Below are 63,575 nucleotides of genomic sequence, written 5' to 3'. Positions count from 1 at the left end.
TGACTGCGGCGCTCTCTTGTGGAGGGCCCTTGGAGGAGACCTTGGTGGGGGTTGGGGGTGTGTGTCTTCCAGCCAGGCCTGCCCTCCGCAGAGGTCTGATGGCCGCGGGCTGGGCTGGGAGGACCCTGGGTGGGCACATGGGAGCTGACCTCAGCCCTTTCACCCACCTGTCCCTGCCCCAGAGGCTACAGCTCCTTCCTGCTGGGGCTTCAGGCTGACCATGTGGCCCAGAGGTGGGCCTCTTCCATCTCAGGCCCAAGGGGCAAGCTGGCACAGCCCAGGGCCCACAGCCCACCAGGGACCAGGACCAAGTCCTCCTGGAGTTGGGAGGAGGCCACAGCCCCTAGGTGGGGGTAGGGGGCGGGTGAGGCGGACCCCACCACCCCACCAGCTCCCCTCTGGAGCCCCCCTTGTCGGCCGGCCGCCACCCGTGTTTGCACTTTCATCCGACCAGCCCTGGGGAGCTTCTGGGGCCAGCTGCCCGCCCTGGCTGTGCACAGAAGGGCTTTGCTCTCTCCTCTTGACCCCCGCTCCAACGTGGGTCCGGCCCCCTCTCCCCCACCCCGAAGCCAGGACAGGGAGGGGCGCCGGCCTCCCAGAGAAGGCCTGACGGCGCTGCTCAGGCCAGCACAATGTCCCATGACCTCTGTCCTTTGTTTATAGTCACCGTCTGTTTTGTTGTTCTGGGTAAGGAAGGCTAGAGCTGCAGGTGAAACTTTAATAAGAATCTAATGTGAATGGCTGCTGAACTCTTCCTGCGCTCCGGACGGGCCAGGCCGAGCGTTTTGCACTAATGTGTCCCGCGGTGGACGTGGGGTGGAGCGTTTGCAGACGGGCGTGGCTGATGATTGTATCTGCCGGGGTGCTCCTCCCGCCGCGTCTGGAATGTTCCGCGGGGCGGGCGGCGGCGGGCCTGGGCTCAGGGGGGGCCTTCCAGAGTGCCTTAGCATCTTTTGATCATTTTTCCCAAGGAAAACCAATTAGGAGAACCAGACCCTCCCCTCCTCTGTTTACAAGACGACTAATTCCTGTCCTGTGAGCGTGACCCTCCCCACCTGACCCCTGTAGACCGAGAGACAAGCCACTCAGTATTTATGAGATAACCGCACCTTTATCCCTAAGCTTGACTATTAGCAATACGCATATACTACATAGAGTCTACATAGAGCTAAGTCTATTGGCGCCTTTTGGAGAGAGAAGGACTGGGCCAGTCCCAGCGGCCGTGGCGGGCGGCCCGCCTGGGCTCCGCGGCCGCCCCCCACCCCTGCCCTCCCCGGTGGCCGGGCTGGGCCCCAGGAGGCAGCTGGGACGAGTGCAAAGGCCCAAGAGAAGGGACCGCAATGTGACAGATACTGTGAGTTCGGTGGGGCTGCCCGCTTGCCCGGCCAGCCGGCCGGCGGCCTCGGTACTTGAAACCTGTCTTGCTTTCTGCACTGTCTGGTCTCACCCAGAGTTCTCTGTGGTTGCTTAACCTTGCACTTGATGCGATCGTCTTACCCTGCCCTTGAATGTGGACCAGAGGCGAGGGGAGAGGCCTCTGGGCGTGCGGCCTGCGGCCCCAAAACGGCTGTCCGGGTGCTGGGGCCCCGGGAGCCGGGCGTGTTTCTCCTCCATGAAAACTCATTCCTTGGCAGCCTTTCTGCTGGGAAGAAGGAGGAAAGCAGGGGCTCAGCCTGGGAGCAGCCTGCTCGGTTCCGGCCCTGACTCTGTCCCCATGTGACGGCCGGAACCTCCCAGCACGGGCTGGGTGCGTGCCACCCCCTGCCGTGGACGGCTTAGATTCCCCTCCACCGGGTTATCTTTATGGAAGTATTCTGCTGCAAGTCGAAAAAGGCCTATGGCCCATTAACCACCTGAAAACTCAGAGAAAACCTCTGCCTGCCTCTCTGCCAGCAGTAAATCCTAAACACAGAATTGAGAGCTCAGAGCCGTCTTGAGCTTTAACTACTGTTTCTGAATGTTGCTGCTGCATACATTTGTCATTATGTCAGCCAGCCAGCTCCGGGCGTGTCCCCCGCCAGCGGCCAGAGACGGTGGCGGTGGGGGGCGGCGGGGCTCGGTACAAGGTGTTTCTAACCTGGCAACAAGGGTTTTTGGTTTTTGTTTCTTGTGTTGTTCTGTTTCTTTGAGAAAAACGAAAAGGAATGTGATGCAGCATCTATCTAAAGCATTCAGATTGGACAGCCCGCTTGAATTCTGATCAATGCTTCTTCGTCAGCGTTTTGCACATGGTTGTCATTTTTATGTCAAAAGAAGCCAAAACTTGCAATACTATTTTTAGCAGACAAAAAATAATAAAGAACTAAATATAAACCATATAAATATTTTTGACTTGAACATTTGAATGGCACTGGGTGCAAATAGACCATTCATCCTTTGGACAGACTGTTTGGGGGGAAAAAAGAGACTTTTGAAAAGGAGACGGTTGTTGTAAAGAGTCCGTGGAGGGGTTAAGTAGTACTGTAACTCACGACTGTTAAAAATCAATAAATAAATTGTCCTGTGCTGTATAGGAGGCCTGTTCCACAGTAACGCTGAGTTCCATTTCAGTCTCAGAAGAGACTGGCTTTTTTTTTTTTTTCTATTTTCTTTTTTCGTTTTTTTTTTTTTTTTTTTAAAGAAGGAGGAAACCTCTGTTTGTTCCTCCTGCGCCTCCCTCTCTTTCATGCTGCTACTTGGCAGAATTCAGACTGTTGCTTTTTCGCCACGGCTGACACCGTATCATAACTCAGAGGACACAACATCCGCCAGCGACCAGGAAACCGAGGGCTTGCAATGTGCTCAAAGCCGATCCAGGAGGTGGAAATCCGTTACAAACAAAAGGATGTGATCGTTCATTGTAAAGCGCTTTGTAAAATTCACATTTACAGAATAATAAAGTCAGTTCAAACCCAGGTTGCCTGCACTTGGCTCCTCTGTGGGGTTGGGAGAAGCCAGGGAAGGGCGTGGCTTTGTTGGAGGCAGGGTGATCAACCGTCCCAGGAGGGGCACCCTCAGGACCTGGGAGCCCTGGGTGGGAGAAGGGGCCATCCCCAGGCTCACTGCCCATGTCCACACCTGGTCCACTTACCTCTCCCTGCCCCCAGTGTCTTATGAGGGAAGGGGGCTGGTGGGCAGGATGTCGGTGGAGGGGGGACCCGTGCCTGGGGTGGTGCGGGTTGGTCCCGTGCCTGGGGCGGGGGGCCGAGCCTCCGGTGCATTGAGGGAGCTCTCGCTTTCATTGTCTGCAAACTGGGGCCCCTGGCTCACCTGCCTGCCCGTCCAGGTGTGCATCTGCCCCCCGCCCCGCCCTTCCCCTCCTCTGCTCCTGGGCCAGGCCCGCCCCCAGGTGGACGAAGCGGGAATTGCAAGTGGGCAGAGCGGGTTGCCTGGCCCGAGAGCCCCCGACTCCACCCCCTGACCGTCTCTGGAGCCATCCCTCCAGGTTCCCCAGGGCTGGTTCACAGATTCAGGCGTGGCAGCTCTGTCCGCCCTTCACTCCGCTGCTATACCCTCAAGGACCTTGCTGGGCTCCAGCGGGCAAGGTTGTGCGTCCGTTTGTCCCATGGACTTCAATCAGTTCTCAGGTTCTCACGTGAGACTCCAGTGCTGGGACATCTAGGTGGTGGGCTCCTCACTTCCCCTGTCCTTGGAGGATCTTGTCCAGAGGGGCCACCGCTGGCTTTCTAAAGGCACCCCTGGCCTCTCCCCTTTCTCAGGCTTTGTAGCAATTGTTCTGCCCAAGCCGCTGTTGTTTAGCCACTCAGTCGTGTCCAACTCTTTGCGACCCCACGGACTGGAGCCCCAGGCTCCTCTGCCCACAGGATTTCCCTAGGCAAAAATACTGCAGTGAGTTGCCATTCCTTCTCCAGGGGATCTTCTCCACAGAGTAAACCTGCTTCTCTTGCATTGCAGGCAGATTCTTTACCGCTGAACCACCTGGGAATCCCTGCCATAGATGGATTTATTTAATCATCTGTTTATCTTGAAACTGCCCCCCAACACGGGGGGGGGGGGGCGGAGAGGAGGGGTCTGGAGGAGGAAGGGGTCTGTAAGTCTGCTGGGAGTGACGTTCCCAGAAGGGGGGCCGGGTCCCCTGGAGCCATGGCCAGGGTGGAGCAGGCACAAGGTCTAACGTGGGTGGACATGGTTTCCAGATGGGCCTCTCAGAGGGGCCACCCTGCAGTCCTCTCATCAATATCTGGGAGCCTGGTCACAGGCAGGCCCAGGAGGAGCCCAGCCTGCCCGCCCCACCCCGCACCCAGCCCTGGTCCCCCACCTGGGCTGACGGAGACACCCAATCTCTGGGCCCCAGACTGCACCCTTCGAAGGGCCCCACTCAGGCAGCCCCATGCCCCCGGTGGCAGGGACAGCTGAAGCTGGGGCTGGCGGGTGGCGATGTGAGGAAGGGCTCTGCTCTGAACCCAGGAGTCCTGCCACATTCTGGTTCAAGCTGCCCAGCCCAGCCCCCGCCCCGGGGTGAGCTTCTGGTTCCCCTCAGGACAGGATCCAGCACCTGCTGGCCCGGCTCTGTCCTCCCCAGCCTCCGTCCTTCAGCCAGCCTCCCTGCCCTTGCAGCCTCCACAGAAACTGGCTGAGGCATCAGAACCTTTGCATCCCACCCCTTTGTCCTGTCCTGGAAGGGGGTGCGGCGTCAGCAGGACCCAGAGCTCGGCCAGGAGCCCTTTGTCCTCCGGAACAAAGGGTCAGAGCCCAGGGCGGGGGCTGGGGGTGGGCTAAGCCATGGGGGAGGGGTGCCCTGGTCCATGCCACCGCAAGAGGCTGAGCCCTGGCCGAGTGAGGACCCAGCCTGCGCAGGGGTGACCAGCCCGCTCCTGATCCTTCCTGGCCTTGAATGAGCATCACCACTCCCTCAAGGCATCCCAGTGGTGCGGGAGGGTGTCCAGGCCTGTCTGCTGTGGCCGAGGAGGCCTGGGTGGTCATTTATGGTTCTGTGTTGGGTCCATTCCATCTGGCCAGGAGGGTCCACCAGGAAGTGGATGCAGACGGTTGTCAAGGGACTGCTGGGGGCCTTTGCCTGTCAAGAGAAGGAGAGCGGGGCGGGCAGATGGGAGTGGGTCAGGGCCCAGGGCAGGAAGGGAGGGTGGGCAGGGCAGGAGGGAGGCACCCAGCTCTTTGTGCCACACAGCTCGGGCACACGGGGCTGGGGGACAAGCGGAAGGTGGGTCTGGTGACACAGCGCGGACAGGACTCCTGCTGTGACGGGGGCGGGGGGTCGTTCAGACCACAAGACCATCTCCCCTGGGGCTTCCCTGGGGTTTCTGTAGCCAGCCTCAGAGCTGGGGCTGGGAGGGAGCCTGAGGACTCTGGGGTGGGGGTGGGGATGACCTTCGCTCCAGATGGCCTCACAAGGCCAGGGCTGGGCGGACCTCCAGCCTGGTCTGTCTGTCCTTCTGGGCTCGGCCTGGGGGAGGCCTCAGCAACAGCAGAGGCTGAAGGATGCTGTTCTGGGTGGGTAGGCTCTCCTTGATCTGAGGTCCCCGCCCCGCCAGCCCCAGGGCCCCTTGCAGAGGTGGGGCCCCCCTGCAAGTTTGAGATTGGGGCGCACGGAGAGGAGTGAGGCCAGGGCGGGGGAGTAACCATGGGCCGCTGGCTTGGGTTCTCATCCAGACTGACGCCCACCCCGCCCTCGGGACACAGGCCTCGCCCAGCGGAGGAGCTGCCTGGCCTCCCGGGACCCTAATTGACTAACAGCCCCAGACAGACGGCAGGGCTGGGAGCGGATGGCACACTGCTTCTCAGGGAGGGTGGAGAGCCCCCGATTTCCAGGAAAAGCGGGCTGATTCTTGGGGAGGGGAGGGCGGTGTCACGGGTGGGAGGTTTGAGAGAGAAGCCTTGACGAGGGCCTGGGGCAGAGCCTGCCTGCCCTGGACCTCAGCCCCCCGCTCCATGAGGGGAGCCCCCAGCTGTGTAGCTCTGTCCCAGTTCCATCAGGTAAGGACAGAGCGGCCCTGGGGAGGAGCCACGTCTGCCCCTCTGGCCTCCTGAGGGTGGGCAGTTTCCAGACCACACTGGGCCCCCCAAGCAGGGCAGCTGGGGTGCCAGGAGGCAGCTCTCCTGACCCAGAAGTTCCGGGGTGCCCCGCACCAGTGCCCCAAACAGGCCACGCCTGCTGGAAGCCCTGTCCCCCCCAACTCGGGGCATCCGGCTCTGTGGCCCTCACCCCACTCAGACCCTTGGCAGCCCTTCCCTGGAGCAGGGGCAGGGGCAGAGGTCATACGCCCAGCTGGGAGGCTGCTCTTGGGATGGGAGAAGGGGAGGTCACCCCAGTGGCCGGTGCTCAAAATTGGCCTCTGGGCAGGAATTCCTGGGCAGCCTCCCTGGGGACAGTGCAGGGGTGGGGCTCTTGACCCCCAGAGGACCTGCAGTCTGGGTCATCTTCCTGAGCTGTCTGTCCAGCATGTCTCATTGACCCTAGCTGACCTCCGCCAGCCAGTGTCCACGCAGGGCCTCACTGGAGTCCCATCACGGTCCTGGGAGGAGATCCCACCACAGTCCCATTTTTCAGATGGGGAAACCGAGGGGCAGAGAAGTTTAGGAAGTCACCTGGGCACAGCTGGCAGGGTCTGAACCAGGCCTCTGCCTGGCACTGGCCTCCCTGCCCCTGCCACCGGGCAGCAGCTCTGCCCGACTAGAGGGAGTGTCCCCAGGCTCGAAGTTTGGATGGGCTCGGCCGGGAGTTGCAGAGGGTGGTCCGGCTCCTCCCACCACCAGGTGCCCCCATCCATCCATCCATCTCTCCAATCAGTCAGAGGCGTGCATGGCCCTAACCTCACCCCCACTGCAAAGGGGGTCCTCGGCCATCTGGGATTGGAGCTGAAACCCTGGGGAAGGGTGCCTGCGGCCTCGGCCAAGGGTCAGGAGGGAGGAAGTGTGGTGGGCAGAGGTGTTTGGAGGCAACACAGCATCCGTTACAGAATTGTGGACCCTGAGGCTCCCTCTGGCGGGGTGGGGAAGGACAGGAGCCCAAGACCCCCGCCACCCTGCCCCCAGGGCCCCATCAGTTCCAGAAGGTCCCTAACTCAAGAGCACCCATCCCTGCTGAGGAGCATGGGGTGGGGAGCTGGGCGGGAGGAGCGTCCCCAGGCCAAAGCAGACTCTAATCTTCGGGGAGGGGCTCTGGGCCTTGGACGGGCTTGCCACCCAAGTGGGGGTGAAATCAGACCCTTGAAAGCCCAAGGTGAGGAAGAGGATGAGTGGGAGGCAGGAGGTGGAAGGTGAAGCCAGACTCCCCCTACCCTGGGGCATTGCTGATAAGGCTCCCTCTGGGCTCAGAGACTGGCTGCAGGGGTCTGGGGCTGCACAGCTGAGTGGAGTTCTGTGCTGGGGGTCCATGTCCGCCCAGGCCCTGGGCAGTCACTGGGCGTCAGGACCCCCCACCTACCCCATCCAGGGCTCCTGCAGGGGGCTCTCAGCCCCCTGGCCTACACCCCCCCCCCCCCCCGAGGTCGGGGGGAGGGGGCTCCAGGCTCCACATCTACCCTGGTGTAGGGTCTAGAGAGGCGCCTCTGAGACGGAGAAGCGGCGGGGAAGCTGGCCAGCGGTGTGGAAGCGAGTGCCCAGCAGCTGGCAGCGCAGAGCGGGGACTGGCCTCAGCAAGGTGGCCCGCCTGCGAGAAAAAGCGGATCACTCCAACTCGCCCGACCGGTGGTGCTGAAATTCAGATAAGCCGGGCGCGTGATCCAGCCCGCTTTGCGGCAGACCCACCCCAAGCGGGAACACAGAAGTGATTAGGCCTAAAAGCTCGGGCCATTTAGCTTTTATTCGATTGGCAGCGAGGCCCGGGGTGCCCTCTGCTTCTGCCGTTTGATTATACATCTGTGCTCAAAATACTGTTCCTGGAACGGAGGGGCCGCAGGCCGCCTTGGAATGGAAATCAATTTGATTAGAGAGCAGTCAATTACCGTGAGGAGCAGGCTGCCGTCCACCTCCGCAAAACACAGGCCACTTTCCGAGGAAATGCCAGCTTGCTCCGCGCGGGCGGGGGCGGGGCAGGACCTTTGTGAAAGGGGCAGACCCGGTGTGGGCGGGGCAGACCTTTGTGGGTGGGACGGGAAGGCCTGGTGTGGGCGGGGACGGGGCGGGGGCAAACCAGGGGGCGGGGCAAGCAAGAGTGGGCGGGGCGGAAGGGGCGAGGTGGAGTGGGGCAGGCCTGCACCGCTTCTTCTCTCCCTCGGAGAGGCTGCTCTTTGTCGCCTTCTCCCCGGGATTCCTCCTGCAGAGACAGGGCTGCTATGTGTCTGGACCGCTCTGGGGGCCCTGACCAGGGAGGCAGGTCTCCACCTACTCCTGCATCAGAAACAAGATGGGAGCTCCCCAAGTTGGTCTGGACGGGGTGGTGCCCCCACGACCTGTCCAGTCCTCCACTAGACCTCGCAGCACCTCTGTACTGAACTCAAGGTGCCATTGAGGGCACAGAATGGGGACTGGAGATTTACCCCTTCCGTCCTCCTGGCTGGACACCCTCATGCAGTGAGCCACCTGCAGACTGGTATACTTCAGCCCTGCACTCAAGAGTCAGGTGGGCCTGTGACAGGGTCCCAGCTCCATCCTCTGGCTGGGGGACTTTTTGTAAAATAGAGCGATAGTTTCTACCTTGCTGGGGTGTCATGGAAATCAGAAATCACGCCTCCACTCAGTGTTTCTAGATCATCTACTCTGCACCAGACACAGTGGCTCATGCATTGCCACTGCCCCCCAAAAGGAGCTCTGACGTCCATGGTTTCATTGGCCAAGGGGGGCACACCATCCGCTGGGGGCACCAGGCTGGCAGGTTCAAGGAGAGGCCTGAGCACTGCTGGTGCAGAGGGTCTGTGGCCCCCACATCAGGGCCATCTGCAGAGGGCCTTCCACGCAGTGGACACATCTCCCCTCCTCGCCCTTCCTCACACGCCCTAGAGAGAGAGGCGCTGGTTCCCATGTAACGGACGGGAAAGTCGAAGGCTGCTAGGGCCTGGCTCAAATCTCACCATGACACTAAAGTGGTACAGCCTCGGTGGAAAATAGCCTGGCAGTTTCTCAAAAAACTGAACGCAGAATCACCATCCACTCAGAGGCTTGCACCCCAAGGACTTAAAGACAGACGTTTAAACAAGATTGCAGACCGTGTTCTCTGTAGAAGGTGCGCAGTAACCAAAAGTAGAAACAACCCATGTGTCCATCAATAGATGAAGGATAGCAAGATGTGGTCCAACCCCCACAAGGAAGTATTATTCAACCATAAAGAAGAATGAAGGGCTGACTCACGCTGCCTCATGGGCAAACCTTGAAAACATGATGCTGAGTGAAGGAAGACAGACACCATATTGTTCAATTCCATTTATATGAAATGTCCAGAATAGGTCAAAGCAGGTCGGTGGTTGCTAGGGACCAGGGGAGGGAAGGAGGGATAAGAGTGATGGGTAGAGGGTCTCAGTCTGGGGGGACTAGTTTTGAAACTAGACAGTGGTGTTAATTGCACAACCTCATGAGGAATGTACTTAATGCCACTGAGTTGTTCAATTTACAATGATCAGAATGGCAAATTTTATGTTTTATGTATTTTACCACACTTTAAAAAAAAACCCAAAACCGTTGTCCAGCGAGTGATGGAGCTGAGATGGGAAGTTGAGTCAGGCCGGCCTGGGCCATCCCCCTCCACCCAGTGCACCCCAGAATAGGGGCTTGACGCAGAGGGGCCCAGTTCTCAGGCAGGACACCTCCTGTGTGTGGGTGGGGGGCCCACCACACCGGAGTCTGTGTGCTGTGAGCAGGGGGTGCAGCAGGTTACTTTGCCTCCCAGGCGGGCACCCCAGTGGAGGTGAGATGCGCTTCTGCACTCATTGAGCTCTTGTCTGATGGGAGGTCTGCCCCTGCCAGAGCTTCGGGGTCAAAACAAAGGGCTGAAGGAGGCGTGTGCTGCAGCCTGGATCTGGCCCCAGGGCACACTCTGGTCCCTGAAGGGTCGGCCTAACTCCCTTCCAGACCAAGGGAAGCTTCTAGAAACCTAGTAGGCAGGCAAGGCAGTGAGGGAGGGAAGAGCCCCACCGCCAGCCCATGTGTTCCTGTGAAGCCCAGCCCGCCAGACTGTGAGAGGAAGGGCCCCCATCCTCTCAAGTCCCTCAACCACCGGGGAGGTGAGTGTCTTGTCCCCTCACAGAGAGGTCTAAGCCACCAAGGAGAAGCGGAGACCCGATCCAGGGCTCTGAGTCCAGGGCTTACAGGCACCCACGACAAGGACAGGGACACTCAGGCACGCGGTGGGGGGAAGAAGGAAGGGAGGGAGGGTCAGTGGGCGCTTTGGGCAGCGGTCAGGGATCGGGAAAGGCTTCCTGCTGAGGTGTCCCAGAGCGGCTGCGGGAGCAGAGGCAGAGTCTGAGCCAAAGACGGGCCCAGAGCCTCAGCCCCAGCGGGGCGCGGATGCTCCTGCGGCCTCGAGTGCCCGGCCCACGACACCCCTCCGTCCCTCCGTCCCTCCCCCACCAGGCCCCTCTGTGGATCTGGGCTGGGGCCACCTCCAGCCCTGGGCGGGAGGAGAGGCCGCCCCAGGAGAGACAGCTGTAAGTCAGCCCCGCACGTTGGTTCGTGACGCGGCTCTGAGTCATATGCTCCCTGCGTTCGTCCGCAGAGTGGAGCAGATGGTGGTGCAGTAACACTTTAAATTAAGGATTCCAAAAGCACATTAAATCTAGATTGAATAAGACAGTTATTGTATGGAAATTAAAGGCCCATTGGTTCCTCTCTGAGTATCGAGGTCCAGCAGCACCTCTTCCAATCTCTTCCCGCCTTGATTGCGAGGGCTTTCCACACCAGCCCCCCAGGGACCCCCGCCTCACATGGACCTCAGTTTCTGAAGCCCTGTCCCCCTGGCCTTGCTCCGGAGCTGACCGCAATTCCCGTGCTGGAGGCCAACGAGAGCCGGGTGCCACCCTCAGACTGGCCTGGGGGGCTCTCATGGGATCCTCCAGAAGCTGCTTGCACTTTGTCCATTTTGTAGGAAAGGAGACCTAGGCTTAGAGAGGGGAAGGGACTTGTTCCAGGACTCTCTGCTGGGGCGGGGGGAGGTGGGGGCAGGGGAGGGGGCGGGAGGGGACACAGGGGCCTGAGAGGGGTCCTGCCAGAGATGGCCAGGTGGACACGGAGCCTGGTGAGCCAAGCTTTGCTCAGCAAGGGCGGCGGGGGAGCAGCTCACCCTCTGTACCGTCCTCCTCCCCCACCATCCTGTCCCCCCAGTGCGAGAGGGAGGGCCCCTGGGAAGAGGCGATTCTGGGACCACCGCCCCCCCACCCAGGTCTCCTCAGACCAGGGGATGGAAGCTGCTAAGTGCCTGATGAGTTCTTGTGGCCACAGTAAATCTGGTCACTTCGTCCCTCCAGAGAGGCCCAGGAGGAGGAAGCCAGCTCTCTGACCTCAATCAGGTGAACCCCACCCGTCACTGCAGTTCCTGTAACCGGCAGCCCTGCTATTCATAATCAATCCGCTGGCCCTAAAAGCTTCAGGGGGAGCGGAGAGGCCTCTGGCAGGGAGGGAGTGTGCATATGGCCGGGAGTCTGGGCGGGAGGCTGGGGGCGTGGGGACCTACATGGGGTCACAGCCGGTCCAGCAGGCCTGCTGAGAGACACCTGGAGGCCGGCCTCTGTCCCCAGAGTTAGGTCCAGGACCCCCGAGTGGGGGCAGGATGTGGGCAGAGGCCTGCCCTTCAGCCAGGCGGGCCCCGCTGGCCAGGGTGGCCAGATCTATCAAATGAAGATGCGTAGTGAAAGTGAGGATAGTTGCTCACTCCTGTCTGATTCTTTGCGACCCCATGGACTGCAGCCCGCCAGACTCCTCTGTCCACGGGATTCCCCACTCCAGGAATACTGGAGTGGGCCCCTATTTCCTTCTCCAGGGATCTTCCCGACCCAGGGATCGGACCCAGGTTTCCCGCATTGCAGGTGAATTCTTTACTGTCTGGGCCACCAGGGAAGCCCATCTTTCTTCACACCGACCTTCACATTCACAAGGAATAACTTTAGTTCAAGGACTTCCCATGCAGTTTGGGGACATATCATTGTTTGTTTGAAATTCAGACTGAGCTGGGTCTTCTGTATTTTATCTGGCAAGCCCCCGCCCTCGCAGGCTGCTCCTTCCCCGGAACCGGGGCTCTGCGGCTCAGCCTCTCCCTGTCTGTGCCCTGGCTCCCCCGCCTCCCCTCCACCTCTGCCCCAGGGCCTCCGGAGCGCCTCTTCTTCCTGATGGCTCTCGCGTGGCCTGTGTGGACCTGCGCTTTGGGTCCCTGTCTTCCCACCATCCTTGAGCGTCCAGCCCCAGGTGGGGCCCCACACTGGTCCCGGGGTGCCCTGCCCACCATGGCCACGGCCTAGCCCTTTGCAGCTTCCTCTCCTCGTCTGTGAAGGTGGGATGTCTGCTTCTTGTGACAATAGTAGAAGTCACCCTGCCCGCTTTTCTGGGGAGCTCGGGACCCACAAAGCCACGAGGAAAATGAGGGGAGGGGCCCAGGAGAGGCTGGAAGGAGCCAGTCCCCTGCCCCCTGGGAAAGGGGAAGGGGAAGGGCCCTGCATCCAGTTAGACCCCGGAGAGGTCCCCAGCACACAGGGGCACCCCAGAACCAGAAGGACAAAGGTGAGGGGCAGGGGTCGGCATGTGGCCATCCCTGACGGCCTGACCTTCAGGGGGGGCCCCTGGGCTGGGCTCCTCGGACACCACTCTGACCCCCCGGCCCCCGCCAGGCCAAGGCCAATGTGTGCACAGCAGCATCACCTACCCTGCAAAGCAGCTCCGTGTGTCTGATTTCTGTTTTCTTTAATGAAAGATAGACGGCTAACGATGACAGCAGTTGTTTCTTGAGCCCTTGCTGTGCCAGGGATGGGCAAGCACCTGCCTTGTTTGTGGGGGCTCTCACACACTCCTGGAGCCCCACCCCAGGGCTCTCTCATCCCCCAGGGACCCCACACTCTCTCCTGAGCTAACACGTCCCCGTGTCCCTGAGCTGTGTGAGTTCCGGTTTCCTCTGGGTCTAAGGGGCTCTGGGGCAAGGGGTGGGAAAGGAGGCGGGGGGTGGGGGACGCTCAGTCTTTAAAGGGACTGAGACCCTGTAGGCTGTGATGGGGGCCTCGGTGGAGAGCGGTGACGGCAGGTCCTGGGAGCTGGAGGGGCTGCTCTGATCCCACCCTCCACTGTCTGGCAGCCCACCCGGGGACACCCCAACATAGAGACTCAGACCCCCAGGTCTCCCCTGGGTGCCCACGCGGAGGCCCAGAGGACCGGGAGGGCCCCCGCCCTCGGCTCTGCCTGCTGGGAGCTGCCGTGGGCACTGCTCCCTTCTTGTGTTTAACCAGCGAGGTTTCAGCTGGGAAACTGTCGCCCGCAGTCTGCAAACATCCCTTCCCGCTCCGCCGCGCCGCCTGCCAAGCGCCGCCAGCCGCCAGCTTGGCTCGCAGTCGGCTCACGCAAGCTGCCCGGCCTGGCACCGGGCTCCCGCCCACCGGGCTCCCAGGGAAGCTGGCAGGGGAGGGCGGTCTCCTTCTGCACTCCGGGCCCGGCAGTCCCACAACAGGGCTCCAGCCTCCCCGTGTCCCCTACCCTGGGCCCCCCACCCTGTGGCCTCTGCTGTGGTCCCAGGAGCAGTCTGGGACACCCCACCCTGCCCGCCACTGGGAGACACCTCAGGAGGAATTCCAGGATGCTGGGGGGACGAGGCAAGTTTGGGGAGAGTTGAGGAGCCTTACCGGGGAGCAGGTGTCCCTGAGGCTTGGGGACAGGCCGCCTCTTGAGGTCCACCCTGTGCCAGGGTCCCAGTCCCACCCCGGGTCCCCTCCACTGGCCCCTGGTAGCCAGCCAGGGTCACGAGCTCCTGGGGTTCTCTGGGGTGTCCCTGTCCCCAGGCAGATGCTGATACCAGCACCCACTCTGCCAGAGGAGGGACCACCACCTCAGGACCCTTCCCATCCTGAGCCTGGGCTGAGCACCCCCTGGAAAAGGCCCTTCCACATCTTTTTGGAGAGGGTGCAGCCTCCATGGGCCAGAGTCTCTTCCCAGTCAGACCCCAGGCTCTAGGGGCTCAGAGACCGGGCCGCACTCACCCACTGCGGCCCAGACTCCACCCAGCCTTGCCGACTGTTCTCCCCAGGCCCTTGGCTGGCAAAAGGGGTCCCCCAGTTTCCGAGCGGCTCCTAGGCCCCCAGGGGCCCCTCGGCAGCTCTCGGGCTCAGACTTCAGGACTGAATCGCATGATTTAAAATTAATCATCACACGGTCCCACGGCCTCACGATTAAGTGCTTGTTCATCCCGATTATGTCTGAGAGCGATTCGTTGTTCTCTGGGTGACAAAAATCACCTGCTTCAGGAAGGGAGCCTGGGGCAGCTCGCACCCCCCAACCTGCACCCGAGGAGGGACCCTCAACCTTGGTTCTGAGGTGGCCTTGGGGGGCTGATGGGCAGAGCGAGGGGTGGGAGGGGGACTGCAGGGGCTCAGGGATCAACGAGAGACTGTGCGCGTTTCCGGGCGCGCCCCGACCATGGGAACGGGTCACAGCGACGGAAGGGCAGCTCTCGGGGCTGGGCGAGGCGCTGCAGGGGCTGCAGACGGGTGCCTTGGGCTTGTTAGTCTTGGCTCTTCCGTTAGAAGCCCCACTTGGGTCTCAGTTTCTCCATCAGAAGAGCGGTGACGATCTTCACCCCTCCCATCTCCCGGGGGGAGGGACAGAGGGACTTCTGCCCGGTGGTGGGAGGAGCCAGTGGTGTGTCCCCCAGTGGACCCTGTGGCCTTTCCGGTCACCAGGCGGGCACTGGGGGGCCAGGACCGCCTCTCCTGCACCCGCAGTTCCTCCATGAGTGTGTCTGGGCGCCTGCCTCCCGGGGCCCCAACTTTGTGAGCCAGGTCATTCTGGAGCCGCCCCACAGGGCCCACTGCGGCCCACGCCTCCCGTGTGTCCAACACAGGACAATTCCCCCCACTGCCAACCGGGAGAGGGTGTGCCCACGCGTTTGTGTAGGTGGCAGTGAGGAGCTGAACGTGGTTTTCAGACCCTGGGGAGTCAGGTGGACCCCCACCTGGGCGCCAAGACAGAGGTTGGGGTTGCTAGCCCCATGACCTCGGAGGTCATGCCCCAACGTCACCCCCAGACTCCTAGGGGCCCTGGGATGGGGGGAGTCCCTGGGGGCTGACACCAGTTCACCCCCACCCCCCAGCCATGCTCTCACCCGAGCCAAGGTCAGCAGGGATCTGAGCCCACGGCCCATGCCACACCTGCTGGTCCAGCCCCTGGCCCAGCACAAGGCCGTTATCCTCTGAGCGTTTAAAAAATTAGGCCAAACACACGTAAAGAGATTTTTTTTGCGAGGGAGGAGAAGATGTGAAATAATGAGCTAACAAAAGAAATTTGGTCCAACAACATCTTTTAACAAGAATTGACTTTAAAATGATGGTTATTAACCATATTTCCTTTCAGGAGCAGTTAAAGCTACTTCACAAGGTGAGGCAATTAATTTTTAAGTTTATGCTGAACATTATAGCACATGAGCCATTAACAAGGCGGCAGAATTAACCTCCCTGCACTTGGCAGATGGCCGTGGACACACGCCGGACCGACCCAGCACGGGCGCCCCAAGAGGGATGCAGGTGAGGGGGCGGCCCAGACTCTCCTGCCACCTCATGTCCGGCAGCTGGCAGGCACAGGGGAGAGTCCAGGGAGACGCAGGACTTAGTCTGGGGAGGGGTCAGAAGTCAGGGCTGTTTGGAGCTGGGTCAGAGGTCAGAGGCAGGCTGGGGCCCCTGCCGAGGTCCTGTGGCTGACCTGCTGGCCCAGAGTCTGAGAGCCCTGGCTGCTGGGACCCCGGAGACCCTCGCCCGGCTTCTGGCCCTGGGACCTCCCCAGCTGATGCCCTGATGCCCAGGGGGAGCCCTTGGCATTCTCCCTCCCAGGTCCCCACCTTCCAGGGCAGGACTCGGGGGCCAGGTCAAGGTGCCATGCTGGGGTCAAGGTCACAGCAGGCAGGACCAACTGCTGCTCCAGCCTGGTCTGACCCCGAAGTGGGCTCTCTTGCCTGTCTCGGGGCCTCAGTCCCCCGCCTTTGCCCGCTGCTCTCATCGGCCAGGGCAGGGCCGCTTCTCCAAGCCCAGCTCTGGGGCCCCGGGGGCCAAGGTGGGGGCCACATGGAGCTTTCCCCAGCCCGCACCCTCAATGGTGCCCAGCGTTCCCTCTGCAGGCTCTGTGCCCTTGTGCCCTGTTTTCCCTCGGAGGAGGCTGAGGTGGCAGGAGAAGGGGCGTGAACGAGCCTCTTGGGGCAGCACGAACACGGAAAATGCCGCAGACATGGTGGCATCTCAGGCCCTGACACCCATGCGGGAGGCAGCCTCGAGTTCAGGGTCAGAGGGCAGCCCAGGGCTCATGGTCTGGGCCGGGGGACAGGCCTGCTCTGGCCGGGCCTTTGGACACAGGGCCTGGGAGGGAGGGTGCCCACCTCCCCAGGGGAGCATCCCAGTGGCCCTCACGTGGTTCTCATCTGCCAGCGTTGGGTTGGAGTAGGCAGCGTCAGGGGTTCCAGCATTTCCTGAAACGTGGCCCCTTTAAATACTAGACCCCACTGAACCTTTTTGTTGTTGTTCTTGTTGGAAGCTGTTCTAAAAGCTGCCCCCAGGTGCCCTGCCTGCTCAGGACGGGTCACTGTGGGGCAGGCCCGAGTTCCAGCTCCCTGCTCCCTCCATCTGAGTCCTGCAGCCCCCAGCCCCCCGCTGCTTCTCAGCCACGGGTGGGCGCCGGAGCCAGAGACCTCACTCAGACTGAGAAAGCGTCTCTGGTGTGGGCCATCCAGGCCCCGCTTCCCTGAGTATCCGGGCCCCTCCTGCCCACCGGGGTGGGTTCGGTTGGGCCGTGCATACTCAGGACCTGCTTTGACCCCTCGTCCCTCCCAGGGCAGGTGGTGAGGGCGGAGAGGGGGTCCCGGGGCTGCCGTCCCCGCATCTCGCCGTGGGCCTCCGCCAACGAGACTCAGATGGATCTAAGAGCAGCCTGCACAGTCTCATACCTATAACTTTAAATTAAAAAAGCCATGTGCTGTTATGGGTTCTCCCGGCAGTGCAGCGAGGCAGCCCCATAAAGATTATATTATAGTACGAGCCATTATGTGCCGAGTCGACTATATATACATTTCTAAATGGTTCGGCAAACAGCAGCCTACTTATGGGCACGAAAGGAGAACTGGTTCATTTGGGGTAACAAATGATCCTTGATTTGATTTTAAATGCAACGACAGCCAAATTTATTTCTTATTTAATCACTTCCCTGTGCTGTTGAGAGCGGGGTGATATTAAACTCTCCAACGCGGAGCAGACTCCGGAATCAGGCGAAAGAGGCGAGCGAATAGATTATGTTTATAGGGCAGTGGGAGACCGTGGAGCGAGGCACATAACCGGAATGGGCGTTTTTGTCATCTCTACAGTAGCTTAGATCATGATTTCTTCCTGCTTCCAATTTTTCAGTAATAAAAATATAGGCAATGTGATTCTCTTTGCATTACAGATAAACCATCTTGATTCTTTATTAAATATTTTTATTAATCTGAAGGACTGCAAAGCGCTGTCGCCGATAAATCAGGCAGCGAGCCGCCGTCCGCCTCTGCTACGGGTTTCTGTATTCACGGTCCGGCTGCCTTCCGTCCCTGCGTTGTGGCCACGTGTACTCAGCAGAAGTGGCGCTAAGGGGTATTTGTTCCTCAAAATCCCATCGGTTTGGGTAATCGCTCCGCAGTCCTCAGTTTTGTGCCTATTTGATTAGGAATCGCTAATCTGGTGTCCCTGCCCGCTGGGACAGGAGGGCCGTTTTGGCCCTTGCCGGGGGCTCCTGGGGGCTGACGGGGGCTGGGGGGTCTTGGGGCTCTGGGAGAGGCCTTGGCCCCGGGCAGTTGCCAGCAAGCATTTGGGGCCCTGGAGACCACGGAGGCCATGTGGTCGTGAGTGGAGGACAGGCCGAGGGTCAGCTGCAGTGGGCACCCTGGTCCCTGGGTGGGGACAGCCAGGGTGGGGTCCTCTCGGGAGCAGGGAGCCAGCTCTAGCCAGGTCCCCCTTCTTGGGAGGCCTGTCCTCCTGCCATGGCGGGGGGTATGGGTGAGAGGGGACAGGCTGTGGTCACCAGTGGGGGCAGTTTCTTGCTGGTAAGTTTGTTTTTCCAGCCTCTGCGGTGGACCCACCCAGAGCTGGGAGGGCCGTCTCCCTGGAACGCTGTAGGAGGTGGTGGTCCCTTGGCCTCCAGCTATGTGCCCCACCCCGTCCGCTGGGCCCGCCACCCTGCATGTTCACCCTTCACCCCCAGATCCGTTTACTCCCCAGGGGATGGTCACCTGTGCGGCTCTGATGACCGCACAACAGAAGGGACCCTTCCTGGGGGTCCCCAGGGGGTCCCCAGGGGTGTCTGCTCTTAGGTGGGGTGCCGATCTAGGCCTGTCCCAGCTCTGGGGTATCTGTGAGAGGTGGCACCTGGGATGGGGCCTTGGAGGGGAGTCCAGGAGCCTCCCAGGCTTAAAGAGAGTGTTCAGGCGGCTCTGGGAATGTCGCCAGGCGGCCCACCGATGGCCAGCATGGGAACAGGCACATGGGACAGTGACAAGAACCTTAATCCTGACCCTAACCCTAACTCCGTGACCACGCCCAGAGCTCGCGGGCCAATGCAGACACGGCTGCTCTCCCCAACACCTGGCCCTTCCTGTCCAGCCAGCCCCACCCAGCCTGCCAGCCTGCCAATCCATCCAACAATGACCAAGGTCTGGTGGTCCCTCACCTCTCTGGGCCCCTGGGCTGGCTCCAGCCAGGGGCTCGCCACTAGCCAGTCTCTGGCCCCTGAGTCCTCCCTATGTAGGTCAGCCCCAGTGACCCCACAGTCAAGGCCCCAGTAAGGTCCTCATCCTGCCAATCAGGGTCTGGTGGCCCCAGGCAAACATACCCCACACCCACTTTCTGTCCCAGCAGGGCTGCTGGGGATCCTGGTGAGCGGAGGTGGGGGCGAGCCTCTGGAAGGGATCCTCGCCCTCCAGGCCCTGGAAGGACCCCCCCGCCCCAGGTCCACCTTGGCCAGGTGATGCTGGAGGAGCAGTCTGAGGAGGCTTCACAGGGGAGGTGCTGTGGAGAAGGCCCTGTGTCCAGCAGGAGCCAGGGCCGGGGAAGGAGCAAGCTTGCAGGGGGATGCAGGGGGCAGGGGGAGGGTGGTAGCAAGAAGATAGGGGGCAGCGCCACAAGGGGTAATAGGGAGACCCCAGGATGCAGGCTGTGCTGCCTGCAGCTGCCAGTGGGCCCCCGTGCTGCCCGGAACAGCCCCGAGAGGCTTACCCAGCACAGCCTGGGGATGGCTACACGTGGGTGCCCAGCGCTGGACAGGCAAATGTCCAGGGTCCCCATGAGAACCTGTGATGTGCAGAAGAGGAGAGAACCAGCGCCAAACCCGGGTCAGGCCTGAGACCCGAGCCTGGCCAACCCCGAGGAAGCAGAGGTGACCGGGAACACCACCCAGTCCAGCCCGGGTGTCTCAGCAGGCTCTTGGCGCCCCACCATCCAGGGCAGGGGGCACCCAGCTCCATCACCTCTTGGGCTTACTGGCCAACCGGGCATGCTCAAGGTCTGGGCTGCAGGCGGTGCACTTGCCCGGAGGTGGGCGGTGCCCGAGCGCCCAGCAGCTGCTGCTGGAAGTGCCCCCCTGGGGGAGGGGAGGGAGGGCGGCCGGGCGGCCTGGCGGGGCACCAAGGGAACACCGCGTTCCCACCACCTCCTCCTCGCGGGCCACTCTGAATGCAGCCCGTGTGTTCTCCGCGGCCGGCCAGAGGCCAGTGATGCCAGGCTGGGGGAGGAGAGAGAAGACGGGGAGGCCACAGGCTCCTCTGTGACAGTCCCGAGGGGCGGGGGCGGCCCCCATGGCAGAGTCCCCCGGAAGAGGTGGGGCTGGTCAGAATCCCACCTGCTCCTGGGAAGTTCTGGTCTTGCTGGGGGAAGGGGTGGCAAGTAGGGTAAGAGGGGAGCCAATTAACTGTAAGGAGCCACTCCTCTCTGCGCCCGGCTTCTCAGTGGGCCTGGGCCCCCAGGGGTAGGACTGTGACCACGTGAGTGGCAGGACGGATGGGACCCAGGTCACGACACTCTGCTCCCCACCCCGGAGCTTCCAGCTCACTCCCCCCACCTGGACGTGGGGGGCCCTAGTCCTGAACAGACTTGCCCCCTTCTGGCACCCTGCATCCCAGAGGGATCCCCACATGTGGGGAAGGCCTCACGTCAAGCCGCATCCAGCCGGGGTGCCGGGTCACCCCAAATGCTCTGCTACAGGAGAGCCAGGGCTGGTGCCCTGGGCCTGCTCTCAATTCTGATTTTCCCTCGTGAGATGTTCTGCCCTTGATAAGGTGCAAGGGCGTCCTTCTTCTCGTGGGACCCCGCCCCCACCCCCACCCCAGACAGGCGGCTGGGTGGGTCCGTCCGGGTAGAGACAGGCATCACCCAGGGGGGACTGGCCGTGCCACCTTCCGTCCGGGTGCCTGGATGACCAGTGAGCCCTGTGCAGAGGCGGCGCCTCTGGAGGGTCGCCCTCGAATATGCAGGGGAGTCAAGCCCCTATGGCCACAGAGTGCTGGCCCTTCTCAGCTGCCCTCAGGCTAGACCTCCGAGCCTCTGTTTCTCCCCAGGGGTGCGTGGCCAGGCTGAGGTCTCTGAGGACTCAGTGGTGGAGGCTGCGGGAGACCCAGGACAACTCTGAGAGGGTGAGCCCCGGTGGGGAGACCCCTTGGGAAGAGGCCATTCATTCCTGAAATGAAATGGATTCTGTTTAGTTCAAATCCTGCTGGCGGTGTATCTGCAGGGCGTATCTGGGGGGCGCTCGGCAGCTCTGGTCCGTGGGACTTGACAGAAGTGGTTTGGAGATTCTGAGGCTTGAAGGCGAACGGTGGCTGGGGGCTGCGGGCTGTACCTGCGGAGGACGGTGCCCAGGCCGAAGTGGGGGCCCTTGGAGCCTGAGCGCTGGGGCCTGGCCAGGAGGCCCTGCCCACCTGTACCTGCCACCGCCCCCCAGCCTTCAGTGAGGATTCAGGACTCTCCTTGGGGCCCCCATCCCAATGCCCAGTCCCCCTCGGTGACACCTGTGCTGAGCTGAAGACAGCTGTGTGCGGAAGCAGGTCAGTCAAGGTTCACCTGGGGTGGGGGTCAGAGGGTCCAGACAGCCCCTTCTGCCTGCATCTGGGACTCGCCCACCTCCCCAAGGGTAGGGGGCCATCCTGGGGGGTGACAGCTTCTGTATCGGCCAGTGAAGGTGCGGGCAAGAGCACCTACATTAAAAGGAAGGGAGTCCTGACGCCAGACAGCACAGACGAACCCGGAGGACGTTGTGCTCGGTGAAATGAGCCTAACACAGCAGGACAAACCCTGCAGATCCACTTGTACGAGGGCCCTAGAGGAGCCAAACCCAGAGACAGAAAGTAGAAGGCGGGGGCCCGGGGCTGGAGGATGGGAGGGGAGTAGTGACTAGTGGGGTCAGGCGGTCAGCCTGGGGAGGTGACAGAGTCCTGGGGACGGACGTGGTGATGGTTGCACAACGACGTGAGTGTGCTTCATGGCAGAGAACCGGACGCTAAAACGTGGTGAATAAATCTTGTGTGTGCATCCGTGTGTGCTAAGTCGTGTCCGACTCTTTGTGCCCCCTTGGACTGTAGCCCACCAGACTCCTCTGTCCATGGGATTCTCCAGGCAAGAATACCGAGTGGGTTGCCATGCCCTCCTCCAGGGGATCTGCCCCCACCCAGGGATCGAAACCACGTCTCTTTCGTCCCCTGCATTGGCAGGTGGGTTCTTTACCCCTAGCACCACTTGGGAGGCCCTTCATTATGTGTATTTTACCACAGTTGAAAAACCTTTGCAAAGATATTTTAAAAATTCCCAGGGGAGAGAAAAATCACCCGCACCGGTGACCTATGTTAAAGGGACACCTCAGCCCTGAAAGCCCCACCTGGGTGGGGAGCAGGCAAAACTGGGGCAGGAAAGCAGAAAGTCCTGAAGGTGAGGCAGCGTGAGTCCCAAAGTACGAAACCAGTGTTCACACGAGTGCACGGCCATGGAGAAACGGCTGAACGGCAGCAACAGCGGCGCGGGGCAGCCCTCCCATGCAGACACCCAGGTAAGACGTTCAGACACCCCGGGGGCAGGACAGCCCCCCAGGAATGGGCCGTGCACAGACTTCCTTCCAGAGGATTAATCACGCAGAGGGAGGGAAGGAGGGATGGCTGAGGGGAAACGGACCAAACCTCAGCCAGGGACCAGGGTCGCCGTCGGTAGTGGACAGGTCAGGGTGATGGTCTGCACCCCTGGTTTGATGGTGTGAATGGCATGAGAAGGCCGCCTCACCTCTGAGGTCACCCCCAAGCCCATCATTCCCGTCCACTCAAAACACCAGACAAACCCCAGCAGAGTGGTCATCTGTGAGATCCCTGGCTAGTCGGATAAAGTATGGAGTTCAGTTGATTTTTTAAAAACGTCTTCCTAAGGACGGCCAGGCAGCCCTCGGGTAAGATGTGACCTTGCAGGAATCGTGGCCTCGGAGACTGGACGCCTGGACCAGGGCCTGTACACGCGCCTCCAGCCGCAGACCCCAGGCCCCAGACCACTGTGCAATTGGCAGATGGGGCTGCCCCCGCTCCCCCTCACACCCCCCAGAGTTACCTCACACGCCTCTGTTTCCGTGTCTGAGGCCCACAGGACCGTGAACAGGTGGGTGACATCTGTCCCAGGGAAGGCGAGCCTGGGGTTTAGGACGCGTGGAGCTCAAGGGGCCCTCGGGGAGAAGAGTCAGGCAGAAGGGGGTCAGAGTGGGTCCGGCGCTCAGCAGGGCGTCCAGAGACAGAGTGGCCGGAAAAACCACATTTTAACCCATCATCATGTGGACAGTTTTGTTATGAAAAACACCAGAAAGCCATTAATGTAAATCATGAAATATTCAGCAAGGAAGTCGCTGAAACGTCTCGTGTTCCCAGAAACGGTGCCGAGCGCTTCCTGCAGCGGGGACGCCCGAGCGTCAGCTCTTCAGAGGCCATTAGCTCAGGGATGGGAAGTGTTAGATCATCGCCTCGTGGGGGGCGGACGCCAGGTGAGGGAAGGGAGGCCACCCCCGGGGCAGCAGCCACGTCCACGTGCACTCCGACTCCCAGGAGCCCGGCTCGTGCGGGGGGACCGGCCCCGGGGCCCCCGAGTCTGTTCCCAGAGGGGGCGGGCAGCTGGCGCAGCTGTGAGCGCCGCTGGTCTCTGCTGCTCTGGCCGCCCCCTGGCTCCCGGCTCCCGGCCACCTGTGTGGGCGCCCCGTGCTAACACCTTCCCAGGGTACAGCGTCCTGCCCCGAGCGGCGCCCACAGCAGGGCAGCTGCCACACCTGCACATTTGCGCTGCGCTGGGCTCACAGGCCATCTCTCATTCCACCCTGACCGCCCTCTTGGATCTCAAGCTGGCCGCCGTCCACGAGAAGACTTGGATCCACATCTGTCTGGCTCTAACATGGTGCTCTCGCTTCTCCAGTGGCTCAGCTGGTAAAGAATCCGCCTGCAACGCGGGAGACCTGGGTTCAATCCCTGGGCTGGGAAGATCCCCTGGAGAAAGGAACAGCTACTCACTCCAGTGTTCTGGCCTGGAGAATTCCATGGACTGTATCGTCCATGGGGGCGCAAAGAGTCGGACACGACTGAGCGACTTTTACTTTCACTTCACCGTCATCCAGCCCGTCTCTGAGCAGCTCCCGCTACAAAAACACAAGATGACATCAGGCGGGGAAGAAGGCGAGGATGTGCCCGTTGGCATGGCTTCTATCAAACAAACAGAAATCAGCAAGGCTGGTGAAGATGTGGAGAAGCTGGAGTCCTGGTGCCCTGTTGGTGGGGATGGAAACTGGTGCAGCAGCATGCAGCATGGGAGGTCCTTGAAAAATTGCACAAAGATGTACCATACAGAAATCCCACTTCTGGGCGTGTACCAAGAGACCCAAAAGCTAGGATTGGAGAGGTGTTTGCACACTGACACCCAGGGCGCTGTTATTCACAGTAGCCAAAAGTGGAAACCCACCAAGTGTCGGCTGATGGAGGAATGGTTAAGCGAAATATGGTCCATGCACACAAAGGCAATTGTTCAGCCTTAAGAAGGAAGTCCTGACGAAGGCCGTGACATGGGTGAACCTTGAGGACATTGCGCTCAGTGAAATGAGCCCAAGACCGGAGGATGAACACTGTGTGATTCCACTCGTGGGAGGCCCTAAAGGAGTCAGATCCACAAAGACAGAGAGTAGATGGGGGGCCAGGGGCTGGGGAGGGAGGGGAGTCAGGGTTTAATGAGGACAGAGTTTCTAATTGGGAAACTGAGAAAGTCCTGGAGGTGCATGGTAAATGTACTTAATGCCACTTAACTGTTGCTGTTAAAAACTGGTTAAAGGGGTAAATTTTATGTTACGTGGTTTTTGCCACAATTTAAAAAATAAATGAAAAGAAGATGAGGAGGGTGGAGAGTGTGGATTGAGGGGCCGGTGTGTCCCGGGAGTGATGGTGAGACAGACAGGCAGCTTGCGGTCTGAGGGCGACAGTGGCCCCAGGAGGGTGGCCTGGGGCCACGGGGGTGTTTCAGCACCTCGGAGAGAGGCACCGCACCTGGACCCTGGGAAGGACTGGCCGGACGGGTCTAGGAGGGAGACCGGGCCCTTTCTGAAGACAGCCTGCTCCTCGTTCTGCAAACAGGCAGATGCTTGATGAGGCACCCCAGGATCTTGCAACTCTGGCCCCACAGGGCTCCCCGGGGAAGGCTGCTCTGACTCCTTATGGGGAAAGCAGCATTGGAAGAGGGCCCCGGGGCAGGCTTCCCCCTGCCCAGCCCTGACCCCAGTGACCTTGGGGAGGCTCCCGTCCACCTCTACGCCTTCTGATTCCACCCACGTCCAGAGGGTCTTCCTGGAACCAGGGTGCCCATCCATGCCAAGGGCAGGGCAGGGAGGAGGGAAGCGCTAGTTTCTTTTGTGTGTGCCTGGCCTGAGACTTCCTTACACCAACATTCTCAGTGCAGGGGTGGGGGGTGGAAGAGGCAGGCAGTGGTCCCCAGGCCCTCCTGGGAGCTCGTTGCTCGTGTCACAAGGGGGCAAGGGGGTGTGCGATTGGCCCTTAGTACGCGGGGACGACATGTGTGAGCCAGCTCCGCCAACTGAGGACAGTCCCTCCCTGCAGGGCTGATGATATCTATGTGAAAAATCAGCTGCGAGTCCTCCAAATGCTATTTCCGCATAAAGCACACAGCCTTCCGGAAACTGAGCCGGGGGTGGGGGTGGGGGTCAGGGGGACTCGCCACTCGGAGTCTCTGTGACAAGACTCCTGGGGATGGTTAAAGACGGCCGGCTACAGCACAACTCCTCTGGCCCTGATGCAGTAGTGTTCACGGCGGGTCACTGAGGCCGTGTGTGTGCACAGCTGCCCGCCAACCTGCTGGTGCTGGCCCAGAGCGAAGTGAGCTTCCTGTGTGGGGACCACCATCTGAGCCTCTTAGGGGCTCCACCCGCAGCAGAGGGCACCGTGGGTCCCTCTGGAAGTCAAATCCCACTTCTTTTTTTAAAAAAATATTTATTTATTTGGCTGCATCAGGTTTTAGTTGAGGCATGCAAGCTGTTAGTTGCGGCATGTGGGATCTGCTTCCCTGACCAGGGATTGAATCCAGGTCCCCTCTTTGGGAGCATGGAGTTTTAGCCACCGGAGCACCAGGGACGTCCCAAATCCCACTTCATTACTCGTCTGTGTCACTCTTCTGAACGGCGATCGTGACCGTTCTCTGTGAGACAGGCATTCTCTTAGTGGGCCACAGTAACCACAGTATTTCCCTCTGTCAGGGTGAACCCTCCAACGTGACATCATTCATTCAGCTTCCCAGGTGGCCCAGGCAGTAAAGAATCTGCCTTCAACACAGGAGACCCAGGTTACTTTCCAACCCAGGTTCCATCCCTGGGTCGGAAAGATCCCCTGGAGAAGGGAATGGCTACCCGCTCCAATATTCTTGCCTAGAGAATCCCATGGAGAGAGGAGCCTGGCGGCTGCAGTCCATAGGGTCGCAGAGAGTTGGACACGACTGAGCGACTTCACTTTCACGTTCATTCATTCAAAGCAAAGAGAAAATTGACAGCGATTTGCTCTCATAGGAGCGCTGCTTTGGGGGCTGGGGTACAGAAAATAAGAAGACCAGTCCTCTGGGGGGAGGGGTGGAAGCAAAATATGGGGACACTGGAGACATGAGCTCTGAACCAGAGGACCTGAGTTGAGTATGCACCACCAGCAGCCAGGGTGGCCAGCCTGGAGGAGGTGGCTCTCAATCTGCAGGGGCGGCCGTGATGGGGGTCTTTGGGGTCTGTCTGGTGACAGGCCGGGGGCAGGGGGGCTGCTGACGGAGCAGTGACGCGTGTCCGCAAGAGGCTGGGTCCGAGGAGAGGGCACCCGCCCTTCTCTGAAGAGACACTCCTTCCACACGCACAATCACTGAAGATAGTCAGGACATCTGATTTTCCACTTAACCATGTACTTAGTGAATTGCTATGGTTTATTGGGCACTTGGAACGGCCTGTAATTACATCAAGTGATGGAGATCGCCCTGGGAGGATGCTCCGGGGGAAGCTGCTAGCCGCACTGTGGCCCATCTCTGCTCCAGGCAGACAAAAGCTCCAGGCTTCAGGCCCACTCCCTCCAGACCGGAGGTTGTAGAGAGGGACGGGAGAACGCTGGCTCTGGCCTTAGCCTGGGACCAAATCCCAGCTTAAGACTCTCATTTCACACATGAGGCAGTTGAGGCCCAGAGAGGTTAGGTAACTCGCCTGAGAGCACACAGCATCAGCGTCTGACCTGGCACGTGCCCGCCTCCACAGCTGAGCTTCCCACCCTTCACCTGGCCCTCAGATGGCGATGTGGCTGCAGTACATGGAGCGACTGCCGAGACTCAGGAGCGGAAGCGGGGACTTGCCGGGAAAGTGCGAGGTGCTGAGCAGAAGCGGCGGAAGGTGCCGCACACTCACACCTTTGGCGATGGAGCCTCTGGCAGGGAAGCCCGGTACCCCTCGCCACTCCCCCCTGCCCCCCGCAGCCCCTGTGGGGCAGGGACCAGCTCCCAGGAACTGTCTGGCTGACCAGAACCGTCACCCCCATTTCATTACTTTGGGGCCTGGAAAATTACTATTCATGACAGTAAACTTAAAGATGAAATAATAAGTCTGTCCTTTTAGAAAGCAAATTGCGACGCCAGAATATTCATGAGCGGTGACTTCATGGGGAAAGGCATCAGGCCGGGAGAAGACAGTTTGGTTAAGTCGGCAGCCGAGGAATTTAGGGAAATGCACTTGTCACTCCGAGGAAATCGGTGATTAATCCTTTCCTGTTTGTGGGGGCCCTTAACAGGCGCATTTTTAATGTACTAATTAATTAACCTTGGGAGCACTCGCGTTTCCCAGGCTGCCGAGGCCTCAGCTCCTGGAGGGTGGATGCGGCCAGATCTACTCCAGCTGGTGGAGACGCAGAACGGCCCTCCCCCTGGAGCCAAGGCCGGGGAAGCAGGCAGGTGGGCAGCTCCAGGCTCAGGACTCTCCCCAGCAGTAACTACCCACGACTTCATGGCTGGGGGTTGAGTAGGGTCCACCCCAAAGTCACATCTGCCTGGAAGCACAGAATGACTTTGTCTGGAAATCAGGTCTTTGCAAACATCATCAGCGAAGGATCACCCAGGACGTAGGTTGAACCCCCTCAGTCCCGGGTTTAGGCCCCGTGTCCTCCAAGCAGAGGAGAGACACAGAGACACAAAGGGAAGAGGGGGCGGTGATGAGGGCACGTGGGCAGGCTGTGGCAGTGACCGGAGGGACGCGTCTCCAGCCAAGGATGCCCGAGGATTTCTGGCGACGCCGGAAGCTGGAGAGAGGCCCGGAACGGCCCGAGGGAGCCCGGCTGGCACCTGGGCTTGCACACGTGGCCCCGGGGCTCCTGCTGCCGCGTCCGGCTCCCCTGCCCCCGCTGCCAAGACGCCCGAGAACAGTCGTGCCCTCGGGGTCAGGGCAGAAGTGGTGAGCTGGTGGTGGCCTTTGCAGCAGGCCACTCGGGGCCCTCCTCTCTCTGAGCCTGGGGTCTCCCACCGCAGTGGGGGGTGGGCCAGAGCTGTGCTTTTCAGACTGGGACCCCCGCAGCCATGGGGTGCGGGGGGCTGCCTCCATTCGTTGGAGGGCCTCGGGGTCCCCACCACCACTGCCCCCTCCCTCCTGCCACCTGGAGAGCTCTTGGTCATCTTTTACATCCGGTTCCTATAAGCGACCCCAGGGTGGGGAAAGTTCACCCCCTCAGGTCCTCTTCAGGGGCCTTGAGGGGGATCCCCCCCTCCCCAGGAACCCACTGTCCACCTGCCCGAAGGACCAGGCACGGTTCGCCCCCGCCCTCTAGCGGCTACGTGGAAGTACTGCCAGGCAGCCCAGTCCGCGGGTTTGGAGCCTTGCAAGGGTGGGCGGATTCTTTAGCAACCCTGATGCTGGGAAAGATCGAAGGCAGGAGAAGGGGACGACAGAGGATGAGATGGTTGGATGGCATCACTGACTTGATGGACATGAGTTTGAGTAAACTCCGGGAGTTGGTGATGGACAGGGAAGCCTGGCTTGCTGCAGTCTCCATGGGGTTGCAAAGAGTTGGACACAACTGAGCAACTGAACTGGACTAAAGGGTGGGCAGCCCCCAGGGACAGGCAGGTCCGGGTGGACTCCCCTCTTGGCCAGACAAGGAGCTTACTTGCCAGGAGACCCTCCTCAGCCTTTGCGGCCCATCCACACCTGCTCGGGACCCCGGGGCTGAGTCCAGGCAGGAGTTGGCAGAGGCAGGAAGACCAGGGAGGGATGGTCATCAGCTTGGCTGCCACCACCCAGGGCAGCTCAGGCCACTCCTGGGGACTGTCAGTGCCGGGGCAGAAGCCAGGGCTGGGCTGGGGCAGCGGGCTGGGCTCTGCCAGCTCAAATTGGGCCTGGCAGCCAGGCTGGCTCTTTTGCAGGGAAACCCTTGGTACCCGCTGACTCCCAGCTGGGCCGGACCTGCTCAGACCACCCGGCCTGGCTTGTTCCTGAGAGCGACACTGATCTTGAGAGCCGCCCAGGAGGGGTGACAGTGTAGGCACTATCTTATTTGCGCTGCACCCCCCAGTCTCAAAAGGAGCACCCAGCGCACAGCAGGGACTGGGCAGCCAGGTGGGCGGGCTAGGTGGGGTCTTGGAAAGCAAGGCTGATCTCAGGGGCACAGTGTGCTTTAGGGAGCACACCTGTTGGTTGGGCGGGGAGGCCACGTGGTTGGGCCAGCTCCAGGCCAGGTCCTCCCCGTCACTGGAAACGTGTTGGTCTTCACACCCCACTTAGCCCAGTCACCCGGGAGGACTGTGACCTCGCAAGGCTGCTCCCTGCAGCTGAAACTGCAGGAGAGGCTGAAGGTCCAACGTCTGCTGACCGCTCCCCAAAGCAGGGCAGCTGGTCCTCCCTTGAAGGGGGCCCTCTCTCTGTGCACGGAAGCCTGGTCCCCATGTACTAGAGGAGACAGAGGCTTGGAAAAGGAGGTCCCCACCGAGGACACCCCAGGAATCCTAGGACATCAGCCATCACAGACCATAGTTGGTGAGTGCAGCCTTGTCCCAGGCCCACAGCTGCACCCCGGGATCGGGGAATCATCCCTGACTGGCCTCTGCTTTAAGCAGGAGCTGCCGCCAATGGGAGACCACTGACTTATATCCAGGCTTCTCAGCAATATTTTGCCAATCCATCATTAAAGAGGTCCAGGCTGCAGGGGTCTGCTCTGGCAATAGGGTCACTGGAGGGGTGGGCAACTCACAGCGTGCTAAGTGCTGATCCAAGGAGGCACAGCCAGGTGGTCTTCCTGAAGGAGGAGGTCCTGAATTCTGGGGAGGGGTCTGGGTTTGCACAGGCAGCAGGGTTGGGGGAGATTCAGTGGATGGAGGAGGCTGGGCACGCGAGCCTGGCTGGGTTGGCTGACAGGCACCAGGAGCCACTTTGGGATCCAGACCATTCTTTACTGACACAGCGAGGGCTCCCTGGCCCCTTGTGGCAAAAAACCCAAAAGGACAACTTTGGAGCTGCAGAGGCTGCAGTTCCAGCGAGGGCTGGGACACCCTGTTGCCGCGGTGCCCCCACCACCCCGGGAGTCACAGCTATATCTCCCCCCCAGTCTCCGAGTCCACGGGTGGCGGCTCTGGTTCTCCCACAGGCTTTCACTTTTCTCCTGGAAATCCCCGCTCTGGACTCCATGGGGCCAAACTCAGAGCTCTGTGGGACACTTTTCCTCCAGTTTTCTCTGTGGACACCTCTGCGTAAAGTGGGGACAGGGTGGGGGCGGGCAGCACCACAGTCTCAGCCCCTGCCTCCATGTTGACAGCTGTCCTTGACTCCAGTCCCAGCCACCCCCACCTGGGGGCCCCCCACGCCTCTGGGCCCGCAGGCAGGGCTGAGCTCCGCCCCTGCCTGACCCCCTCCAGCTGGGGGTGCAGCTGGGCCCTGCCGCCGCTCAGTTGCTCAGTCGTGTCCAACTCTTTGTGACCGCGTGGACTGTAGCCCGCCAGGCTCCTCTGTCTATGGGATGTTCCAGGCAAGATTACTGGAATGCATAGCCATTTTCCTCCTCCAGGGCATCTTCCTGGCCCAGGGGTCAAAGCCACGTCTCTTACGTCCCCTGCATCGGCAGGTGGGCTCTTTAACGACTGGACCCCAGGGGAGCCCTTGGCCGTGCACCCCGTCACCCAATTGGAAGCGATCCTGTCATTCATTCTGTTCTCGCTCACAGCTGATCCACCCCACCCACCCGCCTCACTGCCCCCCTCGATCAAAGGCTCACCTCACCTCCTCCTGCCTTTGTCTTCCTTGCCCAGGTTCAGAGCCCCCAGCCCCTCCTCTGCCAGCACGTGGGAGCTTTTGACTTTCTCTTGCCTCCAGGCCTCATCTGTCCTCCTGCCATTCATTCACTAGCATCTGCACCACAGCTCCCCAGGGCCCCATGACAAAGACCAGATGCTTCAGGGGGCTTCTTCTGACCTGGCTCCATGTGCCGCCCCATCCCCTTCCCTTCCAGCACGCTTCCCGGGCAGCCCACCCTGGTGTCCTCCACTCCACCTCCGCAGCTCTCCGATGCCACTGTGTCCCATAAGCTCCCCTGGGGCTACCCCCAAGCCCTGCTGGCCCCTTCTGTCTCTTGTCTCGGGAGACCGTGTTTGCACAATAGATGAAACTTGCACCTCCTGCATGAGAAAGCCCATTCCCAGGGTGATAGCCTGGTCTCAAGCCTTAATCGTGACCATGTTTCCCGTGAGCAGCAGAGGTTCTGGCTCATGGAGGCGATCGGTAAATGCTAAACTGAATAAAAGGAATTCACACACGAGCAGAATGGTCACAGGGAAAACAAGCTGTGTATAAAATGGGAGAGATGCCGGGACCACCTCCCCATTTAGATCACCAGCCTCTGAGAATAGGGATGGTGTTGGATTCATCTCTGCTCAGCAAAGGTCCTTGAATGGATGAGATGGGAGAGTGCAGGTCAGTCACCTGGTCCAGGTCTAGCCCGAAATGCAGAGTGCATATTGATACCTGTCACCCCCACAGAGACGAGTGTACTGAGTCCACTGGTCATGTTTCTTCCCTGTGGCGCTCACGTGCCTGTCTGAGGGCACCTCTATGGCTCTGCAGCCTGAGTGCTGGGCCCCACCCCAGGGTCCCTGACGGGGACACAGGAGTAGGGCAGGAGAAACTGCACTTCTAACAAGCTCCCAGGTGCTGCTGGCCTAGGAACCACACACAGAGAGACTCTGCTTTAGTGCAATGCGGTCCTAAAGAAACACAACGGCAGTCACACAGACAACCTAAAATCTAGCAGCCATAGCTTCAAAAAGTAAAAAGAAACAGTGCCAACATATTTCACATAATCCATTCTATTATTCCAACACGTAGTCAATATATATGGCTTTCCTTGTGGCTCAGCTGGTAAAGAATCTGCCTGCAATGCGGGAGACTTCGGTTCGATCCCTGGGTTGGGAAGATCCCCTGGAGAAGGGAACGGCTGCCCACTCCAGTATTCTGGCCTGGAGAATTCCATGGACCCTATAGTCCATGGGGTCGCAAGGAGTTGGACACAACTGAGCGACTTTCACCGACTCACTGTCAATATATAAACATTGTTGAGGTATTTTTCGTGGTCTTTTCCTGCCAACTCTTTAAGATTCAGTGTGCATTTTACACTGAGACCCATCTCAAAACGGACTCCCAAATGCACGTCTCCCGCGCGGCCGGCGGCCCTCGACAGCACAGCGCAGGCAGGTGCGGGACAAAGGAAGCGGCCCAGAGAACTACAACTCCCGGAGCTCTCGGGGCGCGGCCAGTGACGCACTTCCGGCGCGGCGGCGGCGGCGGCGAGGCAGCCGCAGGAGAACCACATCTCCCGGCGTGCTCCGGGTCACGTCCTGTGACACATTTCCGGCGCGGCGGCGACAGCGCGCCCCCGGTGGCTCGGCGGCGGGGCTAGGGCGACCGCTCGGGCGGGCGGTGGGGCGAGTGGCGGGCGGCCTGCCGACGGGAGAGCCGGGGGCGGGGCGGCGGCGGCCAGCGAGGGAGCGCGCGGGCGGCCTGGCCCCGCCCCCGGCCCGCCCGCCCCGGTGACCTTCAGGGCCCGGGCGGCGGGCGCAGATCCCAGGCCCTGGCGAAGGCGGCGGCGGCGGCGAGATGTTCGTGCAGGAGGAGAAGATCTTTGCGGGCAAGGTGCTGCGGCTGCACGTCTGCGCATCCGACGGCGCCGAGTGGCTGGAGGAGGCGACCGAGGGCACCTCGGTGGAGAAGCTCAAGGAGCGCTGCCTAAAGCACGTAAGGCCGGCCGCGGCTCCAGGCCTCCCCCTTTCTCCCGCCGCCCCCGACCCCCGCTGGACCCTGGGGCTCCGGACCGGGCGCTTTATCCTCTACCTTCTGGTCTAACTCCCCCCCAAGACAGCCCGGGAGGCCGGGGCGCGTCAGGGCGGGCTGGGAGAGGCCAAGTCGCCACCGGAACCGGGCCTCCTGCGGTTCCAGCATCCATCCATCCGCGCTTGCTGTCGCGGCGAGGTTCCCGGAGCTGGGAGTTAGTTCCCTAGAAGATAGAGAGAGACCCGTCGGGAGAAGCGCCTTCCCCTGACCTTGCAGAGACGGCTGCTTGGAGCCGTTTCCTGGGGCTGGCATGGGGGCCGGCGCCTGGCTCTGGCCACTGGTGCGCCCCCGCACCCCCTCACCTTGGCTGGAATCACTTAAAATAGTGTGGCTTGGCCGAACTGATTCATGCACCCCTTGCTATCCTCGGCCTTTACGTGGATTACGTGGGCAGGTCGGGAAAAAGACCATTTTTTAAAGTTTGTTCACGTGGAGCACCCCAAGTAGGTTCCTCAGAGCGCTAGTCTTTCTCTTTAAGCTTCTTGACTCTGTAAGGCAGGCCAAGACATCTGTCCGTGTGACTTAGGCTGCCTCAGGAAACCCTATCCTTTTCACGGTCTAGTTTCTCCATGTCATAATTTAGGACGAAGGAGGCCACAGCCTCTTAGTGCGCGTTTCACGTAAAAAGTGCCGTATGCCATTGACTCGCGCGTTTGTTCTGGGCCCACCAAGAGTCTAGCCCTGGCTCTTTTAGTGTGGTCTCCAAGGACAGACTTCCAGCTATTGTTCTAGTGGCTCCCGCCAAATGCTGTCAGGTCCTTTTGGGAGTATGGTTCTGTGGAGTTGTCGCAAGCAGGCCAGAGAGCATTCTGGTTGCCAGAGTCCCCTTCTGGAAAACCTTGGATGTGAATAATGTCTTGGTCTCACGTCATGGAGGGGGGGGGCTTTGGGCTCACACACTTGGGCAGCTATGTTTTGGCCATTTCTCGTTCTGATGCAGTGACCGGTGATTTCACTATCTAAAAACCACAACGACAGCATTCACCGGGAAGGCTGGGAGCCCCCTGAGCGTCCAGACCATTGGAGCGAGGCTTGCTGCTTGCCCAGTGCAAACCTCTCTGAGATGCTGTGTGCACCCGGTCAGCATAGGAGCCGCTTGAGGGCTGGATTGTCTTCACACACCCAGGGCTAGACTCTTGATGGCCCAGAACAAACATGTGGGTTAATGGCATACAGATACACGACTGAGATACTGTGGGTTCCGTTCCAGAGCACCACAACAAAGCAACTGGCACCACAAAGCTATCTCCTGAATTTTTTGTTTCCCAGCATATAAAAGTTGTGTTTACACCATACTCCGTTAAGTGTGCAATGGCATTATATCCGAAAGAAACAATGTATATACTTTAATTAAAAAATAATGCCACTGGATAAATGGTAGCAGTGGACTTGCTGGACACACGTTTGCCACAGACCTTCAGTTTGTGAAAAGCCCAGTATCCGGGAAGCAAAATAAAGCCAGGGCACAACCAAACAAGGCCTGCCTGTAAATGGAACCAGACTGTCAGTCAAGAGGGCTGTGCGGCGGGGGTGGCCTGTCACCTATTGAGTCCGGCTGGGGGACGTCAGCCCGTACATTGGTGTGGCACTTCGTTTAACTCACCAATGGGAAGGATTGGCATAACCATCAAAATGTTACATTCTGGAAAGAAAGCGAAGCGAGAAACTCCTAGATTCACGGAGGCTTGCTGAGGATTTCAGGAGCACCTGGGGTTAATGAGGGAGCCAGTTTCATTAGGCTAACTAGTCACATTATATTGCCGATATTTTTATTCCAGTCGGTACTGAGGCGTATCACTTGGGATGTTTTCAGGCATTATCCTGCTTTGAACAGAGATCTTATTCCACCCTGCAGATTTTATTCCGGGCAGAGGCGAGTGGCGGGCGAGCAGCAGGGGACTTCCACAACCAAAAACCCGGCATACATTTTGGGACTCAGAGCTGAGCTGTCAGGAAGTCCTCACATCTCTGTGCCCATGCCATCCTGGGGGCGAAGTTCGAGGCCTTGTGAGCCCGTCAGGCGGCATTTCCAGTTAGGAAACAGGGTTCTCAAATTGTGTGCTTGACCGTCACCCTGGAAACCCGTGCACCAAGCTTAGATCATGGTGTCACCACTCCGCTCCAGCTCCTCTTGCCTGGCTCCCCGCCCCTGCATGCCTGAGCTGGGGTTCTCTTTCCCTGCCTCTTGCTCTGCTCGGAGTGGACACTGTGGGTTTCCTCCCACCACAGGACTCCTGGGAGTTTTACTGTATTTTTTTATACTTTTTATTATGCATATGCATTTTAAATGAATAAAGTGGCTTTGCTAGGGTTTATTATCATAACTCTTACAGAAATGGATTGCCACTGTGGCCTATTCCTTTTTGGTTTTATATCGATTGGGACCACTGTGGTGGTCTCTAGCCCAAGCTTAGATCACGGGGCAAAGTAAATTATCTCGTGTAACCAGAGGGTCACGATTTTAAGAAAGTGACCCCCTGCGACGTGGTGGGTGTTTTCTGTGTGGTAAGCTTGCCGGCACATAGCCTGCTGGCAGGGCTGGTAGCACTTCTTAGATCACACCAAGGCGCGTCTTCACATGACACTGATGTCAAGGGGAAGAAAAGGCCATCTCCAGTCCTCCGGGAGGAAGCGGGCTCTCTGGGGTCCAGCCCCTGCCCCAGCCCTGGGCTCTGGGCCGGCTTTTCCACGGCCAGGGCCCAGCTTGCTCCAGTGCCTCTGCTGAGAACAAAGGAAAGAACGGAATACGCAGGCCCAGTTGGATGACTCACGCTTGTGTTCTGCTCCTGGCGCCTGTTGACAGGCTGCAGAGTACAGTTTTTTTTCAGGAGCCAGTATGCGGATTGTTTTGGAAAATTGTGTTTCATAGACTGCATCCTGAACTTGGCACACCAGCTAGCCTGCAGATTTTAGAATTAGAAGAAGCACACCCAGTTTTTCTGGGAGCAGAGCCATCGCGAGATTCCAGGGAGGGGTGTCTCTGTCATACGCGGTCAGAGCGTGTCTTACTATTGGCTGGCTTCCATCTTTGTCCCCACCAGCCCCCCACCCCGGCGTGTGCGCCTCGGTAGCCCTGAGGCCATCGTGACCCCTCTTTCCTGTTTGATTGCTGAAAACTCCAGTTGCTCTTCAAACCCCAGTCTTGAGAGGTGAAGAGCAGGCTTGGCTTCTCCCTCGGGGTGAGCAGTTACGTGTCAGGGGTGTCTGATGGCAGAGGGAGGTGGAAAGGTGGTCCCTCTGAGCTGAGAAGGATCATGAGGACCCTGGGGCCGGCACATGCCCCATGTTGGGGCAGCCTTGACTCAGCACGTCTGCCTCGCCCCTTTGTGTGTTCTGGGGTTTCTGGGCTGCCGATCAGGAACACACAACCACCTGCCAGGTGACCCCCTCTGGCTGCCAGGCGGGCCCTGCCAGCCACACGTGCGGCTCGCTTTGGGGCCCCTGTGGCCGTCGCTTGGTGGGCTGGGACTGAGCTGAGGCCGTCCTGCCTCCTCAGGGTCTTGTGAGTGTTTACGGGGTCAGGCTGCTATGGCCTGCTCCCCAGGGACCAGCTCCTCTCAGCCAACTGCCCTGGTGGACGGTGGGGAGCAAGATTCCCACAAGGAGGTATCCTGCTTGGGAAATGCTGGAGTGTTTACTGACCTCCGCGGCATCTGGTTGGCACGGCCAGAGTTAGCTGGGCGCTGACCACACCCCAGATCACGCTTCAGTCTTTAGGTTTTTGGGAGACAGCAGACCTGCTATTTGCATCTTTAAATCATTCTCCAGATCTTTCCAGATTAAGGAGGCAATTCGGGTAGCCACTCATGGCCAGCAGGGCGTTCTGTGTCCGAGCCATGAGCCTGTTGAGGAGCACTTGGGAGCCCAGTGGCCAGGTCAGTGCCCTCGGGGACTAGGGGCTATGGCGTCTCCACCATTGCCAGGGTTCTCTGGTTTCATCTCGGCTTTAACTCTTAGTAAGAAAACCAGTAAGTTATTGGTGTGGCTCGGGGCGTCAAGTCCTCTATTATCAGTATCATGATCGATTTATCTTCTATCTTGACATCATTCTATGGTTTTTTCTGTTTACTAGTGTGCGCCTGGGAGCTTAGAAGACCCCAAGAGTGTGACCCATCACAAATTAATACACGCTGCGTCTGAAAGGGTGCTGAGTGATGCCAAGACCCTCCTGGAGGAGCATGTCCAGGACGAGGGTAAGGGGGCGAGGGGACAGCGCCCTCAGCGTGGCCCCCATCCCGAGCAGGCTGAGCAGGGAGACACAGCAGCCGCAGGGTTTCGTTCTCCTTTGTTGAAACCAAGTGTGTGCCTTGGAATCTAAGAGCAGCAGCCTTCTGGAGAAGTCAGACATGAACTCTGTTCCTCATGCTGTTTCCATGCAGAGCCAGGGTCCCCAGAGCTGCTGTGGGCTTTACTTAGGGGACGGGAAAGCTCAGCTGTGGGTTGCTCTAGACGTCTCGGAAGACACGCTTAACATGCACGTCCATCGAGTCACTCCGAGTTCTGCGTGGAGGCACTTTCGGAGAAAAGTTGGGCTTTTTATGTCATTCAAAGCACAATTTTATTTGTGAGATTCCCTTATGTGGCCTGTTTTGGAAAGATTAGAATATTATTTGATGTCTGGTTGGCATGGGCACAGTTAGCTGGGCGCTGACCACACCCGGGGTGCCTTAGCATTGAGGGTTAAGACCAGACGTTCCGACCTCCCAGACTTTCAAAACAGAGCTGTTAAAACAAGCACGCTCGTCCCCTCTGGTCCCCTCAGCCAGCATCTTGCCTGGCCGGAGCCTGTAGGGGAGCAGGGGCAGACTCGGGGGCTGAGGGAAGAGTGGGCCTCTGTGGACCCTCGGGGAGGAGGTGCCCAGAGGGAAGCCCTGCTTCTCGGCCCTGGGGTCTCCCTGGCACGCTCTGTGCCACATACTGGGTGTGAGGTGGTAACCAGCTCGCCGCGCTGTTCCCTCAGATGTCATACTGTTGATCAGAAAGCGTGCTCCGGCCCCCCTCCCCAAGATGGCTGATGTCTCCGCAGAAGAAAAGGTGAGTTTCAGAGTTTGGAACTGGAGATCTCTGTCGGGGGAGACTCGAAAGAGACTTCTGAGGCTGGCTGTGGGTCCTGCTGGTCCCGTGGTCACGGGCTTTTGTCACGGCCAGGCGGCCTGCTGACTGACGCCTCACCTCGTGGTGGGTCCAGTGGCCAGCTCCGCTTTTGGGCCATGGAGAGGAGTGTGTTGCCTGTTGTCTGGGTCGGGCTTAATCTCGAGCTCCTGTCCCTCCTCTTCTCATTTCCTGACCGAAGAAGGTCAGGAAGTCCCTAAAGACCACCTACAACACACGGAGGGCAGGAGCAGAGCAGGGCGCCAGCCTGCGTGGAGTTGGTTCCTGGTGAGGCGGGGGCCACCTGTCCCGTCTGGCTCTCATGGGACCGGCTGCTACAGCCTTGGGGGTGGCACTTGGCTGAGACCCCCCTTCCTGGTGCGGGCGCCCCCGGAGAACTGTGCCCATGCTCCGTGTGTTGTGGCCGCCCAAGAGCCTCGCTCCTCAGAAAGCCTGGTCCCGGAGGCTCCCCTGTGCAATGGGAGGTGTGTTCTATCCACAGGCCAGCTGCCTGCCGTGCCTGGGGTGAGCGCCAGCCTTTGCTTAGCGCGGTGGGTAGAGTGTCCTACTCAGCGCTTCGAAATGCTCCGGAGAGCGTTCACCGCAGAGCAGACAGACCAGCCTCTCTGGGCTGGGCCCTGGGCCTGTGGCGGGCCGAGCTCTTTCGGGGCCTCCTGTGTGACAGCCGAGGGAGGAGGCCCTGCTTATCTGCAGCCACACCTGCCGGGGTGTGGGCAGGCTGCTTGCCTGGCTCACTGGGCCCCGGAGTCAGGCCTGCTTCCCAGAACCGCGGGGCGGATTCGGCTCTCAGGTTACTGTTTTGGTCGCTGGCAACTCCCTGAGCCTCGGTGACTGTGTTGACGGCAGCCTCCCTTCACCCCCACGGCTCTGCGCGACTTGCCAGGCAGTGACCCTCACCTTTTCCATGTGTGTATCTGTCAGATAAACTATTGTAAAAGCGATCATGCCAGTTTTTGTGAATAATTCGTTTTTAAAGTCAAAGTAGTCCGCGCATTTAGAAAGTCAGGTGATGCTCCAGGTGTTGTCATAAGTCAGCAGGCGCTTCTCCCTCCTGAGTCATGCGCTCGAGGGGCGAGTGTGCCGCATTCCTTTGACCCTGTCTTCAGTGATTTTCCTCCTGGGTTCTGAGCGACACCCCGGGTTGTTGTTTCTTGGATCCACAGCTTTAGACTCTGTTGGTTGCTCCTTGGCGATCGGGGCTCCTCCCTGCCCCCCCACCGCCCACCCCCACTCCTCTAAATCTTGGTCAAACATTCAGAGTCCCTGTTGTTATTTTTGCATTAGTCGCTCTCTGCCCTGAGCAGTTTGCTAAAGGTGAGCCCTCCTTTTTTTGCGTACAGTTTTGTTTTTCCTGAAGCCAGTAATTGCTTCCTCATTTTGTTCTCTGTGTAGGCTTACCAGTCATTTTTTTAGATTCTGCACCCAAACTGATACACCTGTCTGAAACCGGGGTCACAAGTGTGAGGCCACTTGCTGGCGCCTGCTCCGGGAGCTAGCCCTCAGCTCCTCCGGCCTGTCCATCTGCGTCAGCCACGCCACACGGGGCTGCCCACCTCCCTCTGCGCGGCTCCTGCTGCGTCTCCCGTGTCTGCGCGGGCCTGCCGGCGCGGGACAGCCCCGTTAGCACACAGGTTGCCAGGTCTGTGCCAGGCAGGCCCAGCTGGCCCTGTGCTCAGGAGTTGAAATCAGGTCTGCCTTCCTTTTGGGAGCCTCTGCTTCTGGCTTTTTCGGGTGTTTGGCAGAATCCCGTTCCGACCCTTTGAAGAGCTGGGGTCCCATTTTCCTGCTGGCCGTGAGCCAGGACCACCCTCCACTCCCGAGGCCACCTCCTTCCAGGCCTGCAGTCCCCGCGCCTTCAGAGCAGCCAGCAGGGAGCTCGTGCCTCGGATCCCTGTTGCTTTAATCTCCATGGCCTGCTGAGCCCCGCCCGTCCTGTTTACGGACTCGCCTGATTAGGTCGCCCCCCCCCCCCCCCCACCAGGGCCCTGTCCTCCAGACAGTGTGCCCTGTGACGTGACCTGACCCCAGGCACAGCCCGCCCACTCAGGCCCTGGGTCGGGCAGCCGTGAGTGCAGGAGCGGGGTCTTGGGGCCGTCGTGCCCTTGTGCCTGCTAGAGTCAAACGTCTTGTTCTCCTGGGTGGGATGGGGCCAGACTCGCGCCAGCATCTCTGAGAGGCGGGGCCTGGGGGCCCTGTGTGGCTGCTGAGGGAGAGCGCATGCTCGATGGGGCCTTCCCCCGGGTCCCCAGGGTGTCCAGGGTGGCGGTGGGAACCGGGCAACCCCGCTCTCCTTCCTCTGTGCCTGGTCTCTGCCCCTCCTGGACTCCTTGCACGTTGACCCTGGAGATTCTGGAAGTTCTCTGGGTACTTGCTGGTACTTCCCCCCTCGTTTTCTCTTTCTGGGATTCCCGTGGTTGTGGGACCTGCTTTGTGAGAGATGTTTACAGTTTCTAATCAGATGCTGTTCTGTGATGACTGGCACAGCGTCCTCTGCACTCCCGCCTCTGAGCACCGTGCAGCCTCGCTCTCTGCTTTCCAGGCCCGCCCTTCTCTTCCCTGCGTGTGTCTCTCCTTCACCTTCTTTCCCCAGTTCTGTCTGTCGTGCTCATTGCAGACTTTGTTCATGTCCCTGTCAGAGGCGCTGGGAGCTCACTGGCCACTCTGGTGGGTGGTGCCCCCCGCCCGCACCCGCCTTTTCCTGCCCAACATACCAGTAGCCAAGTAGAGTGGGGCTGGATCTGCCGTCTAGGGTCAGTGTGGTGCCTCTCCTGCTGGGCTTCTCGGCGCGGGGCTTCTCGGCATGGGGCTTCTCGGGCTGCGTCCAGGGATTCTTCATGGTCCCTCTGTGGCCTGCCCGCCCGCTCAGCCATCGCCCCCGTGTGACGGTCATTCTGTGGCCACGGGAGGCTGTGTCTGTCTCCCCAGCCCTGTGCCACCGTGCTCTGGGGCCAGCAGGCCGTGACTGCCCAGCGTTCTGTCCCTGAGGCCACTCACAGAACCATCCAGAAGCCTCCCTGCTCATCAGGGGCGTGTGGCTCCAGCTCCCAGGACTCGAGCGCTCCCTGGTTAGAGCTGTTTGTTCAGAGACCAGTCTTGCCTCTGGCCACTGTTACAGTCACGTCTGATCTTCTGATTCCTCTCCTGTGTCAGAAGAAACAAGAGCAGAAAGCCCCGGACAGAGACGCTATCTTCCGAGCCACCGCCAGCCTGCCCTCCCACAACATGGATCGGGCCGTGGTGCAGACCAGCGCGAGGGACGTGAGTGCCCGCGGGGGCTGTGGCCGTGGGGGCCGAGGAACCCTCCCGAGAGCACTTGGGAAGCGGGGCATAGGGGGCGCAGGAGCTCTGTGCACTGTATTGGAGGTTTTTTGTGGGGAAATAAAATTCCATGGATGGAGAAGGCTGGTGGGCTACAGTCCATGGGCTTGCAAAGAGTCGGACATGACTGAGCGACTTCACTTTCACTAACTCTAGATAAAAGGTTTAAAAAGACATCGAAAGGCAGAGCCGATAGGATTCGATACTATGGGGGAATGTGAGTTTTGTCCTGAGTTTGGCAAAACATTTTAGACAGAAATCAGACTTTCGCCTATTTTGGATCGGAAGGTTCTGAGCTACAGCAGAGCGTTTCCAGTGCTCCTGAGCCAGAGCTGGGCCAGGGCTCCACGCCTGCCGGGCAGGACACTGCGGGCCAGTCTGCAGACTCTGCCACGGGCTGCTCAGTTCAGGAGCACGCCTCTGAGGGTCTCCTCCAGAGAGCTCTGTGCTGGCCAGGGCATCGGAGCCCGGGCACATCTCTCTCTCATTGGCCGGCGCATGTGTCTCTCATGGTGGCCGAGCCTCACTGTCAGGGAGACAGGCAATTGGGAGGGGGGTTTCTGATGACATTCCCAGCAGCCCCCCCACCCCGTTGAGAAGAACTGGTTGCAGGGAAAGCTGGAGGCCCACACCAGTGGAACCTGTAGAATCCGCCTGTTTTGTTCGGTGAAGCCTATGCTCTCAGCTCGCTTAGCGGCCAACAGGCCAGACGCCGCCTCTGGGCTGGAGCTAAGCGATGAAGCCTCTCCTTCCCGCCCTGCTGAGAGCCCTGTTTCTCTTCTCAGTTATCTGGATGTGCTTTGACTCATAGATTCGGGGTTTCAGGACAGGGGCTGTTGTTTCAGACCCGGGCAGCTTTGTTGAGCATCTTGTGCTTTCACTGCAGTTCCAGACGGAGCTCCGGAGAATTCTGGTGTCTCTCATCGAGGTGGCTCAGAAGTTGCTGGCGCTGAATCCGGATGCCGTGGAATTATTTAAGAAGGCAAATGGTAGGAGCGGGCCCCGGGCGGAGGCCCACCCTCGGCCGACACTGTTCACGCTCCGCACGGAAGGGTCAGTAGATGGGGGCTTAGTGGACCTCACACCATCACCCATGTCTACACAGTGAGAGCTGACGGGTCTGTCTCAGGTTTTCTGAGGTGTAAGAGGTTACCCACAAATGTCTGGTGCTCAGGTCGGGCGCTGGGCCTGCGGTGGGCTCGGGGAAGCACCCCAAGTGCGGCCGGGCGCGGCCTGAGCCCTCACGGAGCCGTGTCTGGCCCACAGCCATGCTGGACGAGGACGAGGACGAGCGTGTGGACGAGGCGGCCCTGCGGCAGCTCACGGAGATGGGCTTCCCGGAGACCAGGGCAGCCAAGGCCCTGCGGCTGAACCAGTACGTCTGGGCCCCTGCTGCGGGCAACACCCTTCCGCCCCGGGCCCCGTGACCAAGTCGCCTGCCGTGTGAGTGTCGGTAGAAGACCTGGACGCGTGTTCCGGGGTCACAGCGCTGGCCGCCTCCGGGTCTTAGAGGGCAGTGTGCGGTGGACCCGCTTACTGGGAGTGTGGCGCGTGGTGGTGGCCATGCACTGCACCAGGCTTTCGTCTTCTGGGAACTCGGATCACAACCTGATCCCGGCGGGGCCGAGGAGGACCCTGGCATGTGGGTGGTGGTGTCCTGGGAGTCTCCTGCAGTTTCCTGTTACTAATCACTTGCCCTTTGGCATGTTCAGATCTGAAATAAATCGTCTGTAACTGAGGGGTGGTCAGCGGGCTGTGTTCTTTTTGCTTTGGATCCCAGCTCTTGCGGGCACCTCCTGTGTTTGGCTCCTGTGGCTTCCTGCACGTGGGCGTCTGTTCTGGCCGTGCCTCGTGGCAGGTTAGGACCGGGCCGGGGCTTCATCCGCGCTGCATTAGGTCCTCGTATAGGATTCGGCAGCTTGCGTTGGGGATGCCATGAAGTCGGAGAGGCTTTTCTTGGGGATGCAAAGGCCCGGTTCCCTGGGACGCAACGGCTCAGTTCCCTGGCCTGAGGTGCTGCTCGGGGGCCATCTTACCTGGGAGCACGTCGGTGCTCGGGGGCCGTCTTACCTGGGAGCACGTCGGTGCTCAGAGGCTGTCTTACCTTGCAGCATGTCGGTGCCCCAGGCCATGGAGTGGCTCATCGAGCACGCGGAGGACCCCACCATCGACACACCGCTCCCAGGCCCAGCCTCGCAGGGAGAGGCAGGCGCCGAGGCCGCCCCTGCTGCCGGGACCAGTGAGGAGGAGGAGGCCAGAGATGAGCTGACGGAGATCTTCAAGAAGATCCGGAGGAAAAGGGAGTTCCGTCCTGACGCCCGGGTGCGTGTTGATGGGCAGCGGCGGGGGTGGGGTGGATCTGACAGGTGGAGGGCTGTTCCCCCCGAGGCGAGTCCTGAGAGGGAAGCCGCGGCCCTCAGGCCAGGCCACCGGCCCTGCAGGGAGTGAGGGGTCTGGACAGACTTGAGTCTGGAGTCTTCAGTTTGAAGTTTATAAGTGTCCTCGAGCCGTGGGGTCAGGCGGGGGCCCTGTCCAGAGACCGAAGGGGCACCCACCGGCCGCATGGGCTGCCTTGTGAGCAGGAGGCTGGTCAGGCAGGTCAGTGCAGCATCGGGGGGATTCAAGGGCCCGGGTCCCAAGGCCTCTGGCTGTACTCGGCCCGCTGACCTGAGTGTCCATCTTTATGGCCACCTCTTCACCGTCACCTTGTATTTGATACTTTTACATTTCCACGTTCTTTTTCACTGTTCTCTCTTTTCATTTAATCTTTTTGGATGTCTTGACACCGTGAGTGTGTTCTGTTTACTTTCAGATCAGCTCTGTCAGCTCCAGGCGTCAGGGCTCAGATTTTTCATATCCTCCTGATTTTGCTTGTGGCCCCAATCTCTTGGGGCCTGATGCCTCACCTGTGGGCTTATGTCCGTGGGATGCCCTCTGCAGCTGACTCAGAGTCTGCGTCTGCGGGGTTGAGTGGGGCCTCGGACAGGGGCTGGCTCTCGTGTTCATCAGCAGGGCTGGTGGGCCATGTGGAGTGTCCCCACGGGCCCAGGGTGGGGGTCTTCCACTGCCCCTCTCTGTGGGGATGCAGGCCCTGCTCAGGGTCCTGGGGTCCAGCTCCAGCTCCCCCCGGCACGGCCCCCAGGCCTGCATCCTGTGCGTGAAGCTGGGCCCAGCCCCTGTCCCCCGGGTGCACCCTCAGGGAGGCCAGGCTGTTGTCGCGATGTTTCTCTTCCTGTGGGATTTTCCCTTGAGTTGAGCTCCGCATGCAGAAGCACCTGGGGTACTTTAGTCCAGCGTTTCTCAGTCCTGAAGGAAGTGTGTCTCTTCGTCTTAGTCTCTCGGGATTCCAGTCGGTTGGCCCTGGACCCTGTTCGGGAAGGGCAGCCTCTCCCCGGGCGGGCCCCGTGCTCTGCTGTTGGGCTGCCTGCCTTCCCGGGGGTTCCCGCAGGGCCCCGTGAGGCCCTGATGGTCGCTCACGGTCTTGGTCACCACCTTAAAGGCCTTTCCTCCTCTGGGTTGTCCTTCTTAACCATCCTAAGTCACTCCTTTTCCCACAAGGGTGTTGAGGCTTGAAGGGCCGGGGTCTGTGATCCTGAACCAGTCGGGGAGGGTCCGGTAAGGACGAGATGTTAGCTCGGATCCTGGGGAGAGCAGGTTGGAGAGCAAGGCTTGGACCCGAGACAGACTTTCAGCTCCCTCCGCTCCCCGACCCTGGCCACGGACAGGGCAGTGACTGTGCAGAGCCTGCGGTGCGGGGGCCTCTCAGCGTGGCCACATGGGGTCCTCCCTGGAGGGCTGGGAAGAAGGGCATGGGGAGCATCTGGAATCCCCCCCAGCAGTCCTGGGGCCGAGACAGAAGTGAGGAGAGAGGGCGGTTTATGTTGACACTTCATGGAAAAGGCCCTCCTACCCTTGGGTTTCAGAGTGGACTCCAGGTGATTTTATGTGACGTGGATATCAAGCACTGCGGGGGTGCTGTGCCCTCAGCATGTGCTGATGGGCCGGGGGTGGGGAATGGCCCAGGGGAGCAGAGGGAGGGGGCCCTGGGCAGAAAGGACTGACCTGAACGCTCACTGTTCACAGTCCGGCTCCAGGTAAACCCTGCTCCCGATCGTCCTCGCAGGCGCCTGCTGCCTTGGTCGAGTTCTCTGAAGCCGTCCCAATGGACTGCAGGGTGAATGGGGTGAGGTCCATGAAGCCAGAGCGTGCCAGGGCCAACGAGTGTCCACACGCAGACGGGGGCCAGCGGCGTGCAGCCAGCCAACACCCGGGGGGAGTCGGGGGCTTCAAGGGCAGGGTCTGGCCTCCCGAGAGTTAGGAGAGACCCTTGCAACTTTGATGAAGCCTCTACCTTTCTGTGGTAGTGTTAAGGTGTGTTTACGTGCTAGAAGTCAAGGATAAAGAGAAGGCAGTGTTACGTGATTTTTGTTCTAAAAATGTACCACCACCCCCAGACACAGAGCACTGGGTCACTGTTTCCTCTAGAAACCAACATGTGTTTAACTTACAGCTTCAATCTTGTTAAATAATCATTTAGGATTAATTTCAAGCTTTTTTTTTTTTTCAAAGATAAAGTGTGAAGAAAATCTCTCCCGGTTTCAGAAATCAGTGGCGTTTTCGTCTCCACTGGAACGGGAGCGGCCAACGTGCCTTCTCTGACCTGCTCCTCCTGCTTGGCCGGCCCCTCTGGAGGGGCCGTGCGAGGTGGTGGGGACAGCCCCACTCTTGGCAGTCGCGGGGACACACGTGGCAGGACCTGGGTGGGACAGCGAGCCTCCAGGAGAGAGCCTCCGGTTCCACCCTCTGTCGTTCAGAAAGCCAGCAAGTGTCTCCGTGAAGCCATAGGGAAACAGTCTTGAAATAGAAAACCTGGTGGGTTTTTTTTTCCAATTTATTTTTCAGGATGCATTTATCTCTGGTCGCGCTGCTGCGTGGGGGCCGCTCCAGCCTTGGTGCTCGGGCACTCACTGCGGTGGCGTCTTGTCGTGGAGCGCCGGCTCTGGGGCACGTGGGCTTCAGCAGCTGCAGCTCCCAGGCTCCAGGACGCTGCAGGCTCGATAATTGTGGGTGGCACGTGGGCTTAGTTGCCCCAGAGCGTGTAGGATCTTCCCAGACCAGGCATCGAACTGGCGTCCCGTGTACTGCAAGGCGGATTCTTAACCACCGGATCCCCCAGAGAAGCCCCGTGGTGGTGTTTTTTTAAAGACATCCCCTGCCAGGATGCCACCGGGCCTGCGAGCGCGGCGCTGAGCCTGTGGCTTCTCCTGCAGGCTGTCATTTCCCTGATGGAGATGGGCTTTGACGAGAAGGAAGTGATCGACGCCCTCAGAGTGAACAACAACCAGCAGAATGCTGCTGTGAGTGCCGCCTGCGGCCTGGGCACCCCGGGTGTGGGCACCTTCCCGCGAGGGCAGCTCCTTTGCTTTTGAGCAACAGTGGGGTTGGTGGTTCAAACCGTGTCCAGAGTTTAAAGTGCTGAGAAAATCTGGACTTTGCCACTTAGAGAAAGGCACGTGTCCTGCGGGTGAGTGTGACGCTTGTATGTTGTGTCACACTGACACCCTGTGGACACGTGCCCACTGCTGACAGAGCCTAGGGAGGGGCTGGGGGTGACGCTGGGCCCCTTGGGGAGCAGACTCAGCTCAGCCCACACGGCCCAGGAAGGCAGGGTGGGCCTGGGCTTCAGCCGTTCCTGGACCAGGTCTTGCCCCGGCCGCTTCCCGCGCCAGGGTGCTGGTGTGCACTCGGGCTGCAGAGTTGCGGCCGTGCCCTGAGCTGCGGCGCCCGCGTCTGCTGGGACAGCCGGGCTGGGCTGGCCCTGCTGTCAGGGCCCCTGGCCGTCGGGGCAGCCCTGGAGCCCCCACTGTGGTGTCGAGGTTGGCGGGGGACCATAGGCGCTGACCCTGCCCCTCTGGTGTTCACAGTGCGAATGGCTGCTGGGCGACCGCAAGCCCTCTCCCGAGGAGCTGGACAAGGGCATCGACCCCGAGAGCCCCCTGTTTCAGGCCATCCTGGACAACCCCGTGGTGCAGCTGGGCCTGACCAACCCGAAAACCTTACTAGGTACGTGCCTCGCTTCCCGCCCGCCACACAGATGTCCCTGGGCGATACCGCAGCTCCCCCTGCAGGGTTCTGGTGGCTGGACCCGGGTCACTGCGGGGCCCAGAGGTTGGGGCCTGCCCGGGTGTGACGGCCTCCTGTGCAGTGACTCCGTTCCAGCTCTGAAAACCAGCTCCAGCAGGTGATCCAGTCGGGAGAGTGTAGACAGCACCCAGCAGGTCGGGGCCGCGCCCAGAGGAGGCTTGGCTGGCTGTGGCTCTTAGTCTGTGAAGGGTTGCCTTGGCGCTTGTTTTGCCTGTGAGATGTGATATGATACACAAGGGCGTATATGATCTGTGCCACTTTAAAGAGTGATAGTAAAATTAATAGTCATATTCCTGCCGTTCATCTTGAAAAAATGGTCTTTTTAAAAAACATAGCGCAACCCAGGCCCCCTAGAGTCCCTGGGTGCCCCCCAGCCCCCGCTGTGGTTGACCCTCCCCAACCCCGAGCAGGGGCTTCCTCAGCGATGCCGGTGGGGGCGTCTGTGTCCTCAGACCATTCAGTTGCCCCTCTGTGTTCTGGGCCGACCCCTGGGACTGACTGCCTGGAGGGTCGCGTGGTGCGGCACTGCAGGACAGGGCCACGGCTGACCCGGCTGCCCGACGCCCGCGGCTTCTGGCCAGTGGAGCTGCTCTGGGCGCTTCCGTGCCTGGTCCTCGGGGGAGGGTTCCCCCAGGGCTTCGTGCCTCGGGCCGGGTGGCAGGGCCCTGGGTGTGGGCATGTTGAGCCTGCCAGTCGAAAGGGAGCCCCGCCCACAGCAGCTTAGGGCCCCCGCTGCCAGCTGCTGGGAGCAGCTGCCCAGGCGGACACAGGGCTTTTGCATGCTTGGCTGTCTCCCCAGTCTCTAAAGGACAGCCTCTTCCGAAGTTTCAGCCCCTCCTAGGACGCCCACCGCCCCTCTTTTCTGGCTGTTTCCGCTGCTGGATTGCCGTCTTACCGCTCAGAACCTTCTTTGTGCCTGCCGCACACTGATCCTTTCTCAGGTATTTAAATCTCCAGGATCCCCTGTCAGTTTCTGCCTTCTCTGTTGATCACTGTGATGAACAGACGTCCTGTATCTTAATGCAGCGGAACATGTCTATTTCATTTATGACATGCATCTTTAAAGAAAGCCCTCTGATTCCAGGCCTGGGAAGACCTGCACCTGTTTCTTATTTTAGTAGTTTTAAATTTTCTTGTTTTAAAGTCTGTGATCTACCTGGAAGAGTGAGTGGCATAAAGCAGGGAGTTTTTCTGTTTGTACCCAATTCCAGACGTAAGTGATGTGTTGTGTGGTGAGTTTATTTCCACTCTTTGTGCCAGTCCTCTCCACACTGGAAGCATCTTCCGGCCCTCCTCCCCAGAGACCTCAGGAGGGTCCCCTGTGCCGCCGGGGTCTGTCCAAAGCCTTTCCTAAAAGCCTTGCTTGCAGTGCTTGACTATCGAGTGTGTGATTTGCTAATTTGCTCTAAGCTTTTTTTTTTTTTAATTTTTGAAGACATAGTTGGTCAGATTAAGTAAGTTCCCCTTTTCTCTCTAGTTAGATGCTAAGATTTTTCAATTGTGAGTGGGAGGTCAGCTTCCTGGATGACTTTTCGCTATCGAGATTATCATGTGGTTTTACATCTGCTGTATTGAGGGTTTCTTGCATTTCTAAAACAAACCACCCAGAGTGACTGCTGCCTGGTGTACAGGCCCTGGGTTGGTGACCTGGACGGGACGCGCACTGGTCCAGGGTCCTCCCCGTCAGGCCCCAGGATCCTGCAGGAGAGGGCATCCCATGGTGAGGTCGCCCCTGCAGCTACGCACTTCCCTCAAGGCATTTCTGGTAGGATTTTTAATGACCTTTATCTCTTTAGATGAAGTAAAATATGCAGTATAGAACATTTGGAAAACACAGGGAAGCTTGAGGAAGCAGCAGTCACCACCCACCCCCCGCAGCTGGTGGGTTTCCCTCTGGTGTCTGGTGAGGTCTGGAGCAGACGCAGCCTCACCACAGGGCAGCTTTCTGGTGCTTCATTTCTCATCACATTTGATGCATTTCCTCTTTTAAAAATGAGATTGTAGCAGTTCAGGTATTTCCTTCTATGAGATTTTAACAAATATGTTAAGTTTGTTAATTTATGTTAATAATGTGACTTAGAGACTAAAACGAAACCACCACCGCGCTAACACAGTCCCGTTTGTGATCGTAGAACCGTCTGCCTCTCACCCAACCATGCAGCCTTTGCGCGTGGCTTTCTAAGGGAAGCACTTCAGACCTCCCCTCTGAAGTACGTTTCGGCTCTTTTTTTGTTGCTGTTTAGTCTCTAGGTCACGTCTGACTCTTGCGACCCCATGGACTCCATAGCCCACCAGGCTTCTCTGTCCGTGGGAGTTCCCAGGCAGGAACACTGGAGTGGGTTGCCGTTTCCTTCTCTAGGAACTTTTAGCTCTAATATTCCATAAAACAATGGAAACATCCTGAATTAAGAAAGAAGACAAAAATTCTAAAAATAAATTTCAATCACCTTGCTTTTGTAGTTCAGTAAAACATTTTTTCTCATAAAAAAATAAACGGTGTCCCATTTTGTTGCTTTTGATCTTCCACCTGCAGTAAACTGTGTTTGGACCCGCTTCTTTGGGTGCAGCTCCGACTGCCTAAGGACAGGCAGCTGGAAGGCAAACGAGCAAGTCCACGAATGTGGACGTGTAAGCTCTTGGTGACGTCTTGGCAACCAATGGGGTTTTCGGGTGAGATCCACCCCTCTACCCGCCGCCCCAGGCGGGGACCCAGCGGCTCTGTCTGTCCCTGGGAACACTTTTCTCCCGGCCTCTGCACGTCCGTCGCTCTGTTTTAGCTGCCTTGTTGCTCTTAGAGCTCTGTCAGCAGCTCTTTGCACGTCAGGGACCTCCTTGGTCGCCTGCTGCACTTCTCATCTCTAATAACGCATGAGATGTGCAGCAGAAAGTCATTCCTCGGATAAATCTTTCCCTCTGTGGTTTTCATATTTAGGGCTTTTTCCATCTTTCTGTGCAGCTCTGTCTTCCTTCTGGAGTTGATTTTGCCGCTTGCTGGGAGGAATGGGGGCGTGGGCTCCCTCACCTCACGAAACCCACTTTATGTTTTGTTCTCCTGGATGCTGAGTCATCTTTCTGGGTTCTCTTTCTGAAATTTCAGTTAGGGGGGCCTGGTGACTCTCTTAAGGGCTGGGAGGGTCATCAGGTTGTAAACATAACAAGGTCAGACTTTCCCACGGAGCCCACGGCTTGGGCCCCCGTGACCCTGTGCAGCTGTGAGCCCCTTTCACGGACACGGTTTGACGTTGGCTGACATGAAGAGGTCTGGCATAAAGCCGTCCTTCCCAGATCCTAGGGCGACCGTCCACCCTGCGGTTGCTCTCCACCGAGTTGGCCATCGTGTGTCTGGGCTGGAGAGCTTTTTTGCTAAGAGGCACCTTTGTTTGGTGAGGGGTTGCTTTATAAAAGCGTTTAAAAATTCAACGTTTTCATTTCAGAGAACTGCTCATTTTTAATGTGCTGTTTTTGTTTTTGTTTTTTTAAGTCATTTCCTGAAGATTGAGCAGTTTGATTTTTCCAGTTAGATATTATTAAGCTGGCAACATCACCCTTCCATAAGTCTTTCCTGCCAGGGTGGGCCTGGAAGTGGAGTCACTGAGGCACGGGCTGTCGCTGTTTTAACATTCCTAGTAGCTGTTGCCGCGATGCTTTCCAGAGTCCCTGCACCAGGGAACATGGGCGTGTCGCCCTGCCCCACCCACAGTGACCACGCCGCCTTCCGTGTCAGCAGATGAGATGCGCGGGGCGGGGGTCTGGGGGGTTCCCGGTCCCCGCTCACCTGGAAGCTGCCGGGAGAGAGCTCCCACCACTGCGTGTGGGGCGTGTGGGGTGCGGTCCCCCAGCAGCTCTGTGTCTCCCCACAGCGTTTGAAGACATGCTCGAGAACCCGCTGAACAGCACCCAGTGGATGAACGACCCAGAGACGGGCCCGGTCATGCTGCAGATCTCCAGAATCTTCCAGACCCTGAACCGCGCGTAGGCCGCGCACTCCAGCCGCCAGGCCCGGAGGGCCTCTTCTTCCCAGCCCAAGGGGTGGGGAGAGCGTGCAGACCCCAGGGTGCCCCTGGGCTGGGGGAGGGGAGCAGGTAGGCCGGAGGGGACCCTGCCCTTGGTGTCGGGCGCCGGGGCCACACTCCTGCTGGGGTCTTCCTGCTGAGAAACCTCGGGCAGCAGCGTGCTTGGTCGTGCCTCCAGCCTCCGACAGTGTTTACAGACAAGGCCGTCACCCCGGGAAGGGGTCGCCTCCCTCCAGCGTCCCCCGGGCTCTTGACCCGCTGCTTGAACTGACCGTAGGCGCTGCTTATAGAGCCCACTTGTTATTTGAAGCAAGGCATGTTTCAACCAAAGTGTTATTGTCAAAGGTACTAACTTGAGTAGAAGAATTCACAGATGACTTCTCTTTAATAAATAAATTCCCCTTTTCCAGCTCTGTGTCTTGGTCTGGTTTCAGCCAGGGAGGAGGGGCAGGCGTCCTGGCAATGCTCTTGTTCCCGCCGAGACCGCGCCCACTGCTTCCCCTAGGGCGCTCGGCACAGCTACCTGCACGCTTCCTTGGCTGGATCTCATGTTTTTCTTGGGGTTGAGGGACCACGTGTCCCTGTCTCTGAGGTGGGAGCTGAGCGCCAGAGTTGATTTGCTTTGCCTGTCCCTGTCTGCTTTTCTAAGTACATGAACACTCTGTGTTTTCCAATGAGAAACTGACCAGCCACGCCATCTGGGGGCTGGCCTGGTGCATGCAGTGTGGACGTGTGAGGGTGCGAGTGGGCCTCACGCCTCAGGGCGCCTTCTTTCCTGGCAGGTGTTCAAGGGGGCCCCTTAGTAAGAGATGTGTGCAGGGATCAGGGCCCCTTTTCAGACCCCCGTGCACTGCCGGAGCCACCAGCCCGTGTGCTTTGGTTGAAGAGATCCTGTCCCTTGGATCCCCCTGGACAGCCAGCCCTCCTCAGACACGATTCCCACGTTGCTGTTCCAGGTCGGGAGGGCGGGGACTGTGGCAGCTAGGTGTCTCCTGGGCGCTGATGGCCCACCTGGGCTCTTGTTCCTGTGAAGTATCCTCCATGGGGGGCCCTGGCTGTGGCTACCCCAGGCCCACTGCATTCAACTGTGGGGGGACATCCAAGATGAGCCGGCCCGTGGCCCTGCGGTCTGATGCCCTTCACTGTGGTTCCTGGAAGACTTTTTCTTCCCATGAGCCCCACATGGGTCTCAAGTGGCACCTGGCAATGTGGGGGATGCCCAAGGGGAGGCCGTGGCAGTGGGGCCTGTGGTCCAAGGTGCCTGGCGTGGAAGGTGGGGCACTGCCAACGGGCGGCCTCGCTGCTGGGCGGCCAAGTCCACTCACCACCAGACTGAGCCAGGCTGGGTGGGAGTCATGGCTGGGCGGGCGGCAGGGCTTTGCACCCCTTGGACTTATGCTCCACCTATAACAAAACCACTACAGACAGTGACTGCAGCCGTGAAATTAAAAAACGCTTGCTCCTTGGAAGGAAAGTTATGACAAACTAGACATAATGTATTAAAAAGCAGAGACATCACTACCAACAAAGGTCCCTATAGTCAAAGCTATGGTTTTTCCAGTAGTCAGGTACGGATGTGAGAGTTGGACCATAAAAAAGGCTGAGTGCCAAAGAATTGATGCTTTCAAATTGTGCTGGAGAAGAGAGTCCCTTAGACTGCAAGGAAGTCAAACCAGTCAATGCTAAGGTAAATCAACTCTGACTATTCATTGGAAGGACCGATGCTGAAGCTGAAGCTCCAATACTTTGGCCACCATGTGCGAAGAGATGACTCACTGGAAAAGACCTTGATGCTGGAAAAAAATTGAGGGCGGAAAAAAGGGGTGACAGAAGATGAGATGGTTAGATAGCATCACTGACTCAATGGACATGAGTCAGACGTGTACCTGCTTTAACCATTGAACAGAATGCGTTTAACCATCACACAGTCACTGTGGTTCAGGCTTCCAGGAAGGAGCCCGGAGCTGTTGTGGATGCAGTTTCAGGCAGTTCCTGCTTCACTGAGACCTTGAATTTTCTGAACTGCATCAGATTCAAGGTCATCACCGGCTGACCTCAAAACAGTATCTGCTAGCCTCTGACATCTGCAGCCTTATGGTCTCAAAGTCTCTGCTGGTAACTGAATTTCGGACCCCGACCCTCATTGGAAAAGACCCTGATGCTGGGAAAGATTGTGGGCAGGAGGAGAAGGGGACGACAGAAGACGAGATGGTTGGATGGCATCACCAAGTCAATGAACATGAGTTCGAGTAAACTCCAGGAGTTGGTGATAGACAGGGAAGCCTGGCGTGCTGCGGTCCATGGCGTTGCAAAGAGTCGGACACAACTGAGCAACAACCACCCATCCCAGCACCCCTCCTTCGTGCCAGCTCCGACCCTAATTCCTGACGAACAATTGATATAAATTGGTGGGGTTTGCTTTTACAAGCTCCCCTATTTTGCAGTCTGGGGAACACAGTTCAAGCGCTTCGCGAATCTCCCAGGCTATGGTGCTCAGTGTGGCTCAAATAAAACCGCTTTCTGTTCCTGTTACAGGTTGTTTAGTGATTGTTTCTGTCCACAGGAACAACACTGAATTTGAAGCTGAGTTAGTTTCTAGGTGCACATGATGCCATGTGAAGCCTTAGCTGCAGGATGTCTGGCGGCCCAAGGAAAGCAACGCAGAGCGAGGAGCCCCTTCAGTCACTGGACGAGCCGCTGCTCAGGGTTTGGACCCCCGGGGGCAGGGCCAGGTGTGCAGGGGATCCAGCAAGAGAAGATGCAGGAATAGGGAGGGGAGGGGCGTCACCTTCCATGTCCTGCTTGCCTGACGGGGGGGCTTCCCCAGGAGTCCCTTCCATTCATCCCCGTGCTGCGCAGCTTTGCCCGGTGGAGGCGGCTTTGACAGCTCCGTGGGAACCGGCAGAAGGAATCGAGGACGTCGGGTGGAGGCTGTTTTTCCAGGTCATGAATCTTAATGGCTGGTTATGAGCGAGGGTTCCTTAGAGCTTAGAGCTCACCCCACCCATACTACCGCCACGTGGCCAACATGGAGACCCAGGGTCGTTTCCAACGTTGGTTGGGAGCTCCGTGTGAGGAGTGGGGAGACGGCAAGGAGGCTGGCGGAGAACCTCCCCTGCTCAGCCTGTGAGCGCCTCCTCCTCCCGGTGCGGGGCTGCTCAGAGGCCACCTGCTGCTCCAGGACCTGGGTCCCGCGCCTCTCGGGCTCTGGGTCGGAGGAGGACTTTCTCTTCGGAGGGTCGAGTCAGGGAAACGACCGAGTTCTGGACAGGCGAGTCCTTGGAAAGCGTTCTTGCGGGGATAGCTCCCCATACCGAAGCCCTGAAGGCCCCGGCTGGTGCTGCCTCCCTCTGTCCCTGCGACGTTCGTGCCCCTGGGCTTGTTGAGCGAGTGAGGACTCCCACCCCGATCTGGGGACTTGGGAGGCCCAGCGTGCCTGCTCTTCCTCGGGAGAGAGTGCATTCGCCGCTCGCAGTGGGCTGGTCCTCCGCGGGGCTGGATTCAGCCACGCCCTCAAGACCACGCCCGGGACACACCCACCGGCCACACCCTATCTGGGCCACGCCCACAGCGCCACTCCCACGACGCTTTCCCCAGGCCAGTCTGTAGCGCCAGGTTTTCACCTGCCAGGGTTTTATTTTTTTTTTTTTTTTTTTTTTTATTTTTTTTCTGCCAGGGTTTTAATGAGGCTGAGGGCTTCCGCTCTCCAAGGACTGACCAGTCCAGAGCCCGGCCTCAACCCTCCAAAGAGAAAGTCCTCACCCACCATACCGGGCCCGTCCTCTGGCACGAGAGGTGGCCTGGCACTGCAGCAGGGGCAGAAGGGGCGGGCTCACTCTCAGCAGGTGGGGGGCAGTGTTTGCCGTCCCGTTCTAGGACCAGCTGGCCCTGGTGGCACTCAGGAAACACTGATGGGACAGCTGGCCCGGCAGCACGTGGGGGTCGTTGGAAGGCTTGGGGAGCCTGGAGTCTGCCTGTTGCTGGGTTACAGTCTGGCTGGGTGGGTGTGGAGGGTGGGCTTCTTCAGGCCCAGCTGTGGCCTCTGCTCCCAGGCCCTGTGCCCTCGCTGCCTCTTGCTGGGTGCTCTGCCTCCCCTCCACACCCGGGACCTCTGACAGGCTGCCCCTTCTGCTCTGACTCCCTGTGGGTGTACGGAGGGGGCAGGCCTGGGCTGGGGAAGGATGTGAGCCCGGCATTGGTGTCTGGAAGGCTGCAGGCTTCAAAGAAACCGTGTTTTCAAGCAGGACCTCCATAGGTGATCCTGAGCCGTCCAGGCCTGGGCACCCTGCCCACCCTAGGCTTTCCTGGCTTCAGGGGCCAGGTTGGGTTGGGTGTGGCAGCTGCAAAGATGCTTTCCATAATGGCACCTGGAGGGAGGTGGGACGGCGCTGGTGCTCAGCGCTCCCACTCATGCTCTCCCTCTGAGAACTGGGATCCAGCACCTTCCTGCTTCACCCAGGGACTCTGGGATCACAGCCCAGGCCACGTGCCCTGGCCGCAGCCCATGTCTGACCAAGCACAGGCAAGCAGGCACGCCCAGGTTTGAACCACGTGCCCCTGGGCCGCCGGGGAGGGCAGGCAGAGAGGCGCCGTAGCCCTGGGACCACAGCTTACTGGCTGGGTGACATGTGATATCACCTCCATGACCTCTGCTCCTTCATCCTCGCTGAAGATGGCTGCTTTGTCACGTTGGCAAGTCGAGCCTGGGGCCAGTCTTGGGGTCAAGAGGAACAGCCTTCCAGGCAGGATGCTGTGTGCTCAGTCCCTCCTGCTGCAGGCTGACCCGCCCGGCCCGGGCACCCCCTTTCCGACGATGACATCTGACAAGACCAGCACTAGGTTCCCTGGCCTGGCCTGCCCAGAGCCTGGCTCTGTCTCCCCAGAAGGCCTTTCCTCTCAATGTGACCGACGTGAGCTCCAGTGGCCTCACCCAGGCCCTGCGCACGCATGCAGGCGTGTGCCGTCCGGCAGGAGCATCAGGGCTGAGAGCGAGGTGTGCGCCCAACCTCCAGGCTCCCCCGTGCTGCCTCTCCGGTGAGGCGGGGCCTCTGAGCGGCTCTGGACCCCGGGTGGGGGCAGGGCCGGCCCTGCTCTGCCAAGGTCACACACGGGACCGGGCCCTGGCCGGGGACATGGTATCGCTGGAAGCTGGGGACTGAGGCTGGGCAGGCTGAGCAGACAAATCCCCTGGAGAGTGGACAGGAAGCTGGGCATCGGCTGACCCCCAGACAGGCCAAGATGGGGTTGTTTCCTTCCAGAGAAGGGCCCCGTGGGGTCCCTATTTCAGGATCTCTGAAAAACCCGTGAGGTGCCTAGGAGTGGGTCCCCCACCTCCGTGGAGCGGGGTCTCTGACACCCACCTGCGGCTCCTGTGTGACGTGGAGTCAGCGAGGTGGCCGCCGGGCCCGAGGCCATGGGGGGCCACGCTCTCACCAGGACTCGCCCCTGCCCTGAGGACCCTGTAAGGAGCTCCCTGCCCCGTGGCAGCGGTGGCGGCCTGGCTGTGAGAATGCCTAGGCCGCGTGCAGAAGCCACGGGGTCACTGAGGGTGACGGCCGGGGTATCCCACCACGCCCTGGTGATCCCGGCCCGAGCGTCTGCGCACTGGCTGCTCCTCCTGCCAGGACTCCGGGCTCTGGAGCAGGCCCTGCCTGTCCTGACCCCGGGGCCCCGCACGCCGAGGGGCGGTCACTGCAGCCCCGCACGCACCCGCTGGCCTTTCGGGTGGAACCTCGGGCCCGAGGCTGACCTGCGTCCTCCGCTGCGGGAGCCCAGGACGCGGGCGGGGTCCCTGGGGGTGCTGCTGGGGGCAGGGCTGGGTGAGCGCGGGCCCCGCAGGCCTTCCCAGCAAGCTGACCCACCTGGACCACCAAGGTCATCCTCGGGGAGAGGGGCCACGGGCTTCCTTCCTGGGAGCAAGTCCCACATCCTGTGAAGAAGGGGAGCTGCTTTCCCTCCCGCCCCCCGGCTCTGGCCCTCCTGTGCCGCTCCTGGCAGTGCCCACGCCCCGCACGTGACAGCCACCTCAGCGCCTCAAGTCGGCCCAAGGGGCGGAAGTGGCTGCTTCCAGGGAAGGTAGAGGCCCCGCCTTGTGCCCGGGACTCCCCTCGGAAGGGCTGGTTCTGCAAGGCCCCCGGCGTGTGGCTGCTCCCCACCCGCATGCCACGCTGGGCCCCAGAGCCGCCCTCCCGCACCCTCGCCAGGCCTGGTGCCGCCTGCCCTGGGGACTGGCCCAGAGGCCCGGCCAGCAGACGTGGGGTGGGGGTGGGGCTGAGCCCCTGTTTCCAGCACAGGAAGGGGCAGCTGCCTTCCCCTCGGCCAGCAGGTATGGGCAGGGCCCGAGGGCACCCAGGTGGCGCAGTGAAACATGGGGGCTGGGCGGGGTGGAGGGCAGGGCAAAGATGCCGCCACCCGTGAGATGTTAGGCTGACTTCTTCCTAAGAGAACAGAAGCCTGTTAGAGGCCCTCACGTGGTGGTGGGCCGTGGGGGACTTCTGTCGCTGGTGCCAAAGCGAGGCCCTCAATCCCAGGGCCCGCCTTGATGCCTGCAGATAGGCGCTGACGCCCGCAGTGTCCACCTGGGTTGGCATCCTGCCCACACGTCTCTGTGTAGACCCAGGCCCTCAGGGACTTCAGCTGAGCCACACCCGGGACTCCTAGTTTTCAGCCCCCTTCCGAGGCCTGGGGATCTCATCTTGAGACCCTTGAGTCACATCTGCAAAGAGACCTTTTCCAGATGAGGTTTCCACAGGTTCTGGGGTGGGCATGGATTCCTGGGTCACACAGCAGCCTCTCCACAGGGAACCTGTTGTAACCACAGGGCAGGAGCGTTCCCTCTAACTCCTCGCTGCCAGATGAGGCTGGGGAGCTGGATCCTCCTGCCCTGGGCTGCTCAAAGCCAGGCTGCACCTTCTCCCCAAGCTGGGCCTTCCCGCCACGAAAACGGTGGGCGGGATGTGGGCAGAGGCCATGGGGGCAGCTCTTCTCGGCAGCATCTTCTTCCCAGAGAGCACCCCCCTCAGCCCCGAGACCCCAGGAAAGGGCTGTGGGACCCCAGTCCCCACCAGCAGCCCCTCCTGTCTTGGCTGACAGCAGACACTGACTCTCCGGGGCCCAGGCACCTGGCTCACTCTGCCTCTCCTCCTGCCCGTCTTCCCGCCATCTCCGCCGGCCTTCAGAGCACGGCTCTGGGGGGGTACGTGACACAGGGTAAACTTGTGTGTTTGACGTGTGCAAGCCTGCAAAAACCTCACCTCCTCCAGGGAGCACACGCTCATCGCCGCCTCCCAGGGCCCCTTTGAGAGCCCCTCCCCATTCTTCAGCTGCGTCCTGTCCCACGGGCTGGTTTGCGTGCGGTCTCAGGAGGACTGCCGCGCCAGCTGTGTGCCCGGAGCTGAGGAGTCGGGCTGCTCTCGGCAGGATTATTTCAAGATGCGTCTCCGCGGTCTCGGTGCTCACGCCCGAGGTCGCTGGGCTACCTCTGCCTGTCCTCACCCTGCGCGCCTGGTGGGAGGAGAGGGGAGCAGGTTTGAACAGCGATGTCTAACCCCTCCCCCCCACAGCATTCTGTGCTGGTCCTGCCTGGCCTCGAGTGTGACCACTGGCCACCTGGGGTGTAGGGGGCCCGCAGCTGCCAAGTGTGGGGTTGCGTGGTTCCCCAGGACCACGGTCTCTCCAGGTGGGCTGCAGGCAGACAGAGCCTGGAGCCCAGATGGAAGACCCAGGCACAAAGTGCGCATAGCACGCAAGTCCATGCACACGAACCGTCCAGAACGGGCAGAACACGGGCTCAAAGTTAGTGGACTCGGGGGCCGGGAAGGGGTCTCCTTGGGGCGCAATGTGGCTGTGCTGACACCGGATGGAGGTGGCCACACAGAACCACGAGTGAGTCAAGCGCCACTGAACCGTGCGCCTGAAAGCGGTTAGTTTATATTTTGTGAATTTCACCCCCATTTTAAAAAAGAGAGGGGAAAAAAATCCTGGACTGCATCCAACTTTCTTTCCGGTTACAGCTTTTATGATTTTTAAGCCCATCCCACCTGTATCTTTTTACCTCTTTTATCATCTAATCAATTTCATCAAACTAATAGATTCCGCTTCTCAGGAAGTTCATGAAACAGTGACAGAGAGGAGAGACCCAGAGCTGAGCCCCGGGAGGGGCCGTGGGTACAGCGTCCAGGAGCCTCTCCTTGGAGGCAGCGGGCAGTGGCTATGTCCGGAGCAGAGGCTCAGGGAGCAGCAAGGGCGTCCAGATGGCCAGGAGCAGGCGCTGCCCCTGGAAAGACACAGGACAAGCCACCGGGAGGCGGCCAAACCCCAGGCTGCCTCGCTGATCCGCGGTGGGAAACGGCAAGCAGAAAGTCTGGAAAGGGACTTCCCGGGTGGCCCAGTGGTTAGGAATCCGCCTTACAACGCAGAGGACGCGGGTTGGATCCCTACTTGGGAGACTGAGATCCAACATTCCGCAGAGCAACTAAGGCCGTGTGCGGAAACTACTGAAGCCCAGACACCACAACTAGGGTCTGCAAACGCCACCCCGAAAGATCCAACGTGCTGCAACCAAGCCCCGAAGCAGCCAAAAAAATAAATAATTTTTAGAAAAAGAAAATCTGGAAAGAATGCACCCGCCCTGTTGGGGGCCCCTGGGTCTCACGTGAGGTGTTCACTCTTCCTTCACGTTTGTCTGTGGTTTTCAAACTTCCCACCTGGGCTTGTGGTGCTGTTACAATCAAAATGGTTTATTAAGCCCAGTCTGCGTGTCTACTCGTAGAGGACCAGTTTCTAGCTGGTGGGACATACTGTGTGCTGCACGCCAGGTTGCTCCAGGTGTGTCTGACTCTGTGACTCTGAACGGCAGCCCACCAGGCCCCTCTGACCCTGGGATTCCCCTGGCAAGAATGCTGGAGTGGGTTGGCAAGCCCTCCTCAGGGGAATCTTCCCCATCCAGGGATTGAACCTGGGCTTATGTCTCCTGCTTTGGCAGGTGGGTTCTTTACCACTAGCGTCACCTGGGAAGCCCTGATACATTTCTAAGAGTGATGTTTTAATACCATCAAGCGGGGGTGTTGTGGTTTTCTTCTCTGCACATTTAGACGTGGAAGTAGCAAGACTGAGGGGCATTCGTCGTGGGCAAAAAAATGGCCTGAACCAGAAGGGGCTTCTGGAATGCTGCAACTCACCCCTGCACCGGGGACCCCACCTCAGCTCCGGGACCCTGTTCAGAGGCTGTAGGGGAATCCATGTGCAGGGTCCACTCGGGAGAGTGGGCTCAGGGTGACCGGCCCTCTGTCCCTGGGGCACCTGCAGGATGTGACGCGACCCGGGGTTCCTAAGCCAGCCAGGCATTTGGGACCCACGTCCCCCACTTGGCCTAGTTGGGGGAAGGGGTGCTCTGTGACAAAGGTGTTGCGTTGCCAATGGACTAGCGCAGTTATTTTAAAAAGCTCACCTCAGGGCTTCCTTGGTGGCTCAGGGGTAAGGAATCCGCCACCCGATGCAGGAGACTGAGCTCGATCCCTGGCCCGGGAAGATCACGCATGCTGCAGGGCAACAAAGCCCTGCGCCACAAGTGCTGAGGCTGTGCTCCGGAGCCCGGGAGCCCCACGCCCTGAGCCCAGAGCCCCGCTACTGAAGCCGAGTGCCCGGGAGCCCGTGCCCTGCACCCAGAGAAGCCACTCCAGTAAGAAGCTCAGCCTTGTAACTAGAGAGAAGCCCGTGCAGCAATGAAGACCCAGCGCACCCAAAAATAAATGAATAAATAAAATTAACAGCTCAGCGAGTTAAGAAGTTCGGATGACCCCACAGGACACGTGGCAAGCCGTTCTGCCCGTCTTTTGGGATTGCGGGGCAGCAGAGTGTGAAGGACTCGGGGGTGGTGGGGAGAGGGTGTGCTCAGAGGCCAGGGTTGCAGGAAGTGCTGGCCCAGACCAGACTGGAGATACGGACCCCATCACTGGGCTTGGGGGTGATGGAGACTCGATCCATTCCAAGGCATCCCCATTGCCCCTTCCCAGTCCTGCCACAAGGGCTGGCACCTGGGGCCGGTGCGCGGGCTCCGTGGCCCATGATCTGCTGACCAGTGAGGAAGCAGCATCTATGCGTATCACAGCCCGATTGCCCACAGCCTGGTGGTGGTGCCGGTTGGGAGGGTCAGGGCAGTGTGAGGATGGGCGGGCTGGGGGCAGCTCTGGTGGGCTCAGAGGAGCCAGGGCACCATGTGGAGCCTGGGGTGTGTCCTGGGCTCACCTGTCCCCAGGAGGTGGACAAGGGGAAAGCAAGGGGCAGGTCAGGGTGGACAGGCTAACCCCCAGAGGGGTCCTGGAAGACAAGGAGTGGACGGCTTCTCCCGGGGGTGGGCTGGCATGTGGCAGCGGTTTGCGGTCCTTCTCGGCCCAACCCTCCCCGACAGGCTCCCCCTGCCTCTCTCGCAAGGGGGAGACTAACTTTTAATTAATCTAGCTTAAATCGAGTTAGCCCTTCTCCCTGGGGGAGTGTCTATGAAGGGAGGGTCGGGAGGCCGGGCGTCTTAGGCTGAGTGCTGGGCTGTGTGGTGTTTGCTGGGTGACCAGGTCCCGGTCAGCCATGGTTGTCACTCGAGTGTCCCCAGGACTCTCCCAGAGGTTGACCAGCTGTGGGATCCTCAGGTCCAGTTATTACATGGATGGGACCTCATCGCGGGCCCCCCATGCCAGGTCTGCACCCCCTCACTCTCCTAGGAGGCTCCCTCCTGCAGTGGTGGTTTGTGCCCAGCTGCCCCCCATCCACGGCGAGCAGGCTGTCCTGCCAGGCCTGCCCAGAGGTTCTCACGGGCGCTAAATGGAAGGTCCGGCTGTGAAGCCCCGGGGCAGGTGGCCTACGGGGGCCACGGCCGTCAGCTGGGGAGGTGGGATGCATGCAAATGTCTCCTGGCAGGGAGCAGCAAACTCCAGGCCAGCAGAAGGGTGGACAGGACTGAGTGCCTGGCGCAGAGTGGGTGGGTAGAGAGCTTGGCAGGGCTGGCCTTGGGGCTCCCTCCAGCCTTGAAGGGTTCTCTCATGAGCAGGGGAGCCCAGAAGCTGGGCTGGGGCTGGGGGGCTGGTCTTGAAGTTGCGGCTGCAGGGCTGGGCCCTGGTCTTGCTTTGTTCTTTTCATCAATAGATGTTATTTTTTAGTGGTATTATGCTTGTGTGCTAAGTCATTTTAGTCATGTCCGACTCTTTGTGACCCCATGGACTGCAGTCCGCCAGGCTCCTCTGTCCATGGGATTCTCCAGGAAAGAATACTGGAGTGGGTTACCATTCCCCTCTCCAGGGGATCTTCCCGACCCAGGAATTGAAGCCGTGTCTCCTGTTTTGCAGGCAGATTCTTTACCGCTGAGCCACCTGGAAGCCCACAAGGTGGTTTCAGGTTCACAGAATATTGAGGGGAAATACAGTGTCTCACGACCCACCCCCCCAACCAGTGTCCCCGTGTAACATCTCAGCATGGTGCGGTGCGTGTGTTCCAACTGAAGCCCTGTTAGTGCGTTGTTATTAACTAAATCCCACTGTTCTGTGAGACTTCACTCTCGGCGGTGCACATTCAATGGGTTTTGACAAATACAAAGAGACGGGAATGAACACCCGCCCACCTGAGCTGCCTCCTGAGAAACCTGCATGCAGGTCAGGAAGCAGCAGTTAGAACTGGACATGGAGCAACAGACTGGTTCCAAACAGGAAAAGGAGTACATCAAGGCTGTATATTGTCACCCTGCTTATTTAACTTATATGCAGAGTACATCATGAGAAATGCTGAGCTGGAGGAAGCACAAGCTGGAATCAAGATTGCTGGGAGAAATATCAATAACCTCAGATATGCAGATGACACCACCCTTATGGCAGAAAGGGAAGAGGAACTAAAGGGCCTCTTGATGAAAGTGAAAGAGGAGAGTGAAAAAGTTGGCTTAAAACTCAACATTCAGAAAACTAGGATCACGGCATCTGGTCCCATCACTTCATGACATATAGATGGCGAAACACTGGAAACAGTGGCTGACTTTATTTTGGGGGGCTC

General features: G+C 59.6%; 1 protein-coding gene and 1 long non-coding RNA gene across 2 annotated transcripts; one reads left to right on the top strand and one right to left on the bottom strand.

Moving 5' to 3' along the window:
- Window positions 1-2,289: 2,289 nt before the first annotated feature.
- Window positions 2,290-7,982, bottom strand: LOC139031185 (uncharacterized). Its single transcript, XR_011483572.1, has 2 exons — window positions 7,905-7,982; window positions 2,290-5,017 (listed from the first exon to the last, which is right to left on the bottom strand). It is a non-coding gene; the product is annotated as an uncharacterized lncRNA (long non-coding RNA).
- A 24,524-nt stretch (window positions 7,983-32,506) lies between these two features.
- UBAC1 (UBA domain containing 1) lies at window positions 32,507-51,954 on the top strand. Its single transcript, XM_020888369.2, has 10 exons — window positions 32,507-32,862; window positions 37,031-37,151; window positions 37,919-37,992; window positions 41,221-41,328; window positions 42,275-42,377; window positions 42,655-42,763; window positions 43,500-43,710; window positions 46,659-46,745; window positions 47,313-47,451; window positions 51,393-51,954. The coding sequence occupies exons 1-10, from the start codon at window positions 32,725-32,727 to the stop codon at window positions 51,506-51,508; spliced, it is 1,206 nt and encodes a 401-aa protein (XP_020744028.1). The 5' UTR covers window positions 32,507-32,724; the 3' UTR covers window positions 51,509-51,954.
- The last annotated feature ends 11,621 nt before the right edge of the window (window positions 51,955-63,575 follow it).

The sequence above is a fragment of the Odocoileus virginianus genome, chromosome 2, assembly GCF_023699985.2.
Source record: "Odocoileus virginianus isolate 20LAN1187 ecotype Illinois chromosome 2, Ovbor_1.2, whole genome shotgun sequence".
Lineage (NCBI taxonomy): Eukaryota > Metazoa > Chordata > Mammalia > Artiodactyla > Cervidae > Odocoileus > Odocoileus virginianus.
Note: the sequence above shows the minus strand (reverse complement) of the source record. Positions and strands in the feature narration are given on the sequence as shown.

What these genes read in the sequence shown, in the direction of transcription:
- UBAC1 (XM_020888369.2), top strand. Translation starts at nt 32,725, where the DNA reads ATGTTCGTGCAGGAGGAGAAGATCTTTGCGGGCAAGGTGCTGCGGCTG. An exon ending in AGGAGCGCTGCCTAAAGCAC is followed by an intron (nt 32,863 to 37,030) that starts GTAAGGCCGGCC and finishes TCTGTTTACTAG; the next exon opens with TGTGCGCCTGGGAGCTTAGA. An exon ending in AGTTCCGTCCTGACGCCCGG is followed by an intron (nt 43,711 to 46,658) that starts GTGCGTGTTGAT and finishes CTTCTCCTGCAG; the next exon opens with GCTGTCATTTCCCTGATGGA.